The sequence below is a fragment of the Cryptomeria japonica genome, chromosome 1 (genome assembly GCF_030272615.1).
Source record: "Cryptomeria japonica chromosome 1, Sugi_1.0, whole genome shotgun sequence".
NCBI lineage: Eukaryota > Viridiplantae > Streptophyta > Pinopsida > Cupressales > Cupressaceae > Cryptomeria > Cryptomeria japonica.
Genome location: NC_081405.1, coordinates 666,958,064 through 667,030,152, shown reverse-complemented (window position 1 = coordinate 667,030,152; position 72,089 = coordinate 666,958,064). Strand labels below are relative to the sequence as shown.

Below are 72,089 nucleotides of genomic sequence, written 5' to 3'. Positions count from 1 at the left end.
TATGTTATTGATAGATAACAAGAATTAGAAGTTGGGTTTTTGCGCTTAAGAGCATCATGAGGCAATGAAGAGGGTTTAATCTGTTCTTTTTTTAAATTAATTTTTAATTGGTTCTTTTCCATATATTATTTTGATTTAATTAATAAATTCAATCTCTATGTCCATAAGAAACATATATTTAATATAACAGAATTAGAGCTACAAGCATAGTATCCATATTTTTCTTAAGCTAATCAAACTACTTCATTAGTGGATTGAAGGTTTGGATGTGGTATGAGAAGCATGGGAAGAATAGAGGATGTCTAAAGAGGCTAAGAAGTAAGAGGTAATGGAATGGTAGTGGAAGGAAAAATCACTCTATATATGAAGAATTGTCATAAGATGACAAGAGGAATGATATAATAAATCATTATAATACTTAAATGAATAAAAATTATGTAACTTTAAAATAATAACTTTAGCCTGAACATAGATCATTACAATTTAATAACATCACAAATCTTATACATAATGAATATTTACAAAATAAAAAATTTATCAATTTCAATCTAAACAGATTTCATCATCTCGATAAACCTTCTTAATCTCAGATATTCTTCAATAATTGACACAGTGAATTTTAACTACAATTACTTATGATATAAAATTTATTAAAAATATGTACCATGACAGTGTCGCTACAATATGTGACAAAATTCCTCTATTATTTATCCTATGATAGATGTTTTCCAAAACTTCCAATTTAGCATAGGATGGGAGGATGCTGGAAAAGCTTTAGACCTGACAATTGCATTTGATTGAAAGTCTCTAAAACCTTTGACACAAACCATTTATGTTCATACCCTATAATCAGGTGTTCTGTGGGAGCATATTTCTCTGAGGCATTCTGTCAAATAGTTCACGTGCCTTGTCTCAACTTACACATTTTGCATACATGTCTACCAAGGCCATTGCAGCTACACCAGCTGATCTTGTGATGGACATCCACACCCTATTCCAAAGCTCCCATTTTCTTACAGGCTGAAGGATGTCGGCAGAGCTTTACACCTGCTAATCGCATTTGGTTAAGAGCATCTGAATGCTTTTCATTAAACTCATTTTGTGCATATCCTGCAATCATAGCATTCCATGAGCCGACATTGCTTGGAGGCATTCAGTCAAACAGTTCATGTACCTCATCGATGCTTCCATATTTCGCATAAATTTCTATCAGAGCACTTCTGACTAATAAAATTTCCCAGAGCATGTTCGAGTGTGATAAGCCCTTCTGCTATGGGTTTAATGGATGTCTACCCTGTCCGAAAGCTCCCATTTTGGCACAAGCAGGGAGTACACTGAAAATAAACACCGATGTGGATAGATTGCTCGGCAACAATTCGAATTCGAATGTTAGCCTGTTTCTGGCCTGCCGCTTCTGCAAGGAAGTGTGGAAAACTGGCATGGCCTTCGAGGGCGTGGACGTTGATGAAAATGTGGTGGTTACGAGGGAGGAGATAGAAAAAGGCGTGAGGAGACTGATGGAGGGTCCGCAAGCGCAGGAGCTTAGAAAAGGGGGAATGGAGTTGAAGGAGGCTGCATTTAAAGCGATTACACAGGGAGGTTCTTCTTTTACCAATTTGAACAAGTTTATTCATGATATGGCACAACTTTCAAAATCGGCTTGTGTCATCTCTCAATTTCGTCCGCAGTATGTATTAACTTATCGTAAATGAAAAAAAAATTCATAAAACGCCTCCTTTTGTGCTTGGCATCTTGCTACTCAGCTATATATGTCAACCAGGATGTCAACTAGGGAACGCGTACCAGTAGCCGTTATAGCTAACTTCGCTCATCCACAGATTCTAAACGGTATATTAGATTTTGACAATTTTTTTTGTTTTTGTCTCTGCATGCAACTTAATTGCTTATAGCTATTGATTTGGCTTCTAGGTAGTAACAATACATGTTGTAGGATCCGTTATGTGCGCAAGGGTCAAAAAGTACACTTTTCAAAGTGTCGCTCGATACCTATTTAAAGATGCCCCAATAACCATGCACTTAAAATCACCAATACTTATGCATAAATTCCCCAGTAGTTGTGTGCGAGGGTACCAATAAAAATGCTCAAATGGGCCAATTATGGCCCAAAAAAGCTAAAAAATAAGCGGCTATTGGTACATATATAATTTATTAATGAGTTGTTAGTTATTTGTTTTTTCATTTTTTTAAAGTTAGTAATTGGAGGGTTGGGTGTGCAAGGAGTGAACGGTTATAGGAACATGAACGGTAACTGGTGCTCTTCCCCTATATGGTTTATTAAATAACCTATATTGGCATGTTATCAATTTGAGATTTTAAATATGCTTCCTACACTGCCAGTATTTAGCTAACTGTATAACCTTTATTTTGTTGGTGTTCACTAAAGGTGCTCAAATTAGCTTGATAGTGGAAGATGTACATTCCAGGAAGCTTAGACTACGTAAACACCATCACAAACAACCTTTCAGGCAATTCTCCTTTTGTTGTTTACTTAACGTTTCTTTCATATTGGGATGGTAAATTGTGATAAATGTGTTTCATAATATCAATCATGTCACTTGTCTTTACTTTTGTTTTAACTTCGTAGTTCCATATTACCCTCTTTATCTCTTGTCTATTCAAGATTTAAATGTACTATTGAGTATTTATTTTATATTTATTAATTAGTATATATATATATATATAACATGTCAATAGATATTATTTTTTGGAGAAGATTAAACAATTTTTAAAATTTAAATATATTACGTTTTAACTGAAATAAATATTGTCAAATTATCATTTTCTTAAAAAGGATGTTCATTTATAGTCTACTCATAGCTAAGACACAAGCTACATAAAACCAATTCTTGAAAAACCCCTCTCAACACATTCCAGTCATCAACTAGGAAAGCAATTCAAGAGACTAAACCATGCAGATAATGTTTACGATATCCTAGGGTGGTGAAGCTTTAGATGATTCAAAAATAATAATTTCATGTAAAACCTATAAGATTGGATAGCTATAAATGAGTTTGATCGAAAATGAATAGGCATGAACATGCTTCTACCAAAGTAATTCAAGATTCAATCAAACTGATATAATCAAATCTCGGTTGTAATTCAACCATGTGCTATTTAGCATTTGCTATGAAAATAACTAGGCTACAATTGTTTCTCAATAGACACCGACACAAAGACTCAAGTTTCTAAATTATGGTATAATGCTATCTTTTGTTTTAATATCTTGATTATAATCTCTCCTAACTATACGTCCCTTGCAAACAATAGACACTTTGATCAAACAGAGCTTTAAGTACTGATCTAAATTTTCCTTAGAACAATTAGGATTGAAAGATACGAGCTTCTATTGAGTCTAATAATTACATGTATTAAAATACATGTTTAAGTATTTAGAGTTAAAATTTGATTAATTTATTGAGTGATTATTACTTTATTAATAGAATCATTAAATATATAATGAACTTCTATAAGTCCACTAGATAATGGTGATCTTATAGAGGATGCCACTATTGGCATATGATGAACCAGTGATAATGTATGTTGTCATTGATGTCAATAAAGTGCTCAAGCAGGTACACCGATATGCACCGGTATGACAATTGGAAGCAGTTTTGGTCAATCGGGATGCAGTGGACTGGTGTCGGGTTTCACTAAGTGTGACTACTGGTTGGTAGTCTCAGCTCTAGGGTTTCTAATTTGGCAATCTAGCTTGTGTGATGCAACCGGTAACATTATGTGATGAGTTAGCTAAGAGATAAGGACAAGATCGAGATACCACGTCAGTTTTGTGCACGTGAAGAATTTCCTTGAGGATCTTGCATGTGAAGATCGATTGCATTAAAAGTCTACCTCAGGAATGAACATTCTTTCTAGCGGAATGTGAAGAGAGCATGATGGGTTACTGATTTCCATATGCGGTGTAGAATGGACGATGCAGAATGACTTGTGATCTATTTGAGATTGTTTTATTCTATGCAAAGTGTTTGAATGGTCAGGATTGGACCGCTTGTAATTGTAAACCTAAAATGTTTAGGGTTAGGGTTTATACTATTGACCTAATTGTTGTCTATAAGGTCGATGAAGTCTGTTATTGTTTGTGTTGGCAAAAGTTGTGTTTGTATCTGAGTGATGAGATACTTGCCAGACCAGTGAGTGGAAAACTATAGAGTGGGATTGCAGAGTAGAGGAGCTGAAAAGGATCTGCCTTAGCATGTAGTGTTGTTATTAGCTCAGAGTTTTACCTATTGTCTTCTAACCATTTCAATAGTAGGAAAATCCATTTACTAGGTAGATTTAACAGGCTTATAGCAAATCCTCTAACCAAGTGACTCAAGATCATTGAGTTCATCAAATCCTCTAGTGAGGTAACCTTTAACAAGGTTTCAACCTTTAACAAGGTTTCAACCTTTAACAGGGTATATAGCCATCCCTTAATCGAGTGATATTTAATAAAATCGGTTCCTAACAAAACCTTATTGTAAAGTCTTTAACTGGACTAGGCTCCTAAGAGAGCGAGCTTCAAAAGAGTTTAAAACAAGCTTGTGGGTATTCATCCCCACCGTGGTTTTTCCCATTTGGGTTTCCATGTGAAAAATTTGTGTGTCGTCAGTTGTGTATTTTTCATGTGATGATTGAGAAGTCTTTGCTTAGGTGAATATGCATGCAAAGCTAATGGTTATGGTATTACTGATACAACACATGCATGAGTATATTGGTGAAGTAGTTATCAAGTGTTCAATGTTATTGGAAGTATTCAGTTTTATTGGTTTAGCTGTCTGAAGTCTTACTGTGTTTAACCGGTATTGCCATGCTTAAGTTCAGTGATGAAGACAACCAGTTAGCATTGTTTTAACTTGATAAGTTGTTGAGAAGTTTTGTATGTACTAATTCACCCCCCCTCCTCTCAGTACCAATTAGCGTATTTGTTGTTCATCATTATTTATCAATTGGTATCAGAGCAACTCCAAGTCCTCATTGATATAAGCTTAACCACTTGAGGTAAAAGATCCTACTTTAATGATGACGAGGGAAGGTCCTAAGTTCAATAGAGATAACTTCAAAATATGGAAGGATAGAATGAAGATTTATATCAAGAGTTTGGGTGCTCAACACTGGAGCTATGTTGAGAATGTCTATGTTATCCCCTTTGGCACTCTAACCGATGATCAGAAAAGAGAGATTCAAGAAAATGGGAAAAGTCATGGAAGCCTTTATTACTAGTATGTCCGATATTGAGTTCATTGATGTACAAGATAAGGACAATCCTAAGGATGAGCATGTCAAGCAAGCTAAGGAAACCATTTATGGTGCTGGTGAGCATGTCAAGCAAGCTAAGGAAGAGAGCCTTACAAAAAAATTTGAAGACATGAGGATGGTTGAAGGAGAGACCATTCAGCAATATGGCATAAAGATCATTATTTAGGAGCTAAGGTCTATCAACAAAACCACGGTATCCTTAGACTCTATCATTGCAAAGTTGACTACATATGAGTTGAATAGCTATGATGGCAGTGTTCAGAAGACTGAGTCCGCCTTTAGAGAATCTGCTGCACTAACCAGAAAAGGAAAAGAAGTAAGTACCAGTTATGAATCCAGGCAATGCAGAGATATGGATGATGAAGAGATTTTGATGGAGTTTGAAGCTCTTCTTGCCAAGAGACTTCCAAAAGGCACCAAAAAATACAAAAGTAAGCTTCCTTTAAAATGTTTTTCCTACAATAAGATAGGACATATAGTTGTTAACTATCCTAACAATGACAATAAGGATAAACCGGAGAGGTTTAGAAAGTATAAAGGAGGATGTAAGAGAAATTGTGTTGTTGTAGTGGATGAAGGTGTTACCGATGAAGAATCTGAGGATGAAGAGAGTGAGAACATAGTGTTTGTAGCTGTAAAGGAAGAGGTGTCTGATCAAAAAGCCCTTTTCTCTTGCATTGACAACTCTAATGAGTGGATCATTGATAGCGGGTGTTCTCACCACATGACTGGTGACCGGAGAAAGTTTCTGTCTTTGGAATAATATGATGGAGGTGTTGTTCGGTTTGGCAATGATGCACCTTGCATGGTGAAAGGAAAAGGATCCATCTCACTAAATGGAAAAAGCAGTGTGGATGATGTCTACTAGGTGGAAGGCCTTAAGCACAACCTTTTGAGTTTTGCTAAGCTGAATGACAAAGGACTCATTCTAGAGTTCAAAGCTGGAGTCTACAGAATAATTGGAAAGAGTGGTGAACTTATTGCCGCCGGTAAGCAGACCAAAGGAAACCTGTTTCAGCTGAATGCCAAGATTAGTCAGTGCCTGATGGCAAAGTTTGATGACAGTTGGATATGGCATAGGAGACTTTGTCATATGAATTTTGATAATATTGTAAAGGCAAGTAAGATCAAGGCAATAAGAGGATTGTCTTTGCTCAACAAACTGGAGAATGCTTTATGGGAAGAATGTCAACGTGGGAAGGTGTCTTCCTCAACATTCAAAGGTAAATCTTTTTCAACGGAGAACTTACTTGATCTTGTGCACATCGATCTGTGTGGTCCTACGAAAACAAGAAGTATTCAGGGAGATCGGTATTTCATGATTCTTACTGATGACTACTCAAGAATAATGTGGGTCACATTCTTGAAAGACAAGTCTGAGGCATTTGGAAAGTTCAAAGCCTTTAGAGCATTGGTTGAGAAGGAGAGTGGCAGAAGAATAAAGTGTCTTAGAACCGATCAAGGACGTGAATTCACTTCTGATGAATTCAACAAGTACTATGAAGATAACGATATCAAGAGGCAGCTGTCTGCCCCAAGAACACCACAACAGAAAGGCATAGCAGAAAGGAATAACAGGACTGTAGTTGAAACGGCCAGAACAATGTTGATCCAAGGAAAGGTTGCTCACACTTTTTGGAGAGAACCAGTGAGTACTATAGTCTATACTATGAACTGGGTACTCATCAAGAAAGGTAAAGATAAAACCCCTTATGAGTACTGGACTGAGAAGACTCCCATTGTGTATTTTTAAGTATTTGGCAGTAAGTGTTATATCAAGAGAGGTGAGAAACTAAGCAAGCTTGATGCTAAATGTGATGAAGTAATATTTCTGAGATATTCCACTAAAAGGAAAGCTCTCAAGTGCTACAACAATAGGACTCAGAAAATTGTTGAGAGTATCAATGTCAGGGTTGATGAATCCCCTGAGATACCTGAGGAAACCAGCAGCGAGCAAGTGGAAGATGAACCGAGTGTAATCTTCTTGGAACCAGTTAAGAAGGAAACAAGTTGCAAACACCAGAAAAACGTCAGTGTTCCTATACCAGTAGAACCTGCGGCATGTGAAGAAGAAAATGAAGTGGAAGAAGAAGAGGAAAAGCAAGAAAAATCAGCTAGGTTCATTCCTAGGTATATGAAACTACATCATGATCTGAAGTAGATCATAGGAGATAAAGATGCAGGGATACTCACAAGAAGAAAGGTGAAAGAAAACTCTTGCATGATTTCTGAATTTGAGCCTAAGACCACTAGAGAGGCACTTACTGATGAAGACTGGATAAATGCAATGGAAGAGGAGTTGGACCAGATAGAAAAGAATGCAACATGGTCCTTGGTACCCAAACCAGAACACAAGAATGTAATAGGTACCAAATGGGTCTTCAGGAATAAGCTGAATGAAGAAGGCACAGTGGTAAGGAACAAAGCAAGACTTGTATGTAAGGGATATGCTCAGGAAGAAGGAGAAGACTATGAAGAAACCTTTGCCCTAGTGGTTGGACTGGAAGGTGTTTGAATGCTACTTGCATTTGCAGCATTCAAGGGATTTAAGGTATACCAGATGGATGTTAAATTTGCCTTCTTGAATGGAATCCTGGAAGAAGAAGTGTATATTGAGCAACCAAATGGGTTTTCTTTGTCAGAAGATAGTAACATGGTGTGTAGATTGCACAAGGCCCTGTATGGATTGAAACAAGCACCAAGGGCATGGTATGAACGATTACACTCTCATCTTGTGAAAATGGGATTTCAGAGAACAAGTGAGGACAACAACATATACTTGAAATCTGAAGGTGATCAGATACTGATCTGTGAAGCATTTGTAGATGACATAATCTTTAGAGGAGATGATGAAATGAGTCATGCATTTGCAGATGAAATGAAGAAAGAGTTTGAGATGTCTTTCATTGGAGAGATAAAGTTCTTTATTGGTCTATAGATTCAGCTTATGAAAGAACTAATCTTCATTACCCAGTCCAAGTATATCAAAGAGGTATTGAAGACCTTTGGCATGGAGGAGAGCAAACCAGTTGGAACACCAATGGTGACTAGCTACAAACTGACTAAGGAGGATGACTCAGCATTAGTGAATGAGAAGGAGTATCAGTCAATGATCGATAAGCTGCACTATGTGGTGCAAAACAAACCAGATATTGCTCATGATATGGTCATAGTAGCTCGTTTTCAGAAGAGTCCAAGAAAATCATACTTGGTAGCACTAAAGAGGATTCTTAGATACCTGAAAGGAATAGTTGACTATGGATTGTGGTATCCATGCAATGGAAACTTTGATCTCAAAGTGTTTACCGATGCAAATTGGGCAGGTAATGTGGACAATCAGAAGAGCACAACCGGTGGAGTGTTCTTCCTTGGTGAAAGACTAGTCTCCTAGACGAGCAAGAAGAAGAGCTATATTTCCCAGTCTATAGCTGAAGCTGAATATGTGGCAGCATTTATGAACTGCACTCAATCATAGTGGAGCTTAGAAGTTTGTGCCTCCACTTTAGCATTGTTGTCAAAGGGGGAGAAGATATCTGGAGGAGAAGATATCTGATGTATGGGGGAGAAGATATCTAATGATGAAGATATATGGCAAAGTACACACTGACCAGTCCAGATGATGGTGGTTGTGATCTTTGAATCGGTATATGTTATTGAGCATGGTGCAGATACTAGGCATGATACAGTGAGTATTGCCATTAATGCCAAAGGGGGAGATTGTTGGCATATGATGAAGCAATGACAATGTATGTTGTCATTGATGTCAATAAAGTGTTTAAGCAGGTGCACCGGTACGAAGATTGGAAGTAGTTTTGGTCAATCAGGATGGAGTGGACTAGTGTCGGGTTTCACTAAGTGTGACTACCGGTTGGTAGTCTCAGCTCTAGGGTTTTCGGACGAGCAATCTAGCTTGTGTGATGCAACCGGTGACTTTCTCTGATGAGTTAGCAAGGAGATAAGGATGAGATCGAGATACCACGTCAGTTTTGTGCACATGAAGGATTTCCTTGAGGATCTTGCATGTGAAGATCGATTGTATTAAATGTCTACCTCGGGAATGAACATTCTTCTTAGCGGAATGTGAAGAGAGTGTGATGGGTTACTGATTTCCATATGCAGTGTAGAATGGACAATGCAGAATGACTTGTGATCTGTTTGAGATTGTTTTACTCTATGCAAAGTGTTTGAATGATCAGGATTGGACCGCTTGTAATTGTAAACCTAAAATGTTTAGGGTTTACAGTTTATGCTATAGACCTAATTTTTGCCTATAAGGTCGATGATGTTTGTTATTGTTTGTGTTGGCAAAAGTTGTGTTTGTATCCGAGTGATGAGATACTTGTCAAACCAGTGAGTGGAAAACTGTAGAGTGTGATTGCAGAGTAGAGGAGCTGAAAAGGATCTGCCTTAGCATGTAGTGTTGTTATCAGATCAAAGTTTTACCTGTTGTCTTCTAACTATTTCAACAGTAGTAAAATCCCTTTACCATGTAGCTTTAACAAGCTTATTGCAAATCCTCTAATCGGGTGACTCAAGATCATTGAGTTCTTCAAATCCTCTACCGAGGTAACCTTTAACAAGGTTTCAACCTTTAACAGGGTATATAGCCATCCCTTAACCGGGTGATCTTTAACATGATCGGTTCCTAACAAAACCTTATTATAAAGTCTTTAAGCAGATGAAGCTCCTAAAAGAGCGAGCTTCAAAAGAGTTCAAAAACAAGCTTGTGGGTATTCATCCCCATCGTGGTTTTTCCCATTTGGGTTTCCACGTGAAAAATCCGTGTCATGAGTTGTGCATTTTTCATGTGATGATTGAGCAGTCTTTGTTTAGGTGAATATGCATGCAAAGCTAATGGTTATGATATTACTGATACAACACATGCATAAGTATATTGGTGAAGTAGTTATCAAGTGTTGAATGTTATATGAAGTATTCAGTTTTATTGGTTTAGCTGTCTGAAGTCTTACTGTGTTTAACCAGTATTGCCATGGTTAAGTTCAGTGATGAAGACAACTAGTTAGCATTGTTTTAACTTGATAAGTTGTTGAGAAGTTTTTTTATGTATTGATTCACTACAACAAGAACCATGAAAGCAAACTTCTTTGAGAGGGTTGTGTTATAGTTTTCAATTTTTAGTTTCATTTTAAACAAATCTTCTATAAAAAAATGTTGAAACTTAATAATCCTTGAACACCCCTAAGTCTGTCAGTTGTTGACCAACAAAAAAATTCCCCAAATCTATTGAGGGCCTACCTTAACATTTCCCTTGGAAATGATGTGGTTTAAGGCCTTCCACTTCCTACTAGAGAAATGTACACTATCTCCTAATCATTTAAAAGCCTTTGTTCTATGATCTATATAACCTATTTCAAGTGATGTAGGTGAATATGCCAAATCATGATATGGAGAAGGATCCCATGAGTGAACTAGTACAGAGCGCCACAAATATCGCCAAGGAGGTGTGCTCACCATACTTGGGAAGTGGGCAATTTATTGATTAGGCAAGCCTATAATCATGAATTCATAACATCCATAAAGTATTTAAAAATAGTTTTAGGTACAACAAATCAAGCTTCCATAGATCCAAATCTAATGATACCTATAACATTGATCAAAGTTGGAAAAAAAAATTCTATCATGAAGTTCATGTAAAATCTCTTCGACTAGAAAAGTAATTGTCTCCTTAAGTATGTTCTATTGATTGGCCTCAAAATAATTAATACATAGCCTCCAAGAATTTATTCATTCAAAATAAATTGATCTCAGAAGAAAAAAAATCATAAGGTTGCAATACTCTTGTATGAAGAAGCTAATGGGCAAGCTAGTTCAATTTATTCTTCTACTCGTATGAGTACCCATGCCAACTAATGGGTAGCACACTCAACAATAAAACTAAGGATATTTCATTTTATTCTTCTACTCGTATGATTACCATAAAAGCTAATGGGTAGCACACTTAACAATCAAACTAAAAATATGTTGTAGAGAAAATTGTTAATAAAGCTAATTGTGTCTAGCTTTAACATTTAGAGCCACCAAAAGTTTGAACTCCACCTTCAACAAGGTTGGCATATCTACAAAAGATCCATAAATAATCTACAACGGACCTCTAAATATGTCTACCACCTATTATAAGGGGTTGGAAAAGCACTAAGATTAGTGTTGTCACAAAATCACACATCGCCCCATCAAAAATGGGGACCCCTCTTTTTCTTAGCATAGTCATAGAATAGGGTGTCTTAATTTAGTGTAAAGTTACATTCTAAAATTCAAAAACCAAAAAAAAAAAATTTAAAATAATGTTTGGATTACGACAAGCGCTTATCAAGGAGTCGAAGAGAATCATCATCGAGTCGATCACATCATATTGGAACCATGTAGATGACACAAAGATTAGACTCATCGACATGAAATTTCAAGGCACGTTTTACACCACTAGACCAACAAGATGCGTGGGACCGATGATAAAAAGTAGCATCGTCAAGTCAACCAACTTCCCTTTAGCAGTGCAGTGCAACAAGACCATCGTCGAGTGCGTGAGACAATACGATCTTGATAGAAGAGTGATTACTGCACCAAATGGGAGAGAGATAGCTTGTCTCTCCAAGGAAGCAATCAATGAAGAACTTAATATACCTCAATTTACAAACATGCTATACAAAAGTTGTGACAGCGTGAAGGCAATTTACAATGACAATCCAGATAAATGACTTGGATAGTCAACAAGTATTGCTTATCAAAGAGCAAGGCGAGCTCTCATCAAGAAGGAAGATATTGCATCAAATCATGTCACAATCTCAAACAAGGCATCCTAGACAATGACACAAATTCTCTAAGGTAGTGACACTATCCATCTTAAGCAAAGAACACACAAAGCAATGACAGGGTCTGATGCATTCCAAGGCGCAATGAGGATCAAGCATAGGCGAGACAAGGTCTACATCAAATACAACAACATCAAGGCAAAAGATAAGCATCAACATCACACACTCAAGAAGAATTTTCACAATCTTGAATTTCCTTTGGAAATCCAAGAATCTTTGCTAGTATAGATAGATGAAAGCTCATGAATTCAAGTGATCAAGACATGCAATCATTTGCAAAGAGTTAGTCAAATTTAGAAGATCAACATGAACAAAGCAAAGATAGGAGTCATCGTCACATCAAGCGCTCGCACATGTGAGTATCAAGAGATATGCCTTGTTCAGTCACACACTTGTGATGAGTTACAAAGATCAATCAAGCAATACTTGTGATGAGTTGATAGTTAGTAGTCAATAGACAGTTAATAGTGAATAGTTAGAAAATTGTGAATAGTCAATAAAGAGTCAAATAGATAGCATTTTAGAGTAGAGTAGAAAGAGAAGGAATAGATTGTTGCCAAGACATTGTTGCAAAAGATGTGAACTTCATTGAAGATATGGTGAATTCTATGTGTTGATTCAATAATTCGCATGGTCTCTATACTTCTCAATTTGATTTCAAGTTAATTAGATGAATGGAAGAAATTTGTATGATCAAAGGTGAAATTCGTATATCCATACTACTAATGCTTTGTCGATGGTAAAGTCCCTTACGTAGTCAACTGGAATCATTCAGCTTAACCTTAACTTCAATTATCGCTTTTCATTTATATGCATCAACTTGATGGTGTCTATGCTTACAATGATGATTTGAGAATCATAAAGGTACCCTTAAAAGGTCACACTAGCCTTGCAGAGATGTTCGCTGCATGTTGAAGCAAAATTTAGTTGAATTCCACCAAAAATCGTCCTTCGCTCTTACATTCCTAGAGTTAGAATTAGATCTCTCTCAACCCTTAACCTTAAATTCTTTTTTTTTTTCAAGTCAAGCTAATCCCATGTTCAAACAATGTCCAAAGCAATTCAAGCATTCAACATAAATCCCCTCGCAGGTACAACAAATCACATCAATACCATTGAATCTATCCAACAAGTCAAGGCTTGACACAAAAGAGCCTTGAAGTCATCTCAAGCGCTCCTTATGTGAATCGTCAGCAGTTGATTCTTTACTCGAGAGGATAGAGTATTCAATACTTTACTCTATGTTTGATAGTGCATCAAAGCACCGTCAACAATTAGTTATGAGCCGATGATAGTTCTAAAATCATATTTCATTCAAAGTTCTTAATTTCAATTAAGATTAATCCCAACCATTAGCCATGTTTTTTTTTTCAAAGATCTAGTTTTGTCTATTATTTTGCTGCTTCATGTCAATGTCTTGCACATACAAGTATTGTCTTAACAGTTTGCGAGTGATGCTCCACTATTGACCCCTACTGTAGTACCTAAAACTTATTAGAAAACAAATGAATTTTATTTATGTTGACAAGTTATGAATCAAGTTATAAATGCTAGCTATTAAGATGAATAAAGAATAAAAAGAGTTCACAATAAGAGAATTTAGATTTCACTTGTATGATATAATGCATTGATGCTATTTATAAGAAACATTTTTTATTAGTATAAAGATTGAATCAAAATATGATCTTTGGTTGATAACAACTTTATCTTCAATTTCAAGGATCAACCTTTTATTACAATAATATTCAAATATAATAAAAAACCCTCTATCAAACCGAAACATAAACTTCAATTAATATTTCTCATCAATGATACCATCTTCAATTATATTTCCACCTTAAAAGTGCATCTAAAGACATACCTTTATTACAATAGTAATTAAATACTACTTGATTTGATTCATATTGACTACTTGGATGGAGATGCCTTCAAATAGATCTCTCCTTGAAGGGAGACACCTCCAATTACATTGCCACTTCAACAAAGCAATTTTTATTACAATAAAACTCGAATGTTAGGCATATTCTTGTAGGAGAGGATATATAATCATATGCTACATAATATATATGTGATAGAATAAAGAAGAATAAAGGCTATATATGTGATAGAATAAAGAAGAATAAAGGAAAGTAAGATAAAAGATAAACACTCAATAGTTGGCTATCGCCTTGGCGCAACTGATACAGACAGAACCCTGCAAGCAAGCACATCAAGCACCCTGCAAGCACATCATTAGGCTTGCAGACAGAACCCTGGAAGCAAGCACATCAAGCACCCTTCGAATGCAAATAAACCGATACAGACAGAACCCTGCAAGCAAGCACATCATTAGGCTTTTCTTTTTCAAAAGCAAGAACAAATTTTACTGGAAGGAGGACAGAGTAATTATGTTACTTACATAGAACCAAGGACAAAGGGAAGAGTTAAGTGAAATCCAAAGAGAAATATTGATATAATTGCTGTAAGGAGCATTGCAACTGAGGTGGAATAAACCTGTAAAATTTAAATGAATGTTAGATACAAGACAGACAAATGTACAGAGTATTTATTAAATCTAACAGCAAATGTACCTTCACAATGTTATCCGCGTATTTCATTACCATAGATACCGCAATCCCACTGCAGACAAGTGATGCAAGATCAAAGTGAATCATATAACCAAGGACGAAAAATCAAATTAATTTATTTCTTGAGAATTCAAGAAACTTGGAAAATTTGGTGTACCCAAGAGCATGGTTGATAATCATGCATACAGTGATGAGTGAAAATCCATGGAAAAATCCCCTGCAAAACATCCAAAGGTACTTTACATAGCATATTATTATATTCGTATAAATGGAATTGCTATTTCTCCAAATAATGCAGGCTAAAAGTTAATAGGATTCGTGACAAATAACTGGGTATTATTCCAGTTGACATCGATGAGAAATCCATATTCCATAAAATGGACAACAAAATTGAAGACATATTATATGTAGAAAACTGCTAGATTTTCAATGATGCGGAGATAATGAGACCATGCCATACTTGTTCCTGATCTCCTCGTCATCCTGTGCGAACATAGCTCCAGCGCTGAAAATCATTCCAAATATATACAGCCAGAAATTCTGAGCGTTGATATTTCTTGAAGGTCGCTTTTTAATAATCAGCTGTTAAAGACAAGACGACAAAAATCAGGTTAGAAACAGGGAAAAATTAGGGTAAGGGTCAGGGTTAGGAAAAACAAGTTGCCGGATGAGTTAGAAGAAACCCAAAAATTGTATCTACCTATTTTTCCAGATAAAATTGGCAACAGGAAAATTGTGATCAGATTACTCGGGATAAATACACGATTCTGTACAATTTAAGACACAAACACTATAAATTGTGTACAACATGGAATAAAAAATGGCAATGTAAGTCTTGCTCCGTACCTCAGTATAAACACCAGCAAAGCCACTCAATAGTGCCATCACCTGCAAGCAACATTCAGATAAAATAACACCACCCAAATGCAGCAAAATGAGACCACGCTTCAGATGCTGTTATTATCTTTGAATGATAGTGAAACTTAAAGCTCCGAACAAATTAAATCGGCTTACAATAGCCATGATCCAGCCCTGAACCGGGGTCTGTAAAACATGATCAGATCTGCATCAAGATATTATGCTATTAGATATAATGCGGTTGAATTCTGTACAGAAATATTTTGCAACAGACTCTTAGGAGTGCTACAACAAGTCTTTTTCTAGTTTATCAAAAGTACTTAGAAAAAGGATTTTCTTTGCACAGCCTTGGTAAAAGCATCACTGGGTTTAAGTCTGAGAATACACTCTTAAATCCAAAATAATATAATCTAGTAAATAAGACTAACACATTTATCAGAGTGGAAACCACTGCCAAATAATTTTCAAAGTTCAGAAATATGAGAACATAATGACTTACGATGAAGTTAGCTCTGCAGTAGTGCATCCAATACACAATAATATATAAGCTGACCATTGAATATCTGTTAATCTGCAAGAAATAAAACATTTAGTACCATCAAAGAAGAGCTCTAATATGTTTTATGGCTGCAAACTCCCCATGCCCTTCCGTTTTACAGCTGATTTTGAATTATAGTTTCTGTTTCCTAGCACCCACGCAATTATTTTATTAGAGGATTCTGAATTTGCATATAAATTGCAGATGTTTTAAAAAAACTCTAAAAACCAATAATTCAACAGTGAATAGATACCTTAAATGGGCCAACTCGACATGCAAAATGAAATAAAACCATTAGACAGGCCCATAAACGTATTTGTGCAACATCGACAATACAATGGGTCATCAAATCAGTGTATTTGCACAACGAATACATCAAATGGTGAGAAACTTACCATTGATGTTAAGAAATTAGACACGCAAGTTGACTTGACATAAAACAATGAGAATGACCTATAAAACATGATGCAAAAATGATATTGAGTGTGACAATGTGTCTGCATACAGAGAACATTTTACTAACAATCATCTGTAATCGTAGCATTACGCTTTCAAAACTGAGAACAACCAACAATTACACTGAGCTTCAACAATTATGTGTAGCAAAACTAGGATACATAAAGCGCAATCATCTACTAACGAGCAGTTTAAAAGAACTTGCATGCACATAATTCATAAAGCTACCAAGCTCTCAGATTAAGGAAAAAGACGGGAAGAGGGTCTCAAAAGAAACGAATACAATAGAAGACTTGAGAAATGAATAACACGTAAGATAAAATAAGCAATAAGAATGGGTTGAAACTTGAAAGAAATTATATAGATGTCTGCAAATAAAACCCACTTAAGAAACCACCAGCAAGAAAATATCAGCCCCTAGGCCGGAAGTGGAAACGAATCTGTAGATCTTTCGGGACTGGACACAGGAAATTTGCTTTCCGGCAGCACCATGTAGTCGACTGAATTGGTGTGGAGAGGTGATGCATGAGCCTCACCGCCATGCAAAGAGTTCAGTCCAAGTTCTGCTTCGTTCAGTTGTTTGCAATGTGCAGTTTGATAGTCAGTTCAGATTTAATTTGGATTTATTTATTTTTACAACTTGCAGTTAAAAGTATTGTGAGAATAATGCACACTGGTGCATGCTCTATTTATAGTTGCATGAATATAATTTATTGTAAAGGGCTACAAGCTCTATAAAGAAGAGGCTTATTACTATTTGTGGTACAGTGCAAAATTGTAATCGATTGAATAAATAAAAAAATTTATGTGTTAAAATACCATTCTCCGTTTCCTCTTGTTTCTTTATTTTGTGTGTTTCAGATTTCACATATGGTATCAGAGCAGGTTGACAGGGGACAAATTGAAGATTGCAGATATTTGAGATAATAAAAAAAACAAGAGTTGTTTGTGTTTTCACTGCTGAAGGAAATCGCTGTCCAGTGTCCACTGATCTGTGAAAAAGGAATCTGCAGAAAATTAAAGAAAATCCCAATTCTTGAAAAGCAGATTGCATGAAGATTGCAGCCAGTGTGAGGAAAATCACCGTGTTAAACAGCTTAGCAAAGAGGAATCGGATACCAAGAAAGATCTTTGTTGGTGAAAAACAAAAAAAAATAAAAGAGATTAGAGAGCAGAAGAAATACAGGAAAAGAAGAGGTTAGCCACTAAGAAGAGAAGATTGTAACAAAGAGTTGGGCACCAAGTCAAAGAAAAAAAGAAAATCTTAAATAACAGAGAAGAAGAGTCGCTGCCACAAGGAAAATATTGGAGTATTTACATTTTCAAAGATCTTTGCCAGAGGCGATCAAGGATTTCAGAGGAAGTTTACAGAAAAGGTTTGGAAATTTTTAACCAAAGGTTAGCAGAAAGAAAGGATTACAGTTTTTGGAAACCAGTGTTAAAGAGGATTAATAGTCAAGTATACAAACAATAGCATCAGCTAAATCATTTATAGTTGGTAGCAAATTTAAAGGAGCTTGCAAAACAAACATGCGAGTATTTGTTAGAAATTGAGAAATTTGAAAAAGAAATGGAAAATATTAAAGCAAAAAATAAAGAATTAAAAGCAAAATTAAAATTGTTTGATGAATTCAAGGAGAATGAAAATTTGGTCAAGAAGTTAAAATTGTTGGAAAAAGAAAATGAGTTTTTGAAATCAAAGTCATTAGTTTGTGATGTCTCATGTCTCATGTGACACAAAAGATTTGTTTCATTCCCTTGAGAAAACAACTGATATGGATGAAGTACCGAAAATTTCTTCAAGTGAAGATGGTGAAGTTGAATGTAAGGATATGTGTGAATCTCAAAATTTTGTAGGTGCAACTTGTGATCTTCACCCTTGTTCAATTTGTGGGTTGAAGAATCATTGTGAAAAATCATGTTGGAATAAACAGTCGAATAGACAATCTACAAAAGGTTGTAAGCAGATTGATTATGGTTGGATCGATGAGTTAATGACTATATTCAGAAGGTCGTATAAATTGAAATGTTTGCATGCGAATACAAGAAGTTCCAATCAAGTAGTTGATGATTGTTTGCTATGATTGGCACACTAAAGTGTCATGAGTCTTCTCTATGATAGAGAAAGGAAGGGAAGGCTTTGTGATCTCTCATGAACGAGAGAAATGAGTTGCAAGGGGTCAGAGAAAAGATCTAGTTTGTCAAAGCTTCAAGATCATATTGTGAGTCTCAACATCAAGGGAGAGTATGTTGAGAGGTGATGCATGAGCCTCACCGCCATGCAAAGAGTTCGGTCCAAGTTTTGCCTCGTTCAATTGTTTGTCATGCGTAGTTTGGTCAGTTCAGATTTAATTTGGATTTATCTATTTTTAGAACTTCCAGTTAAAAGTGTTGTGAGAATAACGCATACTGGTGAATGCTCTATTTTTAGTTGCATGAATATAGTTTATTGTAAAGGGCTACAAGCTCTATAAAGGAGAGGATTATTGCTATTTGTGATACAATGGCAAAATTGTAATCGATTGAATGAATAAAGAATTTTATGTGTTAAAATACCATTCTATGTTTCCCCTGTTTCTCTGTTTCTTTATTCTGTGTGTTTCAGATTTCACAATTGGAAAGCCCATATCAGAATCGGATAAAATAAATGGGCTGGGCTAATAGTGGATTGAAAGATCGAGTGCTATAAGGCTGGTTTCCCAAGGAGGGGCCTTCCTAAAAACTTTTTGTGGGCTGGTTTTCTAGGGAGGGGGCTTCCTAAAAAAATTTGTTGAGATTTTTTAGGATTATTTTAAAGAGGGTGGTTCTATAAATTTTGTAGTGCAGTTCATATTTAAAATTTTAAAGTTTTGAAATTTATGGTAGCAGGTGATCTGATAAATTTATTATTTAGCATAAATAAATAAATAAAAATTACAAATAAAATTTGAAAAACTTAAAATGATTGATAGGTGGCAAAGAAAATGCTTAAACTGGTGGAGCAATTTCTAGCCACCTAGTTTTTCCATCCACTCAAATATGAAGCCCTAAAAAATAGGGGCTACTATTTTTCAAGAAAATATTCCAATTAATCCTATAGCAAAGTGTGTTTTCATTTCGTGTGACCACCACCACCCCACCCTCCGGAAATGGCTATCCAACCCCTAGAATGCACCAAAGCATCCATTATGATACATGAAGGACATGTATTCCTTGGTGCATCCTAAGAGCTGGATAATCGTTCCCCAACCCTCCCCTGCTTTTTAAAACTAAATCCTAAAGCCCCTCTCATAAGACTCCACCATAATGTACTAAAAAATAGATCAATACTTGGAAGCTAATGTGAAAGGTACTTTAAGAACACCGCTAATAGCGGATTGAAAGATCGAGTGCTATAAGGCTGGTTTCCCAGAGAGGGGCCTTCCTAAAAAATTTTAGTGGTCTGGTTTTCTAGGGAGGGGGCTTCCTAAAAAAAAATTGTTGAGATTTTTTAGGTTATTTTAAAGAGGGTGGTTCTATAAATTTTGTAGTGCAGTTCATATTTAAAAGTTTTAAGTTTTGAAATTTATGGTAGCAGTTGATTTGATAAATTTATTATTTAGCATAAATAAATAAATAAAAATTACAAATAAAATTTGAAAAACTTAAAATGATTGACAGGTGCCAAAGAAAATGCTTAAACTGGTGGAGCAATTTCTAGCCCCCTAGTTTTTCCATCCACTCAAATCTGGAGCCCTAAAAAATAGGGGCTACTATTTTTCAAGAAAATATTCCAATTAATCCTGTAGCAAAGATTGTTTTCATTTCATGTGACCACCACCACCCCACCCTCCGGAAATGGCTATCCAACCCCTAGAATGCACCAAAACATCCATTATGATACATGAAGGACATATATTCCTTGGTGCATCCTAAGAACTAGATAATTGTTCCTCGACCCTCCCCTACTCTTTAAAACTAAATCCTAAAACCCCTCTCATAAGACTCCACCATAATGTACTACAAAATAGATCAATAATTAGAAGCTAATGTGAAAGGTACTTTAAGAACACCAATGACAGCCTTGAACAAATAAGGATAATATGAGGTCCCCCATCTCATTTTCAAATTAGACAAATTAAGCGAGGGTGACCAAAATTACCAATGGTGTGGGGAGGAATAAAAGGGTGGTGAAAAACAATGCGTTTAACAAAATTGAAGAGTTGTGACAAAAAACTGGTATACAACCGAAGCTAGAAAATTATCTAGAAGATGGAAAAAGAAAAAAATGTTAGTAAGATAATCTTATTTTTTTAATTAAGAGAAATCGACAGACTAGTCTAGCAATCTGGAGCTTAACTCTTTCACAATGCCAGTTTCTCTATAATCTTTCAGGTGATGACAATAGAACCCACACTACACATTACATTAAATCAGAAATTGAACCCACAATCTGAACCACTTGAATAACAACAGTATGCTACCTAAAATTATTCTCAACACATTAAAAAGAAATGCACTTGTGCGGAAAACTAGTAGAAAGCCAATACAAAGGATCATTGATATTGCACACATGCGTGATGCCAAAGCATGTTGTGCCTCCATTGTAAACGGCAAAACCTTTTTGCATATTAATCTTCTCAGCACTTGTTTTTTAACTGTCAATCTTCTCAATATAAACTTACTGATTGTCTTCTCATCACCTACAAACTAAAACCAGCCTCTAAATAAATAAGTGATACTGCTCGTAATGAAGATGATTTGATTAATGTTGGCAACTACTTTGCTATGGGCCTAATAAATGCTCTCAGTCCAACGATGCTGCAAAAAATAGTGATTGAGCTTCCAAAGCCTCAACTCAAATGGTTCTTCTAAAGCCAAAGAAAAAGTTAGTTGCAGCCTTTGATATTCTCTCTTTTTAACTTTTTGATTATTTATCGAGTAATGAAGTAATGTTTATGAGTAATAAGGTCTAATTGATAGTGTACATTTGCAATGATGTTCACATTATACAATGATGGCATATTTTTTCTACAAATTCATGTAAGCACAAACAATTAGGCAGAATGAATATCTAAATGTTGGGACAATATAAAGCTTTGTTCATACAATTTGTAACCAATACATATATTGAAAAAAGGAACTTAATAGGATGCAAGATCAGTTAGGACACACACAACAAAAAGATGTTAAGCATGTTGTACTTTCTTCAACTATTTCAACAAAGCAAGAATATAAAACACCTTGAAGATAGGTGTTGAGTTACAGAGGCAAAATGTTGTGCCTAAACCTGTATCCCAAATATGCCACTAACTAAAGTCACAAAATTGATTCAAAATTTTCTACTTCATCCAAACCCATTACAAGAGTTTGGGAATCTCAGAAAATAAATAAAGGAAAATGTGATATGGGTTACAAAGATTTTGCAATGGGTTACAAAGATTTTGTTAGCTCTTATGTTCAAGAATATTCCAAACCCATAAAATTTATATCGGGTGGCACACAGATAAATGTCATCTTCAATCTACATCTATTGATGATTCTTATGAAGTTCAAACATCTAAGCAACCCAAAGCAATATGTACTAAGTCCAATAATGCCCAAATTTGTTACCGATGTGGACATCAAGGTCATCTGTCTAGTAATTACTTTGTACATCATATGGTTTGAATACTTGTTTTGTCAAACATTTATATCCATTAGATCCACCTTCAAAGTTTAAAAAGTATATGGATTTTGGTTGGATAGATAATTCAAGGTCGAGACAGAAAGTTGATTTGTTAACCAAATCTTATAAAACAGTTCAATCTATTACCAATGGTGAAAAGGTGCCTTCTCATAATGACGATCCTTCTAATGATGATGTAAATCTTATTGAGCCTATATTACCTATAGTTAATACTGATATTTCTGAGATGTCACTTCGTATATTTGATTAGCCAACAATTGTTAAAAAGATTGAAGAAGTGAATCTGCTTCACATGAATGATGCAATTTATGTTTATTATGGTTACCTCTTATTCAGTAACTCCATCAAGGAGATCATGCTGTTGAAATTTTCATCTCCCATCTGTCCGGGGGGGGAATCTTCTGTATATGTCAAATTCGCATGCAGACTTCATAAATCATTGACACCTTGTGTTGGTATAATGATTACACTTCAAAGTATTGATTGCGCAATGTATGCTATTTCAAATATTCGTTTTCAATGATTGCATCCAATACGTGGTATTTTACATATTATTTTCAGTGATAACGCAGAGCTGTCCAAGATTGATGGTGATTTCTCAAATTGGCTACTAAAGTTTGGTCAATTTTTCATAATGCAGCCTTGACAAAAAAATTCACAATTTGAGACCTGTCAAAGTGACAAGTTCAGATCCATCAAGGTAATAGGCTCATAAAGATTTGAGAACCATCAAAGCCACAAAGTCATTATCAAATTTGAAACATGAAAGAGAAACAAAGACATTATAAGTTTGACACCTGTCACAACAACAAGCTTATCATCAAGTTTCAGACTTATAATGGCAACAAGCTCGCTATCAAAGTTTGAACCCTATCAAAATAAAAGTGTGAATTCAAACAAATTACAAATCTATCGCAGTAACAGTCTTTCTAAAGAAACTTCAGATAAGCCAACAAATATTCTCATCAAAGTGTTGAGCGGATTAAAATATCGATTGTTTAATGATAACCTTTTAGATTAAGGGAGGTGTTATCGTGTTGATCATCCGAACTAGTGTTGGGATTAAGATGTCTCAACCTTTGCAAATCCTAACATTGATTTTGCATTTATTTATTTATCATTTGCCTACAAATGTTTAGTCATCTGGTGGGACCCACAGGCTTGGTGGCATCCTACTTAGCGATGACAATATGACACATATCTTGACAAGTGTCAGCCTATGACATATTGGACAACTAACAGGCGATACCTTTTGCATGGAGAAGGTGGGTGCCCAAGTTGGGTTATGACAATTTGCAAAAGAATAAGGTAATATTAGTCATTTATGATAGATTCTCTTACAGCTGTAAGTGTTGTAAGTTAGATGCATAAGAGCATCTATCATACCTCCAAATGGTAAATTTTGGGTGCTCAACTTAGGAGGCTTAAATGGTGAGTCATTTGGAGATGTACATGTGTCATTTGCATGCTTTTTGATGGCCAAATGCTTTGCACAACCCCATCTTGTTGCTTTATCTTGAAGCTTCCTTCTTTGATGTATTTCTCTATATAAGGTAGCCTTGGAGAGTATCAGTCATGTTAAGCTTGTACGTGAAGAGTTATGCTACCAGAATTAATCCAAGTTGTGGGTTGTAGTTGCAGACTTTTGTTGAAGAAGCTATCTGTTGATATTGTATTGTAAGAATTTGATTATTGGAATACAAAGTACTGTGCTTTTAGAGTGGGGGGTTTTTCACCCGAAAAGATTTTCCCCACGATATATCTTATGTTCATTGTGTTTATCTTTATGCATGTTTATAATCTACGTGTAAATGTGTTTCTGATTCTATAATAGAAGATTTGTAAAGAAAATTTGCACTATCTCCCCCACTAGATTAGTGTTAGGAAGTGTTTTCTACGCCTCAGCTTCCTTTCAGTTGGTATCAAAGCCTGGCCAGTTTTGGTTTTGTTGTTGGGTAGCGAGTTTTTTGTACTGATCCCAATTTGAGTGGGAGTTTTTGCAAAGTATTTTCAAAATCTTGCTGCAGGAAGATGGCAAGCACATCCACAAAAGTTGATATGGAGAGGTTTAATGGCAGCAACATCAAACTTTGGAAGTTGAAAATGGAGGATATGCTCGTGGATAGAGATCTATGTGAAGCAATATCTAGAACAAAACCTCAAACCACGTTGCAAGATGATTGGGATAAAATGGATTGAAAAGCAAAGGATTTGATAAGACTCTATTTGGCTGATTTGGTGCTCTTGAATGTCCATGAGGAGAAGACTATAGTTGCACTTTGGAAAACGCTTGGTGATATTTATCAAGGGAAATCCTTGGTAAACAAGTTATTCTTGAGAAAGAAGTTGTATTCTCTGAGGATGGAAGGATTATGTTGCATATCACATGAATGTGTTCAATATGCTAGTTGCTCATCTAAATTCTATTGTTGACAAGATTGAAGATCAAGATAAATGTATGCTTATATAATGTTCTTTGCCAGACTTGTGGGATTGCCTTGTGATGGTCATTAGAAGCACAACAACCACTTCAAGATGGAGGATGTGGTTGGTTCATTGTTATCTGAAGAGATGCAAAGGAAAACTTTTGAGTCAGCTAAGGAGGCTCTTGTGGTTCATGGTAAATTGAAAGAGAAAGGCAAGAAGGGCGAGAAAGACAAAAGAGGCAAAGCTAAATCCTATGGGAGATCTAAGTCTCCTAGGAAGTCCAAGGAAAAATGTTGGAACTGTGGAAAAACTAATCATTTTTGTAAAGAATATAAGGAGGAGAAAAAGAAAAAGAGACCCTTCGATTCAAATTCAGATAAATCCTCTCAAGATGACATTGAAGCATTTGTCGCAGCCTTGGCAACACATGCATCGAAAGATGTGTGGCTAATAGATTCCTGTGCATCTTTTCACATGACCTCACATCAGGGTTGGTTTTCAAAGTATGAAAAATATGATAATGGGAAGGTGTATCTCTGTGATGACTCTCATTTGAAAGTTTTTGGCTGTGGAAGAGTCAAGATTAGATTCCCTGATGGCAGAATGAATGGGATTGATGGTGCAATGCACATCTCAGGTTTGGCATAGAATCTACTCTCTGTAAGGAAGTTGAGTGATGTGTGTGTGCAAGTTGTTTTCTCGCAAGGTGGATGCAAGATGACTAGAGGTTCTATGGTGCTTGCTAAGGGTGTTCAAATAGGCACCTTGTATAAGCTAGATGCATGCACTATACGGTGCAATAGTGCTTATGTGGAGTCCAAGAAGAGGGCTCTATATTCTTCATCTTCATCGTCAAATCAAGTTGTGAAGAGGACTATTGCTTCTGCATCTGATGGTCATGCTTTCCGAGTACCAAAGGTTCCTAATGCTTTACATATGAAACTCTCAACTGAGAAGATAATGTTTTGGCACCAAAGACTTGGTCACATTGGTGAGAAGGGTCTCAAAACCCTAAAAATAAATGCCTTGTAGGGGGCTTAATGATTGTAATCTTAAGTTCGATTTCTACAAACACTACATCTATGGTAAACAAAATCGTGTTCAATTTTACTCTAGTTCTCACAAATCTTTTGGGTTGTTGGACTTGATACATTCTGATTTTTTGGTCTTGTTAATGTTCCTTCGATTTCAAAATCTATGTATTTCATTTCATTCATTGATGACTTTAGTAAGACATTCGTTTATTTTCTCAAAAGTAAATCTGAAGTCTTTGGTTGGTTTAAGGAGTTTAAGCCTCTTGTTGAGAATCAGAATAGTAGAAAGATTAAGAGTTTGATGACTAACAATGGTGGTGAGTGTTGCTCAACAAATTTTGACAAGTTTTGTAAGGACCATGGGATTGAGAGGCATAAAACAATTTCATATACCCCTTAACAGAATGGAGTTGTAGAGAGGATGAACAAGACGTTGATGAAGAGGGCTAGGAGTATGCCTAGTGGTGTTGGCCTCGAACAAAAGTTTTAGCCTGAAGTAGTAGCCACTGCCTGCTATCTGGTAAACGGATCTCCTACATCAGCACTTGTTGATAAGACACTTGTGGAGGTGTGGTTAGGAAAGAAGCCTTTGATGAGACATTTCAAAGTATTTGGTTGCAAAGTTTATGCTCATGTTCCGAGTGAAAAGAAGTTTAAGTTGGAGAACAAGGCAATGAAGTATATCTTTATCAGCTATGGTGCCAATGTAAAAGGGTACAAGCTTTGGGATCCAGTGACAAAGAAGGTTATCTATAGTAGAAGTGTTATTTTTTAAGCGATGAAATCTTCCACTATTGAGATACAACCAAAGAAAGAGGAGAGACAGAATAAGGATGTAGTTCAGATTCCTTCTACCCCTAAGAGAGAAGAATTGCGAGCTCTTGGTGGACCTAATGATGAGGATAGCTCTAGCAGCTCTGAAAGTTCAGAAGAAGATGAAGAACCTCAACCAAAGAAAAAGGAGAAACTGAATAGGGAGGTAGTTCAAATCCCTTCTACCCCTAAGAGAGAACAACTACAAGCTCTTGGTGGACCTAATGATGAGGATATCTCTAGCAGCTCTGAAAGTTCAAAAGAAGGTGAAGAACCTCAACCTTAGCCTTTGGAGAGGTCTACTCATGATAGGCGGCAACCTGATAGATATGGGTATTCACCAGCTAGATTTGCATATTCATTTGTTAGATTCCAGTTGTATTTTTGCTTTGATTGCTAACACTGATGAGCCTAGGACTATTAGAGAGGCTATGGGTATGCATAATGGAGATTTTTGTATGGAAGCCATGAATGATGAGATGGCATCTTTAAATAAGAACAATACTTGGGATCTGGTACCTTTGCCTGAAGAACGTAAGCCCATGGTATGCAAATGGGCATGCAAGAAAAAGTTAGGCACTAATGGTTGTGTTGAGAAGCATAAAGCACGATTGATCACAAAGGGGCTATTCCCAAGTTGAGGTAATAGATTATGGTGAGATTTTCTATCCTATTGTAAAGCTGACATCCATTCGATTTTGTTGTGACTTGCTACAATTCATGATTGGGAAATCAAGCAAATGGTTGTGAAGACAGCATTGCTTTATGGTGATATGGTGGAAAAGATTTATATGTCATAGCCAAAGCATTTTGTAGTGAAAGGTAAAGAAAATCTAGTTTGCAAGCTGAAAAAGTCTGCGTATGGTTTATAACAATCTCCTAGGCTATTGTACCAAAATTTTAATACCTATGTGTTGAGTTTGGGATTTCAGAAGTCTAAATCCAATCATCATGTTTATTCTTCAAAACTAATAATGGTTGCATTTTCATTATTGTTATATGTGGATGATGTGTTACTATTTGGGAATGGATATTTGATTTCAGCTTGAAGTCTCAGTTGTTAGCACAATTTGAGATGAAAGATTTAGGTGCAGCTAGGTACATTCTAGGGATGGAGATTAGAAGAGACAGATCTAATAGAAAGTTTTGGTTAAGCTAGAGTAAGTATGTGAATTCGGTGTTGGAGAGATTTGACACTATAGCTTGTAGATCCATGATAGTTCTTGTTACATTGGGAATGAAATTATCTGTGAAGGATTGTTCAAAATCTCCTTTTGAGGTGGAGAAAATGGTCGGTGTACCATATGTGAGTGCAATTGGCAATCTCATGTATGTCATGGTTTATATAAGACCATACATTGCGAGTCCATATAAGGCTAATCCTAGACAGGTGCATTCGGATGTAATTAAGAGAGTGTTCAAATATTTAAGGTGTACTTCTAAGTACTCCTTGTACTATCATGTTTATCCTATTGGACCTCAACATTTTGTAAAAATTCATGGATATGTGGATTCAAATTGGGCAAGTGATATTGACAGTAGAGGATCCACCAGTGGTTAAGTCCTTAATATTAATGGTGGTGCTATTAGTTGGATGATTAAGCCACAAGTTGTAGTCGCTTTGTCCATGATTTGTCCACGATGAAAGTTGAGCATATGGCAGCTACTCATGGTTGTAACGAAGCCATTTGGCTTAGACAGTTGTGTTCAGATATTGGGTTTGATGCAAGATTGATTTCTATCTATTGTGACAGTCAAAATGCTATTTACTTAGAAAAGAATTTCCAACTTTCCATGCAAGAACAAAGCACATTGATGTTCAGTTTCATTTTGTTCAAGATATGGTAGAGTATGGTAAGGTAAAATTGGAGAAGGTTGACACTTTGACAGATGTTGCAAATTCATTGATGAAACCAGTAAGCACAAAAAAGTTCAAATGGTGTTCCTGTTCTATGGACCTCTCGCCACCCTGCAATTGATCTATGGGCTACTTGAAAGGTCTTCGACCAGTAGGAGAATGTTGGGATTAAGGTGTCCCAACCTTTACAAATCCTAACATTGATTTTGCATTTATTTATTATTTGCCCACAAATGTCTAGTTGTCTAGTGGGACCCACAGCTTTGGTGGCATCTTACTTGGCGATGACGATATGACACATATGTTGCACATGTGGAGGTAGGATTCCCACTTTGAGGATCTTGGCAAGTGCTAGCCTATGACATATTGGACAAGTGGTAGGCGATACCTTTTGCATGGGGAAGGTGGGTGTCCAAGTCAAGTTATGACGAGTTATAAGAGAATAAGCTAATATTAGTCATTTATGATAGATTCTCTTACAGTTGTAAGTGTTGTAAGTTATGGTACCAGTTGTAAGATGCATAAAAGCATCTGTCATACCTCCAAATAGTAAATTTCGGGTGCCCAACTAAAGAGGTTTGAATGGGGAGTCATTTGGAGATTTACATGTGTCATTTGCATGCTTTTTGGTGGCTGAAAAATAGGGCCAAATGCTTTGCACAACCCCATCTTATTACTTCATCAGAAGCTTCCTTCTTTGATGTAGTTCTCTATATAAGGTAGCCTTGGAGAGTATTAGTCATGTAAAGTTTGTTGTTGAAGTGTTATGCTGCCAGAATTAATCCAGGTTGTGGGTTGTAGTTGCAAACTCTTGTTGAAGATGCTAAGTGTTGATATTGTATTGTAAGAATTCGCTTACTAGAATACAAAGTACTATGCAATTGGAGTGTGGGGTTTTTCACCCAAAAGGGTTTTCCCCACGATATATCTTGCATTCATTGTGTTTATCTTTATGCATGTTTATTATCTACTTATGAATGTGTTTTTGATTCTGTAATTGAAAAAAAAATTCACTATCTCCCCCACTAGATTAGTGTTAGGAAGCGTTTTCCGCACCTTAGCTTTCAACTAACACATTTTTAATACATTTTTCACTTTAAATGATTATGGTAGTTAAGTTGTCATGCTACCTATAAAATAATGATGTAAACATTTTTTAAGGAAGTAATTTGCTTTATATACAATAAAATATATTTATCAATTGTGCCACCCTGGGCCTAAGAGATAGAGGTCATCAGCTTAACTAACGAAGCGCTTCTTTTGGATTCTTTTGGAATCTTAATAAACTCTTACGTATAAATGTTCATACAGATTTGAATTCCAATGCTTCTGCATTGACGCTTGTTATGGGCACAAAAGAGTGCGGAATAAAACACAATTTGAATTTCAAGGACACCGAGCAAAGCATCAGAAAATCATATGCATTTGAATCAACAAACTTCTACAAAAAGAACCACATAAAAAATGAACGCAGAATGGCAGAATGGAGAATGGAGAATGATGTCACCAAAACTGACAAACAAGAAAGATGGCATCACATTTTATCAGAAGCAGAAAAAATTAAATTAAACAGAAGAGATTTTTTATTTACTTTATTCTTTTGCCATTTCATTGTACATTTTATCAGAAGCAGAAAAAATTAAATTAAACCGACGACTGAGAATTCTCTATAAATATGATAGGATTTGACAAAACGTAATTGCCTTGAGAAGGTAAAAAAAAATGGCATAAAATCTCAATCGATTAATGTCACATTACATATTATGATGATACTGGCAATAAACTGTAATTTTGGATATAATGATTTGCAATTTTTTCCCTCTTATCCTTAAAAGCGAATTGGAGAAAAGTCAGCGAGTTAAAAAACAAAAAAAATTAGATATATGAACATACCTGTAGTAAATTTTTCACAAGATATAATCCCGCCGGTACAGGATAGACTTTGATCTCTTCCCAACTGGTAATAAGTCTGACAGATTAATTCAACCAGAGGATCAATGTCAGACAACAAAATGTTCGTATAGATTAATCATATAATTCCACACTGTTACAGTTTTCAAAACATCGAATATTTTTTTAGAAAAAGCTTCATCTTGTTAACAAATTTTATTGTAACTAATACCAGATTAGTTATAGGTGTACAGGCATGCATTCATAATCAAATGTACCAACAAATATGTCAATATTAGGTGTGTCATACATTTTATAACTTCTAACGTTTGATTTATTTAATTTTTTATGTCCACTTAGAAACGATATTATCTTTTGTAATTTGTAATTATATTTTAATTATTATGTGAGTTATTATATGTAATTTTTACAACTTAAGAAGTATGTTTATTAAAAAAAAAAATGATGAGACGGAGTAAAATGTACGCTAGGAGAAATCAAGGAATATGACCAAAATGATCAATAAGATCACAAGCGGAGTTTTAGATGAATGAGGAAGCCCTTTATATAACTTCTTTTGATTTGGGTCTAGTGATTTATCATGGTTAATAATGCTTAAAATAGCTAGTAGTGTCCAACAAATAGTTTTAGAGACCATTCATGATTGTAAAATCTGCACCTTTGGTCAACTACAAATTTATTTTTTGCCAATTCATAACTACTTCCAACTGAATCAACCATCATCGTGATGACTACAGTACACAATCAATTATGCTTATACTCAAAGCTAGTAAGCTCCCAAATGTTGGTGTCATCCCCAATTCCATGCCTAGGGTTGATTCGTGATGACCTTGTGCACATATCCCCTTTAAAAAATTAACAGATTAGTAGTTCACACATCATTATTAAAGAGAGTTCATTCTCTCCTCTTGTATAACATCTCTGATTGTGCTTTTAACTCATGACTATTAAATAAGCATAAGCTATCAACTCGATCAAATTACAATAGAATGATATCAATGGGTCATCAAATGTTGGTCTTCTACTAATCATTAGGGTACAACAACACAACAGTCATATCATTCCATAATCCCAAGTTCACACACAAATGACTATCTCAAGCACACATCACATATACACAAGGTAACTAGCTCATACACATCACACATACAACAATGACTAATTCATATGCACTTCACAAATACACTTGATAACTATGTCGGAGACACATAACTACTACAATATTAAATAGTTCATACGTGCATTTCATATTAAATGATCCATATAGTACATCACATTTCTACATATAGAACAATGGGTAAAATGGAAATAGATGCATCCTATTGCATGCATCATCGAATTACCTAGTTCACAATCACATAAGCCCATTAGCAGATCTCACTTAAAAGAGGAATTTTGTTGCATCTCATACTACAACATAGGTCCCATCATTTTCCCAATCCACTACCATCTATTTTGACAATCAAACAACCCATACTACTTGATCTCAAAGCTGGCTATGGCATTAGTAACAATGTGCACAAAAATCAAAGTTATTTACGTAAGTATACAAAGAGAATTAACTAACGTATACATAGTAAGAGATAAACATATCCACAATGAACGATTAACACCTACTCTTTTAGTCCATCCCAAATAGAAAAGGAATGTCAATGATTTGCGCAATATCAGATGGTTGGCAAGAGGATTCTACGTATTCATTACAACATCAAGCTTTCACCCTTTATCCCAAGATACCAACTACAACCTCTTATAAGTCATCGATGACAAGTCTATCTACCCTAGAAGTAACTTCTAGCATATACCACCTTGTGCCCTTAGTTGTATTATCAGCTATCTTCTTCACAACCCAAATAGCAGTTGGCAAATTGATCACCCCCATGCTATAGGCAACTACCTATTAATCCTCTTGATATGGTGATTAGCTTTGATTACCATTATCCACATGATTAGGAAACTACATGTGCAACTCTTGGCAACCTTCACCTCCCAAGGTTAAATCATTCACATGATGTAATATCTCTCTACAAGTACTCAAATACCTTGGAGGTTCACAATTGTGGGTGTCAAACATAACATAGAATATTGTGGGTGTCAAACATAACATAGAATATTGTGGGTGTCAAACATAACATGATTCACAATACTAGTCAACTAGTACTATAATCATAATCAATCGATTCAAGAACATATACATAGAATACTATAGATCTAGAATTGATTTTCACAAACACATAAGAATCACATATGAATCACATGTGAAAAATAAACAAATACCAACTATAATGTAGATAAGCCCATTCACTTCGTTGAACCTACTATTCAAAAGAATATATTAGGTATGCAATACAATTTTAACAAGTTTCTTTAACTCATTTATAACCATATTAAACCAATTTCAACCTAAAACTGAAGCCTACTATAAAGGGATGGTTGAAGAAACTTAGGAACAACCCCAACCTTGGAGTTATTCCCCTAACCCCCAACAAACCTGAAGTCACAAAGGTATCTTTCGCCCTAAAATTTCCTTCATACCCGCTTATTCTCTTCACAAGGATTCTCTCAAGGAACATTCACTTGTAATTCTTACACCAAAAAACCCCCTCATATAATTAATACACAAGGGAAATATGGTTTTCTGCCAAAAAAAAATAAGTTAAATGAACCTTAGAAAACTATTACTAACTTTGTTTTAAAAATACATTAATCTCTATACAAATTAATATTCTTTTACGTGGAAGAATAAGGATTATCTAAGCTTTGTCACTAATACTAGTTTCAAGATATACCTCTCCAAACATGGAGATCTAAACATACCTAGGGACAAGTTGCCATACAATTCACGCTCAATCTAAAATAGAATATCGAAAAAATGTAAAATTTCCAATAAGGCTCCAAATTAATTCCCACTAGAGTATGTTTCAATGATATAAACTAACATAATAACATAAGACATCATCCTATCAACAAAACCACGTAAAACCCCTTTAAACATCAAAAGGCATAACTCATTCATTAAAAACATCCTTAGGTTGTTAGGAATAAGGTGTCTAAAGTTCTAATCATTTATATTTTAATTGATATATATTACTAAAGGATTTCAATGGGTACATTCAATATCACAATTTAGAGTGTCAACTATCAACAATGTCATCACATATCATAATTACATTACAAGATAGATGATATATCAACGTTCATTAATGTAGGTTCTAACTATACACTTCTAATTGAAAGTAGCATCACACATTCTGGCACTAAAGCGCAAGAGCTAAGGATATTGTCGCAAACCATCTAGAGCAAAAGATGAAATGCATCCTCTGTATGTTGTACTTCATAGTAATATAATAAGGATCAAGTTTAGGGGAAATAGATGGAAATAATGTATACATTATTACTATTTTGGACTTCTGAATCTTATTTATGTTAAGAGATAGTGAGTATGATAAAGGTGAGAAATTATATTTTAAGCGTGAATTCTTCATGTTCAATCAAATGAGTAATGAAAGCATTGTTAATCTGATTATACCAACTGTGCATACGAAGGCCTTCATGGATGTTCATCAAATCTAAGCTCTTAATGAATTTAGATTTTGATGACATATGAGTAGACTATCTTATCTCTAATTGTACAAGGATATGCCTAGATCAATAATCATGTGTGATTGTTAAACAAAGAAATTTTAAGATATTAATAGGATTTTTTTCTCATTAAAATTTTTTATCTTAGTTGTTCGTAAATGTAGTGTTGTAAATTACACTCCATGTAATTCTATGCTACATAAGCGCCTCCACTTTATGTCGACTGGAGATGACCTTGACTATCTTGTCCTTTTGTCCATCTTGCTTGCCTTGTCAGCCTCCGAATTATCCTTTTCCTGACCCTGCTAACTGCTAACTGCTTGACATGTACACACTAGCGCATTGCGGAGACATCCACACACCGCACTAGCATCCTGTGAATCTAACAGTCTGAAAGTGTTCATTTGAGCATTACACCTACACCTGGAAAATGTTTGTAACGCCTCTCCACAACCACTGACACCCATTTTTGTCCCCGCATGTTTATCTTTCTGTTTTGGTCTCATTTTTGCTCTCTAGTTGGTTCTCTAGATCTCTCTCTGATGTTGGATTTGATCTTTGTTGCTTCTACTCACTCACATGCTTGTTCATTGTCTCAATTCAAATCTCTCTTATTGTGTTCTTGACTCCCGCATATTGTTACCATTGATATTATGCTTTGAGGAAGATCAGCTTGTTCTTCTTCTTCATCTAACAAGATGCTCACTTTGGGTGTGGAAGGGGAGTCTTCTTCTTCGTCTATCTTTCATTATCTCCATAGCATACTCATCAAGATATTGTTGTTGTATATTTCATCTATTATTGTATTTATTAGTTTATCTATCATTCTATCTGTCTATATTGGTTGTTCGTGGAGATGGAAAAACCAAAGGGAAGGTCTAACTATGGCAAGCCTCTAAAACACAGCCACAACATTTTCATCCTTGTTCGTCATATGTGCACATTGCTGAGCAGATTTGGGGAGCTGGTAGAGACTTCAAGCGTGGACTAGCTATGAGATTATACCTCTTCCTTCTTTCCTTTCTGTTACTTGATAGTTGGTCATTTTTACTTTTTGAAATTGTTATTTCACTTAGTTTCTATTATCTGGGCACATTTTCATCATAGTTCGTTCTTTGCATGAACTCTATGAATCTATCGATGCCAGTGTGTCATGCTATCGTCATATACCCACATGTGCCTCCTCAAATAAAGTGTCACTTGGTTGCTTTAAAGAGCCTCTATGACACGCTCGGTGTCATCTAAGGGGTATCTAACAATCCTAGACTCTGTCACACATCCCAAGGGGAGAGGTTAATTAGTGAGTCCCTGATAGGTGGTCACCCACCTGTCAAAGTGGTTCACTTTTTCCCCTCTATAGTAAACATCATGTTATCTAATTTTTTTGGATTCCTATCTTCACTCATGAAATTTTAATATATGGATCTTGAATCTGTTCTAATAATGGAACATAACTAACGAGATTGTTGGAGCTCAACTTTCCTAAGATGGTGTCCACCCATGAATTGATGATAGGATAGGGTTAGTTGGACCCTAGGGTTAGATTTAATGGGTTAGGTTAGAGGGTGGTTAGGCTAGGTGGTTAAAGTTAGGACACATGTGCCCAATTTGAGTTTAGAAATTCAAATAAAAGGAAAATGATAATTAAACTCAACAAATTGATTTAATTAAACATAACTATCAAGATTGTTGGAGCTCAACTTTCCTAAGATGGTGTCCACCCATGAATTGAACACCTTTTTAGCACAATCAATTCTCCATATCACCTACAAACACTTAATGTAAAAAAAATTGAACTATGATCATGGTGAGATGAATGTTTAACAAATGAACCCATATAATCTATTGTTATAAATTAGGATCTTAGGATGTTAATTATTATAAACAAGATATAAAATAAATGTGTTAAGAATCATACAACCATAAATTAACACATTACACACGATATACATGGGGGCAACCCTTTTGGGTAAAAAACCCCATAAAGCATCATTTTACGATATACATTGGGGAAATCCTTTTGGGTAAAAAACCCCATAAAGCATAATTTTATTATAACACTTACAAATGTAGTTGTGTTGTGTAAAATGGTGTCAATAATCAATAAACAAACACAATAGATGAAACAACATTAAATTAGGAAGCATATGAAAATGAATAAATACAAACAAATCCTTAGCTACCTTTGAGATGTTTCATCTTCCTCTATTTTTGAGGACCTTGAAGGTGTATTTAGGTGGCTCTCAGCAAGCAATGACCTCCAAAGTGACAACTCAAAAGTTGAGTAGCTACATGATCATGATTATGCAAGATTACGGCTATGATGATTTGATGCAAGATTAAAGCTAGGATGATTAGGCTAATATGCTCAAGAGAACCTAGATTATCATGATTATGATGATTAAACTATGTTAAACATGATAAGATGACCTAATTGTCAAATATGCTAACTGATTAAGAGATCTAATTGAACTATAATAACGATGCAAAAAAGCTAGGATGCAAGGGAATCAGGAGGATTGATTGATGAAAATGAGAGGCTAAGGAATTCCTAGGTCAAGGTTGAGGTGGCAAGAATCGACGAACAGGATTCAATCTGGAGATACCAAAGGCTGGGATTGAGGAAGTTGGAGAAGAGGTTGGAGGGAGGGACACATGTCATCTCTGTGGTGACAAGTGGCAAGGATCTTCAACCAATTGCTCATGAGAGGGCAAGTGTAAGACATGTGGCCAAAGTGCCATGTGTCTCAAGGAAGGAATATCTAACCCACAAGAGGTTAGGATAAGGAAGTTAGGATGTGCAAGATAGGATAGGGTTAGTTAGACCCTAGGGTTAAATTGAATGGGTTAGGTCAGGGGGTGGTTAGGCTAGGTGGTTAAAGTTAGAACACGTGCCCAATTTAAATTTAGAAATTCAAATAAAAGGAAAATGATAATTAAACTCAACAAATTGATTTAATTTGCTTTATTTAATTATGGGATTAGAAGAATTGAATTTGATGGGGGGAATTAATTAATTTAGATTAATTAATCGAAGGAGACTATTGAAATGAACTAAATGAATAAATCCTTAGATTTAGTCACAAGTAGAGGAATAGTAGAATTAATTAAATCACTTGCATATTTAATCAATTAAGGAAAGTTTATTAATTAAATAACTGCATATTCAATTACTTATCTCAAAACCATTTTTGAGTGTATACAGTTGTCTATCATAAAATAGACAAGAATCTGGGGACACTCCTCCAATGCTTCCACATGGCCAATAATACCTCTTGTGCATAGTGATACAACTCACCATAAAGCTCCAAATTCACACAACTCTGAAATGAGAGAGAACTCTGAAATATAGGAGGAAGGGTGATTTCACTAGTCACACCTTTTAAATAACCCTCATTCACAAATAACTAACAATTCAATAGTTATTAGGTTATAGTTATTTCAAATGGTATATGCTTATAAAGCTTATAATATATAAGGTTTTATAACCTTATATTAGAACATTATATATAAATGTTATAAGGATGTGACCCCTAAAAAATTATGTTCTAACATCTATAAAATTATGCATTTATATTGATTATAACAATAAATAAAGATCAAATATTTAATTATTCAAATTGACAACTGAAATATCATATTTCAAAAGAATAGAGATATAATTAATATTGTTCATAAATACACAGGTGATTAAAGTAAATTAAACAAAGAATTATAATTGATAATTTTATATAGTATAAGGATGTGATAATTATAGATGTATAAAAGCCACAAAATAATATAGAAATAGTGGCAAAGGTAACTTGGTTCATGAATATAATATAGCTAAAGATAAAAACCGTAATATCAATCAAGAAATGTTAGAAACTATACATGTACAAGTTGAAGCAATGAAATCTAATTATGGAGATCATAAATAGTGATGAAAAATAAAGGGGATTGAGATAGGTTTTCTAAACGATGCAAAACATAAAGTATATTGTACCTAATAAATGGGATGGTTGTGTTAGTGATAGGTATCACATTTATATAGGGCATTTTTTAGCTACCTTATTGGTACTATTGTAGCAATATGGTTGAAATGGGCTACTTGTTGTATGAGTTTGCCATATGGGTTAAATCTAAGAGGTAAAACATATTGGGATGTTATAAGTATGTTCCATTCATATATATATATATATATATGAAGATACATTATTAAAGAATAATGGGTGGATGATTATAAACTATCACAATATAAGTTTGAAAATGAGCTTGTATTATGTATCACATTCTTTAATGATTGAATAAACTTTTTGAGTCAAAATTCATTAATGTTGATTTAATAGGGCAATGGTGATACGCTAAGTCACAAGGTTCGAATTCAAATTCGACAGCCATGAAATTTGGATCAAATTCGACAAGGGAAAAATTCGAAAAAAAATTCGGATAAAATTCGTCTTCTATAATTTTGTTTATTTTTAAATATATGTATACTTCTAATAAATTATCAGAATAGCTACCCTTATTGGAGAAAGTCCGAGGGCAACCCAGTAGTTGCAGACACCCATGACCCAATAGATACAAAGTATATACAAAGAATACCCACGACTAGCTGAATTGTGTTTAGAGGCGGATAGCAGTGCTTTATAGAGGAAATTCTATTAAATTCGATTTTTTTAATAGAAGTTTGAAATTCAATTAAATTCGAACCTCATCCATGAAAATCTCCGTATCCTGTGACTTAGGTGATACGTATTGAAAACTTGTGTATGTTAGTATTACATAGATGGGACTATTCTTAAGTTACCAAAAACAAGAATTGTGATGACAACTCAACAATGCGATGAGAAATGGAATTCGTAAAGATTGTGCATAAAAAATGATACACAAACAAATAGATATATTAAAAAACTTTTTATTCGAAACAAATTATAATAAATTTAAAATTAATATTAATTATATTATCATTTCTTATATAAAAAGATCAATTATATTTTTAAATATTTAAAATATAAATAAATATTTTTAAAAAATAAAAATATAAACAAAACTTTTATAAAAATCAAAATATTGACTAGCTAGAAAACAATTCATTGATTCAAACAAGTGGGTAAACAGACTTCATAGAAATAAGCTGACATAAATAAACTAATTAAATCTATGAGATTTCCACAATCCATGTTATATTCTCATGAAGTTTTCTGCTGATGATGAATCACGGAATGTGATTCGAAACATTGATGGGAAAAAAATACCCACAATTGAATCCAAAAAACTTCATGAGAATAAATAAACTAATTAATTAGCTTCAATGCTACTCTTTTAACCAATGAAAACAAACCAAAACCAATGCATGTCAAGGGCTACTAAAAAGCATGTGTATACTCTTTTACTTCAAATGTATTAAATTCATATGCATAAAAAACTAATTGTTAACTCGTTGAAATAGTAGGGAAAGTCTAAAAGGACGCATCAGATAGGAAAAGCCAAAAAATTGTAGAGATTTTTGCTGTAAACGCCTTTGCAGAAGATTGAGATGGCCCAAACGGCTTAGAAATGTCCGTTGATGATGAGAAACGTGTTTCGACAGTCGTAACACAAACATTTTCTTGTCACATTTCTAATAACAAAGGACTTTTCTGAATGTACTCTCAAGAAATAGGTATAGGTCTACAGATATGTACTAAGAAAGAGAACACACCTAATATAATTTAGGAGAATTGATAGCATAAAATTGCTACTACTATTAGGTATGAGAAGATTAAGAAAGTAACACTCGTGAAATAGAAATGATTTCTTAAGTTAGATAAGTATTTGATATTTCAATTGAAAATACACAATCCAATAAATCGATTGGTTTATTAAAATTACATTTAAAAAATAACGAAAATGAAAAAAATAATAATAACCAGGGCTGATTATTACACAAATCCCCCCAACTCTTGTATACGTCTAAGACATCCACCTGTACTCTTAGTGATATGCTCCGTTGTTTCTCTTTTGTTTGTGCGGGTGTTCTTTGACTGTTTGTAAAGGCTACTTTGGGGTAAGTTCACAGGTCTTGAGAATATGTCTGACTCAATAATCTAAATTAGTAGTATCGTTTAATGTCCTATATGTTAACTGTACCTCACAGTAAGAAACATAACTTGAAGAAATTACCAGTTAAACAGGCCTGTCAATATTACTTGTTATCCTCTGTGATGCCTTCTCTTTCCCATATTAGAGTGACAGCAACCAATGAGAACACACACTTTAGCGTCTCCATCTGCAAAATACAATTCGTATCGTTGTAAATATGTGGTTCAACATATCTGCATACAAAAAGACTGCCGACTATAAATGATGCGTATAATTTAATCTTGTGGATACCAAAAAAACAATTCAATCAAAAAGAAAATCTTCTACAGTGAATAAAAGATCAGATTAGATGCCCACCATAAAATTTGCCGTTGCAACACTGTAATCATACTTTCCAGCTCGTTTGGACCATGCAATTATCACAAGCGACCTGAACATTCACTCACAAACAAAACAGAATAGGTTAATTAGTGAACCTATTCCCGTGCAACCAATGGAATTACTAATTCAAAGTGCTTACTTGCGTTTCCATTCCAATCCTTCTCGAATACCTATTTGTGGATTATCTGCTGAGTATGCACAAAACACACAAACAATACAATCTTTAGCAACAAGTCGCTGACAGCTAAGAACTACTATAGGAGTTTCAAGCCAGCATAGAGATACCACCAGAACCAGATTCAGGGTGCGGGTCTTCAATATCTGCTTTGCTCTCCTTTTCCTGCGACAGCAAAGATAATCATTAGAAAACTCACTCCTTTAGTAGAAAACATCCGAGGCTTGTTTTTTATTAGTGGGTGACAGACATGAAAATTTTCAGAATTCCAGCTCACAAGATACATCTCTTGCTCATGATGCCAAGCCGTATAATCAACCAAGTCCTAGAATTTTGTGGGGGCTCCACATTTAAAAGAGTATGCCTCATTTCAAGGTAATTGTACAGACTACAATTTTCAATGGCCAAAGAATCGTAATTAACATTGGAAATGTTATTTTTGAGCTTGATATAAAGAGAAGCAGTGCTGAATCCAATTATGCCATGGATTTAATATCCTTTTCAGATACCACATATTACATGAGTACATCTCAGATGACCCAAAACTGGCTTTATAATACATCCACCACATCATATTATTAATTATTTTGATTACATAGGAAAGTCACGATTTTACCTGGAGAACTTCAGGACACCCTTAGAGTAGGAAATACAAATGGCAAAACTAGAGATGTGGGTAACAGATATTGATGTGGCAGCATTTTAGAGACACATACAATATAGCTTAGATATGCCCATACAAATTGAACGCATATTGTATAGATTAAGAATACAACAGTCTGCAAATGGAGCGCTCAAATATCTGTTTCACATTAAATTTATCGACAAATATATCATAAAATCCACATACAATCACTTCTTTACTAGTACGATGGTTGACATTCACCATAATCCTCCCGTAATAACAACCATTAAATATTAAATATTCATGCGACTTCTCGTAAGTATAAAAAACATGTAAGATCATAAATTTAGTTTCACATAATGTTTCGGTAAAAAGATCATCTATCTGCTTTGCTTGAGCGTGAAATAGTAGATTCTTGGATAACAAAATGACTCTTTGATTGTCACAATGAAGTAAAGAAGCCCTTGTTTGATGTCACTTAAGTACTGAAAGAATAGCCCGCAGTAAAATTATTTCTTTAGCTTATTCATTTGCTGTTGTATATTCAACCTATTATAGTTGATAAAGTAATATTGGATTGCTTCTTACTACACCATGAAATAGGAAAAGGATTGCGAAAGAGAGAGAGAGCGCATAACCTTAGTTGATTTTCACACATTTATACAACCTGTCCAATTTGAATATGAATATCCAACAAGTTGCAGATCTTCATAAGAAGAATAATAAACACCCGTAGTCAAAGTCCCTTGTACATATCTCAGTATAATTTGTGCTGTCATCCAATGCGGAACCTTAGGAGAACTCAAAAAACCGTGAAACCACCCCTACTACAAAAGAAATATCTTCACAATACAAAATACTTGTATAAGGTAGGATCAACATCTTCATCATCCATATCCTTAGTCAACTCCAATCCTGGAGTAAGTTGATTAGAAACACTTTTACAATCTTCCATTCTGAATTTACTAAACAAGTCCTGCAACATACTTGATTTGAGAGAGGTAAATTCCATCATCTTTCTACCATACTTAGATGTCACGAAAGTAGAGTAGAAAATCAAGATCAATCATCTCAAATGTATCTTGCAATTTTAAGCTTTTGTCACTGATTTTGTTCATGTTATGTCTTGTGATGATAAGATCGTCAACATAAAGTAAAATAATTACTATACCACCTTCATCAAATTTCCTTACGTACAATTTTAAAAATCACGAGGACTATTATGGAAGCCTTGAGTTTGGAAATATTCATCAGTCTTAGCATACCAAGCCCTTGGAGCTTACTTCAAGCCATAGAGAGACTTCCTTAACCAACAACCTAAGTGTTCCTATCTGTCCTTAGGGTGGAGTCATATATCTATCTCTTCATCAACTTTACCATTCAAAAATACACTTAACATCCATCTGGTGAAAAGGCCACTTGAAATGAGTTGCCAAAGCTATAATAGTCCTAACAATACGAATCTTTGCTAATGGAGCCAAAAAAAAAAAAGTGTTTAGTCAATTCCCTCCTTTTCTGAGTACCCTTTGGCCAATAGTCTTGACTTGTGTTTTTCAATGCTTCCATCAGACTTGTACTTAATCTTATACACCCACTTATTATTGACCACATGTTATTTTTCTTGAGCAAGTCCACCAATTTCCATGTTTTATTCTTTATCAAAGAGTCATATTCATTCTTCATAGCTTGTTCTCATTCATGTTTTCCTTTAGCCTAATCATATGTTTGAGTATCATTGGTCTACATTATGGTCGTCATTTGAGCATAATTAATTTATTGGATCTTCTGATAAATTTCTTAAAGACTCTTGGTTTTTAAAGGAGTACTACATTCTTCAACTTATAAGAAGTTTCCTAAGAACTTTCATTGGTTTGGAAGGCATTGGAGGATTCATCATTATCTATGTCCACTTGTGGTATAGGAGAGGATTTTATCATGTCCTCTAACCCTTCATTAAACTTGACATCCCTATTTGTGAACACATCCTCCAAACTAGGATCATACAACTTGTTATCCTTTCCACTAACCATTGTAGCCAACAAAGATGCACTTAACACTCTTCTTATCAAATTTCTCTTCTCTAATCATATAAATGATGTGAACAAATGCTTTACATCCAAATACTCTAAAATACTTAACATTCGATTTCTTTCCATTGCATGCTTCTTCAAGAGTGATGTTTTCCAAACAAGTAATAGAAGATCTATTCAAGATATGTGAATACAGTATTGATAGCCTCAACCCAAAGAAACAAAGGAAGAGCATTGGATTGTCACAAGCACCATGCCATTTCTACTAGGATCATATTCTTCCTTTTAACAATACATTTTGTTGAGTATATATACTAGGCATATCTCTCTATGTTTCTCTTTTTCTTTTCATGGTATTTCAAGCAAGAGAATATTCTTCCTTTTAACAATACATTTTGTTGAGTATATATACTAGGCATTTCTCTCTATGTTTCTCTTTTTCTTTTCATGGTATTTCAAGCAAGAGAATATAACCTATTGTATATGTACAAGTGACTTTGAAGTATGGATGTTTTTTATTCTTCTTTTAGAGATCTATAGCTTGTTGGATATCCAAATTCAAATTGGGAAGGTTGTGTAGATAACCAAAAATCAACTACAAGTTATGTTCTCTCTCTTAAACCCTTTATATTACAAAAAGATTTGAGCTTGTTGATATATTCTCCACCATTATTCGTTCTTATTCACTTGATCTTAATTTCCCACTTTAGTTTTCTACAAATGCTTTGAACATTTCAAATTTGCTAAATGCTTCATCTTTTTGCTTAAGGAAATAGACTCAAACTTTCCTTGAAAAATCATTAATGAATATTAAAATGTACCTAGCCCCTCCCCTTAGTGTGGGATTCATAGGCCCACATAGATCACTATGGACAAGTTCAAGAGATTTAGTTGCCCTCCATGAAGACCTTTCAAACTTGTCTCTATGTTGTTTACCAGCCATGCATCTTGTACACACATTTGTTTTTACCCTTATCAAAGGCAACTCGTCAACCATATTCATCTTTGAAAAAATTGCAAGGATTTAATAGTTTAAATGACCAAATCTTTGATGTCATAACTCATTTGCAAAGGAACCTATAGTCTTATCAACAAATGTTAAATATTTGTAGATATCATCACTCTCAACTCCTGTGGCAACAATTTTGAATCCATCATGAATGTTCTTTATTAGACACTTATATAAATAGAACTCCGTTGTATAACCATGTTAAGTTATTTGACTTACTAAGACATAATTTTTTTTGTTAAACTTACCTTAATATTATTCACATCCATTACTTCCAACTTCTTATCATTGTGTCTTTTCATGGAAATTAAAACCATTTATTTGAGAGTGCAGTGAGCTATCATCCCCAAGAAATATTCGTGCACCTTTTACTTCTTCTAAAGATCTATAGAATTTTTTATTGTTGTAAGCCACATGTTGATTGGCCCCGAATCAATATACCAAGTGTTATTTGAATTTCCTTGTGGCTAAAGAGGCTATAAATATATTATGATCACTATCTCATCTTCTAGAGCAAAATTTGAATGTCTTCTTTGATAAAAACTTATTTGCCCTCCTACATGTCATTTCCTAGGACATTGTTCACTTTAATGCCCTTCTTATCCAAATTAAAACATGTGATAGCTTTTTCTCTATTAGAATGATCTTTGTGATTTATCCATTCATTTTGTGCCTTTTAAAAACCATGCCTCTATTGACTATCCATTGATTGATTCCATTTCCTTTGATTACTTTTGTGCTAATTTTCTTGATTTTGTCTTGATTTGATATGATTTATTTTGATTTTAATTCTTACATTTTCCTCTAACCATAAATGCTAGAGAACTCTTGCTAAACTCACTTGTAACTTTTTATGCCTATTATCTTCATTCAATAAAGCCCCATGCTACTTATTCTAGTTTGATATTCTCTTGAATTTTTCAACTAGATCTAATATGCAAATGAAGTCATGGTACTCATGTGGAAGACTTTCAATTAAAAAATGTCCATCACTTCTATGTTGGTTCTTTCATATATTGTTTGTAAAATTTTCCATATTTTCTTTGTTGTTTTTATTTTTTGAACATAAGGCATAATCCTTGGATTAATTTGCAATAAAATGGTAGTCTATGCATTCATATCAACTTCATCTCATTTTTCATGATTGTCTTCATCTATAGGTTTGTTTTCTATTGCTAGCTCCCATAAACCTTTCATTTGTATAATCAATTCCATCTCACATCTCCAATTTGCATAGTTGGAACCATCTAATTTTGCACTAACCACGATATTAGAGATTTTTTATGAAGCCATAACAAGGAAAAAAATAAAATTCCCCAAATACAAAGGCTTAAAAATGAAACCCCTACCAAAACACACAATGAAATATTGTATTAGCATTCCTTGATATTAGCCTTCTAATAAACCAAACAATCAAGGACTTTTCAATAAAATTGACTAAAAGAACTTCATTAATTTCTCAACTTTAATAAGAATTGTCAAATAGTTTTCACTTTCTCTTTATTTATATTGGGGAAATGAACTAGTAGTTGAACGTATGCCAATGGATGTAATATCATTTGTTGATTTAATGTCCACACTTGTTGATTTAATGCCCAATTTTTGACAACATTGCACCAATAGTTGTGACTCTAAAGTTGTTATTATGATGATGACTACCATAACTGAATGAAATGTAAGCACTAAAAAGCAACAAATCATGTAATGTCATATCAACGGCACAATTATCAGTCTCACATTTACACAAGCATCAATCTCACTCTTTTTTGGGGACTATTTTAGACACCTAATGATTTTAATTTTATCTGAATTTCTCAAAAGAACGATGTTGACCAGACACCCAAAAAAAAAATAGGATTGAAACACCATAGAGATCATCTAAGAATTGCACATAAAATATCTCATGGGTTGGCCAACCAATTAATCTAATCATGTTTTAAAGTTGCTTGCAATACACAAGAACAATAACCTCTATTCATGCATGTTTTAAAGCTGCTCACAAACAAAACCAAGGTGAAAGAAGCGGCGTGGACGGCTGCAGGCGGCGGTAAGCGGCTAGTCTGCGCCGACAGACTTTATAATTAATTTATTCTAACATATATTGGGCATGTTTGTTTCTCGACATGCTCTCAGTGGTGCCCTTTTGAATTTTAACGGTCTTCTCTGTAAGTAATTCTAGACGGTAATTAAATTTGATGAAATAATTGCTAATTCATTATAGTTGTGCTCATCCAAATAAGACACCCAAACTCCGGTTGTTGGGTGCTTATACCTGTAAATCGGGTAATATCTTATCTGACAAGTAATCGAGACTAGCACCTCTGGACGGTTCACGATTTAACTTTTAATTCCACAAAGCAGTAGTTCATATTTTCGATTTTAAGCTTTTAAAAAGTAAAACATACAGAGGAAACATTTAATACCCATACAACTTATTATCTAGCTAAGGGAAAACATAAGAAGCAAAAGCTAGGCTAGTGTACCATGAAATTGTTATTGCCAGGAAACTAAAACTTGTAATTATTAATAACTTCCAATGCAAAGCATCCTAGGTTCACATGGTAAGTTTTAGTGCCATAAACTAAATCCTCTAGAGTTAAGTTTGAGTTTAGTATTTTGGGATTAAAAACTTTGGAAAGCTAAGCAGTTGTATCCTGTAATACCAACAGTTCTGTGTGATAATTTTTTTAATTTATTCCAATATAGCGGCTCTGAGTTGAACGAACTCTGGTGGTTTTCTCAGTTGTATCCCTGTTGCTAGATGTGTTTCTCGGTTCTGCTTTCTTGGGTTGAAGACTAGAGATGTATACATCACTTTCCAGCACATACACTAAATTATTTTAGAAAAGCAAAAGATCTTTCTGATCACCCTGCAGAGTGATAGCCACGATGATGATGCAGCAGGTTCGGACCCTCCCAGGCATGTTCTTCATGCATTTGAAAGTTTAAAACTGCCATGCATCATGTGCTTCTTACACAAGCATCCTATGTGCACTAAAAGATTAGAGACTTTGGCTGGGGTCTTATTGGGGTTTTTAGATCTATTTTAGGAGAGGGTATCATAAAGCAAAAATAAATTTGTTATTGGATTAATTGAAAAAAAATTCTGCGAAGTAGCAGTTCTTATTTTTTAGGACTTCAAATTTGGTTGGTTAGGCTTTTATATGCTCTGAACAATCATTTCAAATTTCTCAATTTTTATCAATTTATTTTTTTACTATTTTATATTATTATTCTCTTGAATTGAATATGCTAAATAATAAAATTCACTAGACTACCAGCTTTCATAAATTTTGGAAACTTTAAACTGCACTACCAGCTTTCATAAATTTTGGAAACTTTAAACTGCACTGCACTACAAGATTCATGAAACCATTCACTTCAAAATAATCCTAAAAAATCTTAACCTGAATATTAGCAAAATTGAAATAACCAATCTAGCAAGCAAAACAGTGTTATAAATAGATTCGTTGGAACAGTGTTATAAATAGATTCGTTGGAAAGAGTCCTATTAGTTAGTTTTTTATTTCATGGCATTCAATGTTATGATAGTAGAATTTAACATTCTCAATCTCAATGAAAAATGTTTTCCCAGTAAAAATGTAAGTATGGAAAGAATTTCTTCCTCTGGTATATCGGGCTATATCCAATTAAAAATACCCACTTTATCCATTTTTTCATATACTAAATCATTTATTTAAACCCTTGGTGTCTACAAGCATACATCAAATCCTCATACCCCACAGCAAATCGCTGCTTGCGAGAAACACAAAACGGGGTTCCCAATGCGTATATATGCTCAGTGCACAATTTTGCAGTGTGTAAGATGCAATCGAGCCATAGTCTTGGATTTATTTTTACCCAAAATTTCGTAGAGTACTTTAAAACAGTCCGTTCAACAGACTTTCAAAAAATAAAATAGACAACAAAAAATTCCTCAAAAAAATCTCTGTAAAGCATTGGTCCCCCAGCAAGCATTGCGCATTATAAAAACAAATAAAAACAATTGTTGCCCAAAAAACTCTCCGAATGGCACGGTCACCGAACAAGTATTCTGCATTGAAACTTTGAAGAACAAATATCACCCAACAGTCTGTTCAACGGATTTCTAAATAGAAAAGCAATAATTATCCCAAATATCTCTTTAAAACATTGTTACCCAACAAGCATCGAAACCTTCCAAAACGAATACCACCCAACAGTCTGTTCGGCAAGGTTTTAAATAGAAAATAAGAAAACAATAGTCGCCCACAAAAGATCTCAGTTAAAGATGTCACCCAACATGTATTCTGCTTTGCAACCTTGGAAAACAAAAACCACTAAACAGTCTGTACAAGAAACTTTTAAACAAAAATTAAAGCTCCCTGAAAAGATCCCTGTATGGTCACCAACAAGCATTCCGCATTGAAACCTTGAAATTACTACCCTACAGTCTGCTCAACAGAGTTCCACACAAAATGTAGAAAATCAACAATTACCCACATAATATCTACGTAAAACACGGTCACCCAGCAAGCATTCTACATTGAACGTACCACCCATCAGTCTGTTCAACAGACCATTAAATAGAAAGTAGAAAATCAACAATTGCCCATAACAGATCTCTGTAGGATATGGTCTGCCAAAAGGCATTCTACATTAAATCCTTGAAAAACAAATACCATTATGTTCAACAGACTTTTAAATAGACATAGAAACAAAGATATCTGTAAAATATGTTCTCCCAGCAAACATTCTGCCTTAAAGCCTTGAAAAACATAAACCACCCAACAGTTTGTTCAACAGACTTCTAAAGAGAACAAAGAATAACAGTAATTGTCTTCAAAAGATCCATGTCAAACATTGTCACCCTACAAGCATTCTGAATTGAAATTTTGAAAAACAAACACACCTAACCAATGCTTTGGAATGTAAAAGCTACAAGTATAGCACCCATTACAGATTTTCTTTCTAACTAATTTGAGCATTTACCCACTTAGGATTTTGCAGAGAAAAGGACTAGAAAATGATTAACATACATAACAGTACTAAAGAAGATAAAGAGAAAACAGTACCTGCTCTTTGATCTCTCTGTAACCCATTTTATTTGAAATAGAGTTCAAATGCTGAATCACTGGCTTCTGTCACTGAAATATGCAGAGAACTTTCCAGTCAGTTTTTAATTTGAGATTTGTAATGCTTGCTGCCATCGTGACCAAGCATGAAATGGGTGTAATGTCCAACCCATATTCAAATTTCAAGGGAATTGGAGCTTCCGTTCAAATTTCCAATTGTGAAAGGTCCAGATTAAATATCAAGATATGATAATATAATAATTTAATAAAAAAAATTGCTTGGTGAAGAGTTTAATAGAAATATTAAAAATATATTAATATCTTAATAATAATTTAATATTGATTACAATATAATAATATAATAATAATTTAACATTTTATTTATTTAAAACTATGCTTGGTAAACTTTTTAATATGATCGGTGGGATTTGAATCTTGGTGGCCACTTCACCAACGAAGTGTTTTAACCGTGACACTATATATCCGAAGACAATAATAACTTAACATTAGTTATAATATAATAATATAATTATTTTTTAAGGAATAATGAACAAATATGATATCTTTCGGTGTACTTCACCTATATTTCTCTAAAAAATAGGTATACTAGTTTTGTATTATATTTAATATTATTTATTGCTCCATATGACATAAACCCTAATAGAAGGCCAAGAAATCTAAGATCTACTATGAATTCTTAAAATTTGGAGAACTTTGTCTAGGCCATTAAAGAGAAATTTCCCCTCCTTACTCATACAAATTGTAAGGAATATTCCTTGCATAGACAATATTTTTTTAATAGCATGATTGTGTAGGTAGATGTAGAAGGTATGATTCATAATTTTTTAAAAATAATAATTTAATAATATATTTTTAAAATTTAGATTTGAAAAATTTACATGATCATACCTTCTGCAGTATGCACACTAGTAGGATACATTTGAGTATCACAAGCAGATTGGTACATCTAGATATCACAAGCAACTCTAAAACCACCATGTGGTAGAGTTTTAGATCCCATCGTAGGCCAACACACCTCATTGACCAATAATAATACCATTAGTGATCATAAAACCATTGTTGTAAATGGCAAAAAAATAGACGATCGATAATATATTTAGCAACATCAGAAGATTTCGTGAGAAAATATTTAGAGCATCTCCACATATTTTGTTGCCTAAAATTCTTTTGACGAATTTTCTTGTTAAAAAGAATACCCTTCCAACTTGCAACATATTCCCAACACTAAATAGAATATTCATGTGTTGATGTCAACAAGATGTTAACCAACCTCATCCCTAATCTAGCCCCACTCTTTATTGGCGGGTTTCATTTTTTAATCAAACTTTAGAGGCTAATATTTTAATTATCTAACCTCCTTTTGTGAGCATTTTTTTTATTTGAGATAGAATTTTATGCTTTTCAAAGCAATGCACAGTTTCTTGATTTTGGAACTTATTTTTTCCTAAAAATTGTAGATTCTTACATTTTTGTTGAGTAGTTCTTATTTTGGGAACTTCTAGAGCTCCATTTAAGCTCCTATAGTAACATTTTTGTTTCAGTTTTTTTAAAAGTATAATATAATTTTGTTTTATTTATAGTGGACTGTGGTGTGATCAAAATGATCTCATTATATTTAGAAGTTGTACTTTGATTACATGGCCATGTATTGCATTTGCATACACCATATACACAATATTTAGCTTGTTACAAAATTATGAGGTGCAATTTGAACTAATTGTGCCCCTCTTTGTAATACACCATATTCTTAATATTGATTCTTTTTTTATTATTTAAACTTTCCTTTATGTTATTTTTCTCTATCAAGACATTTATGGGTTAGACTAAAGTTTAAATTATTTAATGTTAATCTTATCCAAGGTCACACCATATCTTATTAGCAAAGTACTTACATCACATGATTTTAATAACCTTTAGAATGCCTAAATGAATTGTTCTTGTCTTGTGGTGTGCTCTTATGGAGTTGAAACCACATTAACCTTAACATTGTAACATGTTGGAACTTGGACTTAGCCCCTTATCTTTATGCTAAAATAGAATTTAAATTGCTTTTTGATGCTCATTTTAGCATACTTAGCTCCTATTAAATTCCCTTTGTAGTTCCATCTATCTTTTGTAAGTTCCATGTTCTTAGACGATGCACTATCCTCAAAAGACGTTAGTATAGGCCTTTAACTTGTTAATAAAATTATTTTGCTACATGTCGTACCATTTCTAAGCTACTATACTATCTTATGTAGTATGATATTTAAAGGAGAAATTACACCTTAACATCGAGAGTGTAAGAGCAATCTTGGATCACTCAAAAATATTTTGCTTTTCAATAAGGGTTTAAATGGTAGTGTTACTATTTTTAGTAAGTTAGCATTTGTGCACACATGGACACAAAATCTTACACAAACCTCCAAAATAGTAAAATGAAGGCAATGGTGAAGTAATCAGTTCAATGTCATGTTGAATTTGTGGGATATTAATATTTTCATTTTTCAAAATATTTTAAGTCAAATTTGAGGGCACTTAGAGGCTTCGAATGAGCCTAAAAATTGGCCTAAAATCAAAATGTTCCCTAATGGTCACATTTTGCCAAGAAAAGATTCAAACTCCAAGGAAATCATAATATTAGCAATCATAAAATCATGTGTATGTATGTAAATATTTAGATAATCATTTACAAATTGTATAGCTTGAAATCTAACGGCATACGACCTACACATTGTTCATTGTATGACTTACCTTCATCCATCATCATATTGCCCTATTCACAAGATCGTCAAATGACTCTTGGTATGACTTGTTACTCATCTCATGTGATTCTTGGTAAAACTTGCTAATTGTTGCATTGTGTTGCGTCTACCTCCATCATTTGTTATACAACCTATTGGAACATGGTTTTTCCTTAGGAAAATTTGGGGTTGTTCTTAGAGTTTGATTGACAACATTATAGTTGGTTATTCTTCCAACTATGACTTTGGCAAAAATTAAGAGTTCTTCATATGAGTTGTTAAATTGGGAGAAAGAGTATCCTTGAAAAATGGGCAATATTTTCACGATTAGAATGATAATGAAATGGTTGTAGTATTATTTGGGTTCAATGAACGATTGGGTGCCAAATCCTTAGCCTCTAGCATGTAATCAAAATGTGCCAAGAGTGTTACCCCTAGACCATGCAAGGGGCTAGCCCTTGACCTTGTTGGGGGCATTGCTCCTCAACTCCGTTGGGGGCACTACACCTAGATCCCCATTGAAATCTTTTGATTTTTCAAGTACTCTCCAAATTTGAGTTCCCAAACTATGCTTCCAATTTTTCCTGTAATTCTTCAACTACAATATCATCATCAATTTGGAAAGTATTCCCTAATATTTATGTATTCTTACTTGTTTTATTTGTCATTTGGAAGATGAATTTTTCTTTTGGAGGAGATGTTGTAGTAAGTGTACAATGCTTATTATTATGTTTCGATAATATGGTTTACCCAACTATGTATTAATTGTTTGTTCACTTTAAGTGGTTACAAGAGTTAGTTGTCAGTTGTGTTCCTCTTAGTGATCATTAGTTCCTTTAAATAGATTTTATATTGTCAAGAAAAGCAATATAATATAGTTGATCAACACCAATCCTTGGCTAACCATCTTGAATCTACTTATGTAACAACTTCATGTACAAATAAAGATATACTTTTACTCTATGTGGTATGCATTATTAATTGTGTTCATTGTTTCAAGTTTTCATTTTATTAGATAAGAGAGTAGGAGCCTTGTGCACTTGGAGCCATGTACAAGATTGAATTTGTTTATTTTAAACAAAGTGGAGGGATGTGCACGTGGTTAATTTGTTGACATAAGTTGATTTTATTTGTTAATTCAACAAATGATGAGGGGATTTTAGATGAATTAAATAAACATTGATGTATTTATTTAATTTATGAGAGAATTCTAGGAAAATGATTGACTTAATCAAATAAATGTGATTTATTCAATTGATGTTGGAACATCGAAAGAAAGAATGAATTTGTTAAATAAATAAAGGTAATTTATTCAATTAATATTAGAAGAAAGGTTAGATTAGTTAATTAAATTGTTCAAACTTATTTAGACAACATTAGATGAATGAAATTTACTCATAACCATGAAATAAATGCAACAAAAAAATCATTGTGAAATGCCCTTTCAGCTCATTGCTTCTTAGTAGGTTCTTCCTTCATGTGTAGGGATCATTCATGCCACCCCTTCTACGGCTTACCCTACAGATGTGTCAGCACTATCTGGCCTTGTTCTATTTGGTGAGGTGATGGTGTCTCGTAGCGTGATTGCTCCCATTTTTTGCCCTATGTTTGTGTATGATGTCGATTGTGTCCTACGGCAAAAGGTGGATGTTGAGGTTCGTGGCTCTAAGGCTCACTTAGGTTTGGGATCTACTACGAAGACCCAAATTTTTTCCCTTGTTGCTCGGTTTCGACCTACTCCCCCCTAGCATGTGTTTCAACCACTTGCTTGTCTCAAATCTTCTCTGGTTGTTGTCTACACAAAGGACACTATAGATAATGAGGATTTCTACTAGAGGTGTGGTTTGGTATGTTGATTTCCCACTCTCTAGCCTACTCTTCTTGGCCTACACAACTGGGTCTAGACCTCTTGGAAATCTTTGGTGTCTTGTAAGATCAAACTCTTTCCTCATGCAAAAGGTTTTTTCATAACAGAGTTTGCTTCGCCTAATGACCAAAATATAGTGTTCAGACAACCTTGGGCCTAGGGAGAGCATTCTCTTTTTTGTCAAACCTTAAAATCCCTCTTTTAATCCCCTCACTAAACCACTCTTCGTTAATCCAATCTGTGTTAGACTACCTTATCTTCCCCTTCAATTTTGGGACTATTTGTGTTACAAGGCCATCAACAACTTTATTGGTCCTTTTTCGAAGCTTGGTGATTCCAATTCCTACTTGGGACAATCCACTTTTTCTTGCATTCTTGTTGACATCAATATCTTCAAATATCTTTATGGGGATGTCATTTTGTTACCTAGAGACAGGCCTTAGACACAACTATTGGATTATAAGGGCCTCCCCTTTTGTTGTCATCATTTCTTTGCTATTGATCACTTGGCTTTAAACTACTTTGTCGTGTCGAAAATGTGCTACTACATGGTGGAAGGGTGCTAAGGAAGAACTATAACTATTGAGGTTCCTTCTATGGTGGACTTTGACCATGATACTATTGAGCATCATGATTTGAGTGTGAACTCATCATTCCCCAACATTCCTCCTGCAATTCCTTTTGTTCCTACTCCATCTTTGGTTGTGTAGGTTGCTCCCTCACAGCTACCATCTTCTCTAATGGTCACTAATTTACCTTGGAATCTCATTGTCCCTCCTTCGATTTCTATTCATCCTCCAATTGGGGGATGGCCTCTTGTTTCTCCTAGTATTGGGGTGATTGATGATAACATTGCTTGGACAATGGTTTATTGAAGGAGGATAGGTCCTTCTCCCCTTACTCTTTTGCAGGCAATGGAAGAGAATTTTGTGTACAAGGTCGTGAACCCCAACTCTATTCAAAAGCTTCATCTCTCTTCTTCTTCTTTTTCTCAATCTCACCTCATTCACTCTTTTTGCCTTAATAGCTAGATTACAATAAGTATGGGCCCTTCCCCTGCTTATCTAGTCAAAACATTAGATGAACAAAAAAATTGTTACAAGTGCGGTTGTCATTGCACCAAAAGATCAACCTATTAATGCTCGATACAACCACTAAACTTATATAATCCACAAGAGGTAGTTAAGCCATGTCACAAACCCGAGCGCTACGTTGTACAACACGAGGAGACCAAGGATGCAGACCTTGCAACAATCCCCCCTAGTGCAAGCGAGGGTTTTGAACCTATGACCAAGCTCTGATACCACTTGTTACAAGTGCGGTTATTGTTGCACCAAAAGATCAACCTATTAATTCTTAATACAACCACTATACTTATATAATCCACAGGAGGCAGTTAAGCCATGTCACAAACCCGAGCGTTGCGCTGCACAGCACAAGGAGACCAAGGGAACACAACTTGCAACAAAAATAGATTGGATGTTAGAAGCAAATATGTGGGATGGATCTATTATTATGACAACAAAAATGTGAGAATGGATTTTAGGTGTCTACCCCTATCATCCTTGGGGACATGACCTTAATGGTCCTTTTATGCTCTTTTTCTTCTATTTATAACTCGAAGGTATGGCATTAATGTTTTCTCACCTATATCCTTCTTGCTAATTTCTTATTGTCCTATATCTAGGGTTTGATTGAAATGTTCTCCTTCATCCTATTTCATCATATCTACCTTACAAAATCTTTGACAGTTTCTTCTTTCTCCCCTTACCATTACTTTAAATTGATTAGCTTTATCACACTTTCCTTCTATCACCAATTAATTGAAGAGGAAAAGGGGGTGAAAGATATAAATCCTATATCTTTTACTCTCTTCACATCGTCATGACAACAACATAACTAATAAAAGTTTGGTCCTTGCTTAGCTTATCCAATTGGATTGCTATCATATAGTCATTGATGGCATTGCCATTTTTATTTATTTTTATTTGGGCCTAGCCTAGGCTTGTTTCCGAGTGGTAACCACATAGAGCCAAGGGCGGCATAGCCTTTATTGTGGTTGGTTAGCACACTACCATTATTACTTTTACTATTCAATTGTTGTCATTTGCACATTTTATTGTTGATCTAGATGGCAACCTTACAACTCGTATTGTAATGAATATTATCTAATTTTTAATTTTTAGTATTTATTATTCAATTTTTAGATTCCATTTTACCTTTTTCAAAGTGTCACTTGAGGGATCCAACCGCTCGATCATGTTATTTTCCTCTAATTTCCCTTAGGTCTCTTCTTGGAAAATATGTCTACCTCATTTTAACTCATGTCATTAAACCAATAGTGTGTTTTCTTATGCTTATGTGTTGTGGTTTCCTTGTGTTTGTTTTATTTTTATTTTACACCCTTATAATGTCCCCATTTTCAAATAGGAATTAATTATAAATACTAATAATAATATTACAATATAAAACAATAAAATTAAAATATAAAAAAAATGAAATTAAAATAATTAAAATTTAGTTAAGGTTAATGAATGGTCAAAAGGCATGAAGTGAAAAGTTGTGACTCCCTCAAACATGAGGTATAAAAGGGAGGAGAGAACTTCATTTGGAAGGGGGAATTTTAATCTACAATTAGAAGCATAGATCTAAATTAAATAATAAGACAACAATGAGGAGACGTGATCCTTTTAAAGGCATATCTCTTTCGAAAGAGATGTGTCTCCTCAATTAGAGATGGTGTAAAGGGAGTAAGCAATTAATATGAAGAGTGTGGAATAGAAATTTAGATTATGAATTTAGTATAGAAGGGTGTAGGCATCAATCAAGGAATGGAATGAAGAGAGGAAGAAAGAATGAAGCATGGGGATTAAGGAACGGTTAGTGGAAAAGAAAGCAATGGACAAAAAATAAGGAAGTGACTTTTAAGGATAGAAATGATGAAAGGTTATGACCCTTCAAAAGGGTGGTATTTGTGAAAGGTTATGACCCTTCGAAAAGGTGGTATTTGTGAAAGGTTGTGACCCTTGCGAAGGGAAGGCATGATGAAGGGTTGTGACTTCTCCCTCACAATGGAAGATATAAAGGAAATAAGGTCTAATTTGAGGAGTGGAAAAGAGAGAATAATTGGGAAAGAATATATAATTCTATAAGGTAGCAATGAATGGTGGTGACTCAATCATTCTAATCAAGAAAACACTCAATCAACCAATCATTCTATCAAATCAAACTTCATTCCATTATCGCTCACCAATACTTCAAATCATACAATCAAGGGAATTCATTCAATCAATCAATCGCCCATCAATCGTTGAGCATTGAACAAAAAAGAATATTACATAATATTGAACACTCTAAAAATCAGACCTAGATATAACTTGTGAATATCCCAATCCACCGTGGTAATACAAAAATTGTTGTTTAGTTTTATATATGAATGTATTACACATATCTATTCTATATTAATAAGCATTGAAATATACATTTAACACTATAATAGTTTGTCATAGGGAAGGAAATAAATATTCTATCAAGGAGAACAACTATAGGGAACCCTACTACAATGGCAAATAGGGAAAGGATAGTTATTAGGGCACCACATTACACTATGAAAGGGAGGGAACAACTAAGGGTGCCCTCTTGCAATTTCCTATCCAACCCCTATGTTGAGGGATTGTTGAATCTCCAGCCATGGAAGAATGAAGGGGGATTGTATAGAGGGAGAAACAATTGTCTTATGGCACCCTACCATGCCTCCTTATTCCATATCTTATATGATTGAGATCCCACATACAAATCAAACTCTAATTCAAAATCAAGATTGCATTACTTAAAGAGATATTTTACTTGGTTAGATGTAACCCTAACCCTAGTTTTTTTACAATTGTAATTCTAGGGTAAATTAGGAAGGGGACATTAAAACCCTTCCATGTGTTTATATTTCAATGTTCTGTGTTTCCATTTCTTGTATATCTGTGTTGTTTAGCATTGTTTTTTGTATGCATACAATAACTACTTTCCTTGAAAGTAGTGCAAGACCAAGTACATATATGCTTGAGAAAAAAATATATATATAATAGTATCTCTCATTTTTGTTGTGTATCCACTTTTTTGCAAAATATGTCTACCTCATTTTAACTCGTCATTAAACCAATAGTGTGTTTTCTTATGCTTACGTGATGTGGTTCCTTGTGTTTGTTTTATTTTCATTTTACACCCCTTCCATTTGTTTATACTTACATGTTCAATAAATTGTGATGTGTTTCAATTTCTTCTATATGTGTGTTGTTTAGCATTGTTTTTTGTATGCGTAGAATAACTGCTTTCCTTAAATGCATTGCAAGACTAATTACATATATGCTTGATAAAAACAAATTAAATAAATCAAAATAGCACTATTTTTGTTCAATATCCACTATATGTATAAAATTATATATGTTCACTATACTCTTTTACTTCAACATATTTATTTCCTCTTTAATATATCAATTCGCTAAAGTTGGGTTAAAATAAAACAAAAATGCTCTACAATTTCTTTACTATGGTTTGAACTCTTTAAAACCCTTTACAATATTTTTAGCCCTTGTTCACCCTTTAGAATGTTTTATCCCTTGCTCAAATCTTGACTACTCTTTTGTATCTTTGCTTATCCTTATGTGTTTTTAGGTTCCCTCCTTTTCCATGTGTTCAGACCCTTATATAAGTCTTGCGGATCCCTATCCAACCCGGCCGTAGCTATTCTGGCTCCAAAACAAACCTTTCGTACAGCGTATTAGTGACAAGTTAGTCAATCACGACCGTTAAATGCAAAATCGACGGTGTAAAATGCACGACTAACACACGTGTTAGTCCCTCCGTACTGCCTTTTTGGAGCCAGAATAGACGCATCCATCCAACCCATCCTTATCCTTGTTCACCCAACATTTAATTTTGTGTCTCCTTTCATGAGTTGTCAAACCTTATTTCCACCTTGTCTCTCGTATAATCTCACTTCCGAATGATCAAATTAACGTGAAACCACATGCTATTTTTAGTCTCACAATGTTTGGGAGCTCTTACATTAAATCTCATTTACACACACACCCCCCCACCCAAGGGGCATTCCCATTATCCAATGTGATTTCACCTACTATTTTTAGTCTCATAATGTTTGGGAGCTCTGACATTAAATCTCATTTCCTCCCTCCTCCCTCCTCCCTCCACCCCGGTGATTTTTGCCACCAAAATTTACAAGCACCTCATTAGTGACCCACTTATTTCTCATGTTTATTTGCCCTATGCATTTCACTCATCCTTGCAATCAACCTTTCCACAAGTGCTTACACATTGAAGCAATGGCTTTCATTGTGTAAGTGCTCTTAGAGGAGAGGAGATTTTGTTGAATTGGAGTAACTGCTTTTGGAGCCTGTTTTCTTTTTCAATCTAACGCTCTTGTGGCTTCCTTTTTCCCTTGTACATAGAAATGCCCATTTCCATTTTCTTGCCCTTTTCTAAATATCCTCTTCCACCTCCAAATTGTTGCCCACATTTGATCATCTACTACCCATTGTTCATTATTGCATAGCCCCTAAAATTAGCCTTCACACACTAGGGTTTTGAATCTTAGCCACCAGTGTTGTCCATTATAGCTATGTGTTTCCATCTAAGTTTGCATACATCATTTTCAAAGTTTACCATGTGATGTCTTGTTTAAATAACCCACAAGGGGGTTAACCGAGGCAAGCTGCTCCTAAACACTTTTTTTCATTCCCAACTCAATTCATCTTTTGTTTCAAGTTTTAATAAGTGTAACATTTCTAAATTATTTAGTTTGTGTTCATTTCTCTACTGTATTTTGCATACTCGGACCATCTTTGTGTTGTAATTTCTCTGTGCGTGCATCTCAAAAGTAGGTAACTATGATTTTCTAGACTCGTGAGACCTTTGGTTTCATCCGTTCTGAAGGCAATCTAATACAATGTCATTTGTGCCCTGTTTAGAACATCTGTGTCCCTTCACAAAATATACAGACTCTAAAGCCTTCAAACTTTCCAAGAATCTTATGGCAGTCATTTTAAGCATTTTCAATTTCACACTTTTTTTCTCCCAGGTGCACAAGTTCCTCTTTTAATACTTGCAAATTCAATTTCCTTGTTACCCATTTTTTGTTTCATAGTGACAATCATAGCTCGTGTGTGAGTGTAGTTTCAGATTAGGCACCATTTTGTTAATTTTAAACGTTCTAAATTTGATTTGTATTAGCATACATGCATTAAGAAAGAAAACCTTAGTTTACTTACTTTTCCTAATTTAAGGTTTCATTTTCATTCTTTCATAGGTACAATAATTTTGTGTATGATTTCTAGAATTATCAAAATTGAAAATGTATGATTAGCAATTTTAGTTATAAAAGAAAGCTCGCAAAATCTACTATGCTGGTGTTTATGCAAAATAGTTTAGCAGAACGAATGTCTGAAATATATTAATGGATCTACATATGCACAATTAAAATATTTTGCAGGGATGATACTAGTATGCAGCCCTTAAACTACCCAGAAACAAGTAAATTGAATCAGATAATATAAAGTATATTACATGTACAAGGCCCAGATAATTTTAAGACTCTCGTCAATTACTAATTAGCCATATTTGATATAAATATCAACTCAATGACTATGAACCTCATTTGCTCAGGGCAGGTTGGAATCCTTTTATTTCTTTAAATGTGACTTAAATAACAAAGTAATATCTAAAATGCTAAATGGGTACACCATCCTTGAATCAAAAAGGAACAAAGCTCAACTTCTTTGGTACATTATGATATTGGAAGTCCATCCAAACCAGTTCCGAATTAAGAGTTACCCTCACTTGCAAGATAACCTTAAAGAAAAATCATTTTGCTAACTCTCGAAAATGTTTATCCCTTGACTTCACTCAACAGTTGGATATCACCTTGGTACCTTTCCCTTAGAATGCAAATAAACTGATACAGACACAACCCTGCAAAGAAGCTTATCATTAAAAATTTTCTTTTTTGAAAGCAAGGACCAATTTATATTGCCTAAAGGACAAATTATAATAAGTGTAGAGCAGCCTTAATCAATGGAAAGCTAAAAAACCTTAAATGTGTTACTTACATTGAACCAAGGACAAAGGGAAGAGTCAAGTGAAACCCAAAAAGAATCATCGATATAATTGTTGTAAGAAGCATTGCAACAGAAGTGGAGTAAACCTGTAAAAATTAGGGGGATGTAAGATACAATATCAGAAGGCAGTAGTATGCGCAAATACTAATAAGTTGAATGTAATGGCAAATGTACCTTGACAATATTATCTGCATATTTCATTACCATAGATACTGCAACCCCACTGCAGAGAAGTGATATAAGATCAAATGTAATCATATAACCGAGGAAACAAAAACAAATTATTTTGTTAAACACCCCTCCTAACAAATGTAACATGCAAGAAACACAGAAAAATGATGTACCTAAGAGCATGGTTGATAATCATGCATTCTGTGATGAGTGAATAACCATGGAAAAATCCCCTAAAAAACATCCAACATTACTTCATATGAGATATGATTATATTTGTGTAAATGGTACTGTTGATCCTCCAAAGAATGCAGAAGAAAAGGGTATATGGTTTGTGACAATAGAACTGGCATTATTCCAGTTGATATCTACAACAGATCCATATTCCATAGAAAGAAAAGCATTTAATTTAAATATAAACATATTCACAAAGTTTTGTGACGTTAATGAAGTCGAGTGCACAAGACACTGCCATACTTGTTCATAATATCGTCATGATCCTGTGTAAGCATAGCTCCAACATTGAAAATCATGCCAAAGATATACAACCAGAAATTCTACACATTGATATTCTTTGAAGGTCGCTTTTTAATGATCAACTAATAGAATACAAGAAGTGATAATGGTCCTGTTAACATGTTCTCTCAAAAGAAACTTTCATCAAGAAGTTCAAATCTATGGACCTAATTCAAATTCCAAGGAGAAAAAAAGTTATAATAGACAAGTATCATACTGAGCGTATGTTAGAAACAAATATACTTTATAATGACTTGCATGTTTCTAAATCTATAAGCAACCAACCAAACATGCAATGCTTAGTCAAATTAATAGACAAACATTATAGTAAAGTGAACTATAATTTTTGTTTATACAACGACATAAAAATAGCCAGTAGCAGGTTTGCCCTATACCTTAGTGTAAACACCAACAAAGCCACTCAATAGTGCCATCACCTGCAACAACCATAGTCATGTAATGTTAAACATAAAATAATTCCACCGTATATAGCAAAATGCAACCAAGCTTGAGATGCTTTCATTATCCTTGAGATCCAAGGATGGTTAAAACTCCAAATAAATTAATTAGCTTACAATAGCCATCATCCAGCCCTGAAGGGGGGTCTGTAAAACACGATCAGAACTGCACCAAGATATTGTGTTGTTAGAAATAATGCAATTGAAGCTTCTAAATAAATAGTGTGCAATAAACTATCCGTAGTGCTACTCAACATTTCAAGTCTTTGTCTAGTTTTTCTAAAGCACAAAAAAAAAAAAAGATTTGGTTTGCACGATCCATTTTAGAGCACTGCTACTTGAGTATGAAATGAAGATAATGCTTAAACCATCTCAAAATCATACAACTTGCCATTATAATACACAAGAACCAAAGAAAATGTGTACACCATCTTGAAATATTACAACTCAACATCACAATATACAAGAACAAATACACCCACAACAAATATTTACATTAAAAATTAAAATGGGTGAGGAGCAAAATGAATTTTGTGACTTGAAAAGATAAAAAATGTCACACGAAAAAGGAGTGCAAAAAACTAAATTGTAGATAGGGTAGACCTAGTGGATATGAATCCATCTTATTGTATAGTACTCAAAATTGGAAAAGTCCCAAAGGGATACAATCTAGTAAATGAGAAACATGTGTATAAATGTAAGAAGCACTCCCAAATAATTATCATTTTAGAATTCAAATCAAACCTCAAAACATAAGAAGACATTAACTTACGATGAAGTTAGCTCTGCGGTTGTGCATCCAATACATAATAGAATATAAGCTGACCATTGAATCTCTGTTAATCTGCAACAAATAGATAATTTAGCAACAAACAAGCATTAAAAAAATCCATGACAAAGAATTCATCATATTATACCCTTAATGATGCCTCTGAATCATAGATTTTACAATTTAAAAATCTAGTTGCATATACAGTTACTATTAATTCTATAAATGTTAACAAACAGAGTGAATCTCCTACTGCTCTACAATCAAGAAAATGTTACGTTGGCAATTATCTATTTGACGATTCTAAATTTGCATATACACTGTCTGGAGAGAAAATTAACAAGATATATCTAACTAAAATTCAGTAAATAGATATACTTCATTGCTCCGTATCCCCTCACAAAATGAAATAAAGTCATTATATAGATATATTAACATATTTGTGAAACAAGGAAAATAGAATGGGTTGCAAAATCAATGTTTGCATAACAAAGGCATGAAGGCCAGAAAAGTACTACGCTGTCAAAAGAAATAAATGACATGTGGTTACTCTACTTGATATGATGAGAATTACTTAGAAATAAAAGAATATAAACATGATGCAAAAACAGTATTGAGTGGGAGAATATCAAGGTATCCAGAGACCAAAATACCAAACATAACATTTAATTGTAGTCAGTATTTCTTCAAGTTTCTGCACCGGGGGGATGGGTTTCTTAAGATGGCAAAAAGAATTCCTGAATTTTTGGGGAAGATGGGGGTTGGCTATACAGAATTTCCTTCAACCTTTAAACTTTCTACATCTAAAAAACCTCATAGGGCTGACAACAATTCTACAACACCCATGCAAATACATGAAATAATGCCGTTGCTGCCGAAGGAGACTCCCGCGGTTAGGGCTTCCTAGAGAGTGCAGGGTAGATCTTCAGCTGCGATTTAGAGGAATAAGGTGGGGGTTTGGGTGTCTGGTGCAAGCAGATCCCCACAATGGATGGGAAATCCTGTCAAAGGTGGTTGGTTTGCACAGTATGGGCGGGAGTCGGACGGGGGAAATGTCTATTCTGGTGGATGCCGTTTTCCCCCTTTCAACCACGGGTTGTCAAAACGGAACCACAACCCTGATGTGGGTGAGTGTTCGAAACGAGCAAAGGGGACATGGGTGGATAGATGTAAGCAGAGTGTGTCGGCAAAGTCTACCTGGAATATGGCGAGGCAAAGGTTTTATGGAGTTGCAGAGCGGAGTTTCAAAGGTGATGCTATGGATGGTGGCAAGGCAAATTCACTTTGTTTCGGGCAAAAGCCTGCTAGAGCAATAACGGTTACACTAGATGGGAGGTGTAAAAGGTTTTGGCCAAGCCTTAGGGATCTGTATAAATGGATTTCAGAAATCTGGGGTCCCCATTTTCGAATGGGATGTTCAAATCTATCCAGGTGTCCGAGGATTTTTCGTGGTAGTCTTTGACAATGAGCAAGAAAAGAACAAGATTCTATGTGACTACGGAGCTGGATGGACAAGCACTTGCTAATGCTAAAGCCTTAGTACCCAGCTTTCAACCCTGCTACAGAATCGTTTGACAAAGTTCTGATCTGGGTAAGGTTGCCAAATTTGCCATTTCAATTTTAGTTTGAATCTTGCTTTGAGGCCATAGGTAATTCATTGGGAAGACTTTTTTCTGGTGGATGAGGGTTCTTCAAATTTTCTTCCACTACTTATGCTCTTTTATTAGTTGAAATGGACATGACTAGAGTTTTTCCTGAGGAGATCTCGTTGAAAACTCGTTGAAAACGACTAAGGGTTGTTGGCCGCAACCTGTTGATTACAAAGGGATTCCTTTTAGATGTCGCAGATGCTTTCAAACAGGGCACATTGCAGCCCAATGCTCCAAGCGTAGACTGGACAAGCTTGCTTCATGGTGGCACAAGGTCTCTCCACATCATTATTTGGTGGAGAAAGTTGCTTAAGGTCAAAACGGTTCCCCAACATCAGGAGATGGTGCTTTGGAAAAGCAGCAGGGAATGGTTCTTGAACTCACAAAGGCCTCAGGTGATTCAGAGGCATGGTTTAAAACTCATGATAAGATGGGGAGCTCCTCTGTGGTGGAGAAGGAGGATAAATAGGTTGGTTCACAGAGTTCGGTTGAGAGGGTAAGGTCTTCTGATGGGGCATCTAAGGAGGTGTTGTTGAATTGTGAAGCGCAAGAGGAAGGGTGGACAGTAGTGAAGGGGAAAAGGGTCAAGAGAGGTAAATTCAAGTAATTTTTTGTTGACCTGTTTATAGGTCTTTGCACTATGGTGCTTTGTTATTTGTGGGGTGGTGGCTCCCTGGTTGTAGCCCCAACTGGTTTGGGCCAGGTTTTAAACCCGATATCTTAATATTAAAAACAATCTATCACCGATCAAAAAACAATTCTACAACACCCATGATGGTGAAAGGGTTGTCTTCAACTATTCTGCAACATATAAACAGGATACTCTTGAGATTCTGAAGATAATTCATGAAAAAAAGAAAAAACGCGCCCAAAAAGTGAGGATTTCCATTGTCTTCTGGATAAACTAGCAAAACAAGTTTATTTCTAAACACTTTCAGAGAACAGTAATTGATACAAATAATACGGTTTCCTTTATTTATTAATAAAACATGTTTGGATATTCCTGCAGGGAATAGACAGTAAAGGGGAATCCTTCAATAAAAATAGGGCTGCCAATAATCAGTAAACATAAGATATGGTTCTGTGTTGAAACAATTCTCCTACTGCAAGTCTGCAGACAGTTTCAAGACTGGCTTTTATGACAGGAAATGAACAAGGAGGTACTAATCACATTTCCAAAGAAATTATGAACGAATTATTAGGTTCAAGGTCATAGTCAAAACATCCCCAAGATGTCATATGGACGTCAGGGCTGGGGTCCCCCATTACGGTATGTTCTCTTGAGAAATCACCCATGGTGAGGGGGCATCCTATTTTGCCAAAAAGGGGTCAAAATGTCCCAGCTGAGGGCTGACCTGGATATACTCTGGGAGGAGAGGGATGGTACCGGGACAGAGAGAGATATACTGCAGTTAGCCAGGGATGCATTTGATTTAGCCAGGGAGAGAGGGACAGCAAAGGTGGCCAGGCTACAGAGGGATAGGGAAGATACTCAGAGGGAGAGGGGCACAGAGAGAGCGTGATGAGGCCCAGAGAGGAGGAGGGAAAGGTGGGGAGTCAGCCTTAGCAGGGATCGTACAGCAGCAGGCCCAGCAGATCATTAGACTATCAGGGGAGGCATCGTGGTACAGGGCAGTATAGGAGGCCGCAGTACGACCAGATAGGAGATAGGTTTATGTACCACCCAGTGTATGATGCTTTTTAAACTGCGAACAAAAAACAGTTGTACCGAGTCTGAACAATTATATGTAGCAAAGTAGGATACACAGAGTGTGATCATCTAGTAATAAGCAGCAATAAAAGAACTGGAACAGACAAAATTCATAAAGTTATTAGATCTTAGGTACAGGAAATGAAGGAAGAGGTTTCAAAAGAAATAAACTCTACTGTGGAAGACACAAGAAGCTAGCCAAAAAAGATCACAAGATATAGAAAGCAATAAGATATGAGCTGAAAGAAAGAAATTATATTTATGTCTATAAAAGAACAATACCAATTAATGGAGCCCCTAAGCTAAACCACTTGAGAGACTTCCAGCGGGAGAATGTAAAGTAAAAAAAAACATAAAAAATAAAAAGAGAACTACAGACTACAAGAAAAGTTAAGTGTCCAACAAAATAAAGGAAAACTAAAGAGCTATAACATAAATGTGGAATATAATACAAGCTTCAAAACCACTTGGGAGAATATAAAAGAAGAAGAGAATGAAAATATCTGTAGCAGCATTGTGTTGTCTAGGCTAATATTCTTCAATGCAGGATTTGAAAGAACTGCACTGGTGCTTCCAAATGTAGCTGTGAATGCAAACCCACTAAGACGAGAAATGATCTTAAATTGTAAAGCTGGGGCGACCAGAAGGATAAACTAGGATATAGTCCAAACACAAAACATCGATATTGCATAAATAAGGATTGGCTAAACCTAGCAAGCCTTCCTAGATGTATGAAAGCTAAAATGCAAAGGATAAAAGCTTGGAGAAAACAGCCCATAATCTGTGGAATGAATAGAGAAGAGTTTAATATTTATAGAGATTACCTACCAAACTGCATGCATGTTAGAATCCCAACAATAAGGTCCAAATAACCTGACAATTAAATACGCATATAGTAGAATGGGTTTAAGTTCCTATATCCAGATTGCACCCTACAAAGATTTGATCAAGAAAAGAATGAGCATATTTGTACAGGCTCTAGGACCACAAGATAAAGCTAGAGTCCATGTATAATAATGTTCTCATGCATATTGTATTTGCCACTATCAACAACTAGAAGAAAATATCAATTATTGAATGATAGATTCAATGCATCCTACAAAGACGCCGCCTTTTGTGGTGCTTTACTGGTTGCTGTAATTATCAGGGGGAAAATTAGTCGATATTTGTGTGTTGTAAGAACTCAAAGGCTGATTCCATTTCAAGGTAGTCAATAACCCTTCCATCAGTGGTGTCAGGCCTACATGATAGTAGTCATCAGCATAAAAAGATAAAGCAGTACGTACGAATCTTGATGAAAGCTTATTTATATTATTGGGCAAACTGTGAAATTTTGAATGTTCATGCACAGATGTGGTTCTCAACGCCCATGGATTAGAGCTTTACATGGGAATGCCAGGATGTGAAAGAGAATGGAGATTAATTGAAAAATCCTCAGATCAGAAAAATGGTATTGAGATATCCTTGAGAACAACAACGTTGCCATTCATGGCAGATACGAAAAATATATCACCTATAAGGATGGCAACGATATTAGCCAAGTGACAAATAACCAGGGACATTGCTTTTCTATCAATTATCCAAAAAACAATGTGGGTTTCAATGACACCAGGGAAGCATCACAACATCACATGAATTTGGATATATCCTAGTTCCAAAAAAAGAAACAAGTAGAGAATGGATGCAGAATAGAAACGAATATTGCCCGGCAGATAACAGAAGACTGTAGGAACAAATCAGAAAGGAAACAATTCCTATTTAAAAATAATATAAACCATGAATTATAGTTATGAAAAATGCTATTGAAACGAATATGAAAAGCAGATATGCAAACATCACAAATTATTAAAAGCTAAATGTTGAACTTAAAACGGAGGGCATTTTCAATTTCTGTATTCTATAGCCATTTCATTCTACAATTAAAATTCTGGAGCATAGAAAGTCAAGAGAGAGGTCCTTACTTTCTCCTCAAAATAATGCGATACAATACTCCAGTACTAATAATGTTCAAGTTCTTCAAGATTTGATAACTTGGTGCATCCACATACATGAAGATATAGTACTGCAAAACATAAGTTTGTTACTTTTCTTGAGATCAAATCAGCATACAGAATTACAGACTGTTTATTAGCCAAGTAAAAGTATTAGAAATCCTATGAGAAACAATTAGAATGTGGAAATAGCATTGCCTAAAACTACACGGTTCATTATATATTCAGAATAGTAAAAATGCAGCTTCTAACAATAAATAGTAAAAATGCAGCTTCTAACAATAAATGCTATAGATGGCATTGCACAAATCTATTGATGAATAAATAGTCATGAAGACACATACACTCCTGGAAAGTAGCTAAAAATTTCAAGGGGAAACACTATCTAAGAAAATGGTGATAGCACTATAGCTAAAACTTAAAGACGTATACAAGTTGAAACATTTGCTTCTTATGGACTCCTTTGTACAATGGTTAATTGAAGAGATCAAATAATTAGCTACAGTTTTAAGTTTTGACAAGGAACCACAACTTGAAATAACCTACAAAAGGTTCTCCCACAGTAGCAAAAATCATTTGGGGAAAAAATTGGCAAACCAAAAGTATAAGATTTAAAAAAATCATAAAAAATTGTAGAAAAATAGACAAAAACTACCTTTTTTAAAAACTTAATTGCATTTCCATAGCATAGAGATATAGAGAGCAAATGAAAAAGAGTTTAACAATTGTAGAAAATAGGTTTTACTTTTTGTTTTTATATTCATATTGCTGATTACATAGGCATATATTGAGTTAACTTTTTAAAAAGGCAATCGCCAAATAGTTGTCTAAGTCTATGATCAAACATTAGCTAAGGCTATGAAGTAACCAAGATCAAAATTTATCGGACATCAATCCAGCTACCGTTAGGAATATAGTAGTAGTGGAAGCCATTTTGAAGTGATCCAAGACTTTCATCATGATTGGGGCAAGGAGTTTTCAAGGGTTAGTTCAATATTTGAGAAAGATTATCAAATCATATTCCACAATTGCAATGCTTTATATTCCCTAATGGCAATTGGTGAGTCCTTTATATGGGGTAGAATTCAACAAAAGGCATTTGTTTGGTTGAAGTAAAAGATTAGCAAGCCACTGGTTTTGGCAGTATCTAGCTTGCAACTACTATTTTAGGTGGAGACAAATATTAATGATTGTGTTGGAGGCTGTCTTATTACAAGCATGTAAGCTTGTTTGTTGCCATTCAGATTTATTTCATGGAGCACTTTGGATATATTGCTCATAAAATGAATTGTATGTCTTTGTCTGAGCAGAAATTAAATATATCAATTATAAATTATAAATCATATATCTATATATATTATATATGTCTTTGGACGTTTAGTGTTCATTGGTGAGGCAGCCACCAAGGTTGAAACCCCACTGAGCCACTGAGCTCACAGGCCTTCTGCCTTCACTAGGCCATTGAGCTCATGGGTTTGAACAAGTGAAGTGTGCGGAATGATGGCCCTTAAGAGATCCTCCATAAGTGGTCTCTTTGGGCTCAAAGCAAGCTAAAAACCCTATTTTCCTCAATTAAAAAAATATATATTATATATTATATCAAAAATTAAATATGTACATTGTAAATTTTAGATTATTTTTAATTAATAGTTTACTATATAACTATTAATATATATTAATAGTCTATAATAGTTTAAAATTTAAAACTACTTTATAGTATTAATTGTAAACTATAGGGGCTCACCCCTTGCCCATCAAAATGCCATCTATAATAGAGCATAATAGTTATAATTTTAAAGTTAGTGTATAATATTAATATACTTGTCCGCATCAAAATCCATGGGCTAGGTTGTGCAGAGAGCTCACGTCATATTGAAGCCACAATTTAGAGCAGATTTGCTAGCTGCGACACTATCTCATATGCCCCCCACAAATTAAGATGATTGAGGCCCTTTCAAATTTGGTTGATGACCGCCATTGTTCCTCTCGCCCCTCTACTTAGGGTTTTTCAAAGGTCAAAAAGAAAACTAAGGGACAAAATTACAAATTGTTTCCATGAAGATTCTACACTGACTCTGATTCTATCTCGCAATCAGCCCTATTTCTGAGTGATTAGGTAATTTCACAAGATTTATAGGGTTTTGGGGTTTTTGCAATGATTTTTTTCACTTTTTGGGGGGTTTTTAACTAATTTAACGCAATTTAAATGCGAAAAATCCTTGAAAATTGGGTCAACGATTTTATCATGAATAAGGATTTTTTGGGGGAATAAATTGGCAGGCTCCATGATTCATGATTAATCGGGTATAAGCACGGTTTTTTGCAGATTATTACTTCTTTGGGTTCTCCCAACCTTTACCTAATCTCACATGGGGGAGTGAATCAATATAAAACAATCTTAAAATTTAACAGCCAAAATAAAGCAATCACATAAGATCTAACAATGAGGAAGCGCAACCCACTGGAGTCTCCAATCCCCACTACTAAGCACCAACTTAGCAAGAGACACCAATCTCTTTTATTAGAAAACACCAACCTCCAAATGAACAACGCCTTTGTCTTCTTGAATATTGTTTCTTCAATGGATGATTACCATTTAAATCTCCTTCATTAAAATCTACTTGTAAATGATGCAACTTTCTTCACATATACACTCTTTTTCAAAAATCTGCTTGTATTGGAATGATATTACATTATTTTGCTTGCTTACCTTACCCTCGCCTCATCTTCTTTTTATATTCCCCTTATGCCTCTTCATGAAGATGGGCGATCCTTCCAAGGAAGATGTCTTCTCCAAGAGGGGCAACTACTCAAAGGGGTCGGACCCAATTAAAATAATAATAATTCTATTTATTTTGGACAACTTGTCCCTCATTTGGGCACCAGACTAAATGGGGTTGGCCCATCCATCAAAGACAAATATTTATCTTTGAAACACGATAAATATTTTCTTTTTAGCTTAATCCTCGGCATTTATTCTCTACACGATCTTCCTTTGACATCAATAATAAATCCTTGACATTAACTCTTCGTTGACACCAATGACAATATTTTCAACACTTTCGACTGTATAATGATCAATATATTGCACAATGAATATTGTCAACACTTTCGACTGTATAATGATCAATATATTGCACAATGATTAAAAACAGTGTGCTATATCCTATTTCCCACAATACCTAAGCTTTAGTATGTTGGATTTAACTTGGGTGTTGCACCATGGTCTCACAAAAGGCATTTTGTTTATTGCTGAGCCTTGTGCCAATCTTTGAATGGCTGGGCGTTTTGTTTTATGCTTGCACCAATCTATGAAAGGTCGATCCTTTTTTTGGCTTGCGCCAAACAGAAGGAGGTTCTGCAATTTATTTATGGATTCAAGTCATATTAAATGCCAAGTCTTACACTTCACTTCCTCTATATGCTGCGCTAGATATATCACGTGTCTGTTTAGTAATTTTGGTTTTTACAGACTTCATTATTCACTGCTGGCACCAGATAGGCTGAGCATCTTTGCTTGAATATGATCTGAATATGTATATGCTTATTTCTTCATATATATGATGTTATATTATCTGCAGATCCAAACTTGGAGGACTGCACCATAATCAATATACCTTTCACTTTTGACATTTCATATCCCCTTTCCTAAATTAGTGCATGGACCTTGATATTCAGAAACAGATCTTTTAAATGGTTGCAGCTTATATAGATGGTTGGCTGAGTCTTTTTTGCCCCTCAATGGCTATCGTATTTTGTATGCCTGCGCATCTATAAGCTGCTCCATCATTGTGCACTGTTTAAAGTGTGTTGCCTGGTTCATTTTTGGCGTGCACAATGATCCTGCTCTCTTTATTGCCCCCTACTTATCAAGGACTTGTGTGACACATTGTTTTATCTCAAGAAATTGTGCAGTGACAATTGTTGGCATTCATCTGTTTTAATGATTATGATGCT

General features: G+C 34.7%; 1 protein-coding gene, 1 long non-coding RNA gene and 1 pseudogene across 3 annotated transcripts; all 3 read right to left on the bottom strand.

Annotated features, from left to right (window-relative positions):
• Positions 1-14,371: 14,371 nt before the first annotated feature.
• On the bottom strand, positions 14,372-40,296 carry LOC131072006 (CMP-sialic acid transporter 4-like). Its single transcript, XM_058008007.1, has 8 exons — positions 40,216-40,296; positions 39,966-40,045; positions 30,196-30,271; positions 15,132-15,253; positions 14,829-14,888; positions 14,675-14,723; positions 14,503-14,597; positions 14,372-14,414 (listed from the first exon to the last, which is right to left on the bottom strand). The coding sequence occupies exons 1-8, from the start codon at positions 40,294-40,296 to the stop codon at positions 14,372-14,374; spliced, it is 606 nt and encodes a 201-aa protein (XP_057863990.1).
• Positions 40,297-40,379: 83 nt separating this feature from the next.
• LOC131071944 (uncharacterized) lies at positions 40,380-49,369 on the bottom strand. Of its 2 annotated transcripts, none has more exons than XR_009372501.1 (3): positions 49,133-49,369; positions 40,528-40,579; positions 40,380-40,424 (listed from the first exon to the last, which is right to left on the bottom strand). It is a non-coding gene; the product is annotated as an uncharacterized LOC131071944 (long non-coding RNA). The 2 variants fall into 2 exon arrangements; XR_009112630.2 differs by having other exon boundaries at positions 40,382-40,427.
• Positions 49,370-60,669: 11,300 nt separating this feature from the next.
• On the bottom strand, positions 60,670-68,248 carry LOC131072007 (CMP-sialic acid transporter 2-like; annotated as a pseudogene).
• Positions 68,249-72,089: the final 3,841 nt, after the last annotated feature.

Bases quoted from the DNA above. Each gene is read 5' to 3' on its own strand.
- LOC131072006 (XM_058008007.1), bottom strand. From the start codon at position 40,296: ATGTTCAGGTCGCTTGTGATAATTGCATGGTCCAAACGAGCTGGAAAG. The intron at 40,046-40,215 runs GTGGGCATCTAA...TGTATTTTGCAG, and splicing joins TTGCAACGGCAAATTTTATG to ATGGAGACGCTAAAGTGTGT. The intron at 14,724-14,828 runs GTACACCAAATT...ACTTGTCTGCAG, and splicing joins ATTATCAACCATGCTCTTGG to TGGGATTGCGGTATCTATGG.